This window comes from Grus americana, chromosome 9, assembly GCF_028858705.1.
Source record: "Grus americana isolate bGruAme1 chromosome 9, bGruAme1.mat, whole genome shotgun sequence".
Lineage (NCBI taxonomy): Eukaryota > Metazoa > Chordata > Aves > Gruiformes > Gruidae > Grus > Grus americana.
This window is the reverse complement of record NC_072860.1, coordinates 29,042,321-29,113,946: the sequence shown is the minus strand read 5'-3', so window position 1 is coordinate 29,113,946 and position 71,626 is coordinate 29,042,321. Positions and strand designations below refer to the sequence as shown.

The window sequence follows — 71,626 nt, the reverse complement described above, 5'->3', positions numbered from 1 at the left end:
TAAGAGGACAAACCAGGGCCTTGTTGTGCGAGGTTCTGCAATTTTAAAAAGCCTTTGCTTTGATGAATTTACAGCCTAAGTGGCATTGTTCTGCTCTCGATTACAAATTGTTTTTCAGAAAACAAGTCCAGTTTATTAAATTAAAATGTCTCCTAAAATAGAAATGTTATTTAGCAAAATTCCCCTTTGCTTCCATTTTTAGTATAAAACAAAAATATTTACTTCTGTAGCTGAAATTGCACATATGGAAGAAGAGCATAAAGTTCCTTTAATTTTGTTTGATGTTCTTTGGTTTTGTATGAAAGGTGGGATTATGCAACCGTCTTGTGGCTGTAACACTTGTCAGTTCATTTAAATCAATGTTTTAATTTCTTATTTACTACCACAAAGTTTATTGGTTTGTTAGTGGCGATACCCAAATTTATAATGCCTGGAAGGAACAGCTGCAGTGTGAACTCACCTGTAACCCTCGACGTTGGAGAAATCACACGGGAAGCAACCACGGATTGCCAGGTTAACTCCGGTTTGTCTGTCTGTCCCTGTGTGTTTCAGAGATGATTTTTAGATTTTCATATCATGATGCAAACACAAAGTAAGCCTTGTTTTGCAAAAGCTTGGCAGTGACTTAGAAGTGTAAGAATTTATCGAGGAGTGTATTTGAAAATCTCAGCTGTTCTCAGGGCAACAGCGAATGAAACAAATTTTGCACAAGCAGGTGCCTTGTGAAGATGGGCATCTTGGAACGAGAACGTGGAAGGAAAACATGCAGGGATACGGGGCCGGCGGATTCACGGGGCCAGTGAATGAGAGACTTTTACAAAGCCACCTTGTTCTGCTCCCGGTTTTAATGGGCTTTCATTTAACAAAGAAAGTAGCTGGAAAAATTACCCAGAAATATTTGACCTTCAAAAAGGCCTCTAAGGCACAATTACCTGATGCTCACTGAACTGGTTCACGTGGTTCCCACTCTAAATGACTTTCTAGGTTCACCCATGTGTGAAGAGGGGTCTGATTGTATGGAGGAGGGCAAACGAGAGAAGAAACTTCAGGAAGGAGGGAAATACGCCAGGGAATTTTACCGGTTACGTTTGCTTCAAGGGAAGGAAAGGGCAAATAAATGCACCCAACTCAAAGTAGTTTTTTGGCTTTGAATTTCACAAGAAGGTAACATAGGAGAGAGTGGGGTATCGACAGCCCTCGATATAAGCTGTTCCACAGAGTTAGGTAGGGATTGCAGAATGCATCGTACTTAGCTTTCCCAGCCAGATGACAAATTCTTTTTTTTCCTCAGGTACAACAAAAATATAACAAAAATCCTGTTTTCTCCCAATGCCTTTTCCTCCCTTCTGCCCTTGGCTGCACTGCACGCAGGAGGTCACCTGGCTGTCCGGCCACCAGTGCTCACGCCAGGGTCTGGCCATGCCCTCCCTGCAGTAGGTTCATCTCTTTCCACTGCGCGCTCCTGACACCGGAACAAAGCGAGTTATCTGGGGCTGCAATCTCCATTAGGCTTTAGGGAAAATACTTTTTTAAGGAAATAAATTCCATGGTTGGCACAAAAACGCCTCTACCATGCGGTCTTTTCAGTGGAAGGTATAACCAGGTGCACATAAAAGTATGACTTCAATACTCGAGTATTGGCAGAGCCACGAAGCTGCATTTTACACGCTGCCCCTCTGCTCTGAACTGCTAGCAGAATTGCGTGGGCGCCCAGAGACGGGCCCTCGCACGGTGTGAAACCAGCAACACCTGAAAACTTGAAAGCTTCTTCAAACTAGAGAATTGGATTTCCATCTTTGATGAGAGAGCACAGTGTGTGGGGGAAGTACATTCAATGGAAGACAATTATTTTAAATAATCTTGGAACTTAAAAGACTTTCATGAGCAAAAGCAAGTAGTCAGTACCTCTTCCATCTGCATTATCTAACAAAAGGAACCAATTCTCTGAGACAGGGTAGAAGGATGAGCATCAGCATGAGAAGTGTACCACTGAAGCAGTTTTTAATTATTTGACCAAGTATCTTTGTGGGGAAAAAAATTAAATAAATCAGATTTTGCATTTGAGATAGTGACTTGAAAATTGAAACTCTAAATCCAGACAGGTAGCAATCAGAATTTTTGCGTACTCCAGTCTTTCAATCTTGCTTTATAAAGTAGCGCTAATCTGCACTATCTGCGGGGCATCATAGCCTGTTCCTCCCGAGGAGTCCTTTGGAGACAGGTTTTGATTGTGTCCCACTGTGGTCTGCAGCGTGTGTGATTTATGGTTGAAATCTGCCTCTTTGGGGATTTTGACGATGGTTTACTAAGGATGAGTGGACTCATACTCCAAGGCATGGCATTGCCACCTGGAACTGCAGGTAGGTGTCTAAATCCCAAACCAAATGTGAAGGTGCCCTGTGAGCCTAGCGCCCGCCAGCACGGCTCCTGCGGCAGCCCAGCACGCGCCAGGGCGTACGGCTCTGCCACGGCGCACGCTGCGTCGCCCAGCCCTGTTCCCGCTGGGACTCACGCTCACGGCTCTTCTCTGCATCTCGCTGCTGGTCCAAGGGTGGACAGCCTGGTGCTGCGGGGGGTTGCTGTGGATCGCTAACCCGGTACTTGCAGCACTCAGCCAGGGCACAGGAAAACCCAGGATCCCATTTGTGCTGTGGCTGGGAGGGGCAAGGACTTGTGGGCAGGGCTGGTCTGCACGCCCCAGAGGAGCAATCGCCGTCACCAGGGCTGACACCATCCTCTGCGCAGATGACGAAGCTGTCCACAGGGCCAGAGGCAGCAGCAAGACCCCGGGCACTGCCGCAGGGCTGCTGGTGGCTTTGCCTCTGATGCCGATACCCAGTGCCGGTGCGGGTCCCAGCAATGCTGCGGTGCTCGGTGGAGTACCTCCGGCCGGAGGCTGCGTGCTGCACAGCCGCTCACCTTAGCGCTGAGGCACCACGGGAGTCAGCAGGGTGTGGGGCTCGAGGCCTTTCAGGCAGAGGCTTCATTGGAGCCCCGCTTGTGGGTGACGAGCTCTGTTAACCAGCGGGTCACTGGGCGAAGGAGGTTGCTTGCGGTTCACGGCTCCAAATGACGCCTCCAGGGGAAGCAGGAGCCGGTGGTGGCAGGTTGGGCAGAGACTGGTGAACTGTGGAGCATGTACCTGAGCACATCTGTCCCCAAGAACTGGAACTATCGTACCTTCCTTGTTGACATGAGATTGTTCCACTTGGTGCTACGTGGGGTCAGCATGCCAAGTTTAAATTTGGATCCAAAGCATTAGACTCAAGTTTCCACAGAATTTTTGGACTTTGGAAATGTTCTGCTGTTTCTCAGCACGAGCTCATGAACTTGGAATAAAATTGTCCTTTGGGGAAAAACCAGAACAGATGACAAATAAAGTGCTCATGCAAGATCTGAAGGCTGAGGTGGTCTCAAAGCACCTGTGTTTGTTTTCCATCAAATGCAGGAGCGACACTGAGCAGGATTTGCCTCAGTTTGGGGAGGCAGAAAAAAAAAAATCATAATACATCATAAATAAAAGAAGAACTCTGAATAAGAAGGTTTTTCAAAAAGCCATTTCTTTTCCTAGACAAGACATCCAGACCAAAAGTGACTGGTGATTCAGGCAAGCGCTCAAGCACGGGTTACATCAGCTCCCAGACTCCCTCTGACAGCAGCCCCGCTGGAAGGACAGTTTAGTTTCAGCTCATAGCAGCATAAATACGGGATGATGTGGAGTTCATCAGGCTCGAGCCCCCTCCTTTCGGAGGCTGAACAGTGCGCACACGTCTGTGCTCCTGAATTTTTGCCCGTTCTGGCAATTTGTCCTTAAATTCACGTGTTCATCTTGGTCTACACCAAGTGCACCAAGCTCTGCCAAGCCTACGGCAGTTAGCTGTGGGCCACAGATGGATGCCCCAACTTACTGGAGAGACTGCGTGGAAGTTTTCTGCCTTCCTGCAATGCCTGCTGCTTGTTAACAGCTGATCCCGAAAAGGAGCTGACATAAGGGCACCGAGGAGCGTGGCTTTACAGAAATGCACTCCCTGCATTTCTGACTAAAGGGTATGTGCTGAGTAGTTAAACTACACCAGGGAGACTGAAATATTTGAGAGGTTTCTACTGGAGCCTGCTTTTAACTGTCTGTAGCCCTGTTTGGAAAAGGGCTGTAGTTAGTACATGCTTTTAGCTTGAATTTGCACTTCTTCAGTCTGGGAGGAAGAATGGAAGAAATGTTCTGAGAGCAAATTCCATGTACGTCTTCTGCCATCTGCTAATAGCATGTGTGAGCAGCTCCGCTGCCAGAAACCAAGGAACAAAGATAACATCATTGTGGAGAAAATTGCACTGCTCTGAAAATGAGACTCTTATTGCAGATGATTTGATAGCTCAGCACCCGCTGGGGCCAAGTTCTGCTCACCGGCACTTGCATAGACCCGGGATAACGTCGCTCGGTGTAGCGTGAGCCCTCACAGGGGCAACATTGTTCCTGCTGAGCCTAACGAGCAAGTAAGTTTTATAATCCATTTCGTATGATGGCCTTGCTGGAATTCCAGAAATGAAATTATTTAGGGCGGGAGGAAGGACAGAAGCTGAAGAGCTTCTCCACTGAAACCATATGCAGGCAACTTGCAGGAAAAAAAATGTTGTGACTCCAGACAGCGATGAAACCCCAAGGAAACTCGGAGTTAACCTTCCCATGTCTCTTTTTGCGTCGAGTCTCATTTGTGCGACGCACGTGTCAGCGCACCCTTTAACACTGCAATGGTGACGGGATCCGAGCTGCCCCGGTCCCAAAGCGCGAGACCCTGCGGAGGCAGGGCTGCGTGCCGGGCTGCCTCCCTCCTGCTGCGCAGCGGGTACGCAGAGCAAGGGATAACTGTGAAAACCGAGATTTACAGGTGTGCATTCTGAGCTCTAACGCAGCCTCTCTCCTCACCCTGCAGCCGGCACGGTAAAGTCAACAACGCCCAGAGAAATTCTACGCAGTACTGTTCTTCAAACCCCTCTGGCGTGCACTGGTTTGCAATGGCTGGGTAACATGAAACTGGTTATCAGGAAGGAAAACAATGAAACATAAATCAGGTACCATGGCAAAAAAGGTCTAGAAATGACAACAGGATTTTTGTTTGTTTGATACAGCCTGTTAGAAAAGAGCCTGGTAAATAGCACTGTCTGTAATTCTGCCTGTAGTCAGCTGAGCTTCATCGTCTTCAGGACTTAGCCTCTGATATTTCAGAAAAATGTTATTAGTAGGTCTCAGAAGCGTTTAAATTCCAGTGTGGAGCTGGTACAAGGACAGGCTGGTTGCTCTGACAGTCCTCTCGAAGGCAGAACAAAGAGGAAAAAGGTCTGCATTTTGCCTTAGCAGACTGGAGTGTATATTTATACCATTACTGCTGGAGCAGGAGGGAAATGAAATACAAGGAGAGTTTCCGCATGGCTCACATGTTTTTTGTGGCCCCCTTTTCTGCTTGGAAAGCTTCCTTTGTTTTTCAGTGACATCTGCAGCACTGGAAACTGGCACCGAGTTTCCCACTTGATGTTACATTATGAAATAGTTAATAGCACTTTTAGGAAGGGAGGGGAGCTGTTTATAAGCAGCTTTTGCATCTTTCACATTACTTATTTCCCCGTTAGTGTTACTGTACTTGTGACAGTGCTAGATGAATGCAGGAACGGCGCTGGCTGGAGCCATGTGGCTGCTGCAGGACTCCGCGGTGTGATCCAACGCACGCCCTGGCTCTGTGCTCCCTGGGCATCCAAATCTCTGGGTGGGTCAGGCAGCGATGACGTATGTGCAGGGAATGCAAAGTTTCTATCAAAGATGTGTAAGCTCCTGGTTCTTGCATCACTCCTAAAATCCTAGTATAATTAAATAAAATCCTAAAATAGTATTACAGAGTTTCCCAGGAAAGATCTTACATGTGTTATTACATGTGTTGATTAATCACACATTCCTTCTGGACCTACAAAACCTTCTCTGGCTGAAATTGTCTCTGTGAGAGATGCAAATTCATCGTTCCCAAACGGTGCCATGTTCTCATCAAAACCAAATGGTCTGGTGACAAGAAGGCACCAAACAAATCCCCCAGATCTGAAGACGTCTTTACTTTTTTATTCAAAACAAGCAGTCATGTCGCTGGAGAGGTGAATTCTTGTGTCTACTCGCCATCCTCTTGGTGCTGAGAGGTGTCCCTTGGTGTCTTCGGAAGGACCCCAACCCTTTATCCCACCAAGGCCCAGACCCCCTGTGAGGCAGGTGGAGGGAGGCACGAGGGGCATGGTGCGATGCGTGGGGCCAGGCGGCCGTGGGAGAGGGAGGAGCTGCCACCACGGATGGAGCCTGGGCAGCCAGCATGAATGTCAAGGGCCAAAGAAGGCAAGAAATGGCACAGTGGAGGAGAAAGAGGGGGGAAGGAGAGGGCAAGGAGGAGAGGAAAAAGGAGCACTATAGTCTTGGAGCGAGGAGAGGCACCAAGGAAAGGAACGTGGTCATCATGACATAAAAAGTGTCCTCTGTCGATGTTGTCCAAGCTTTCGGGCTTCACCACTCCTCTTTGTGCCAAGGCTTTCCCATTCCTCCTCTCCTAGAAGCTGTCCCTAGTCCTCCTCCTGAGCTTACTTACCGGAGCTGAAAGGAGTTGCTGTGTCACCAGTCAGATGCACATCCGTCCCTGAATCAGGCTTTTCTTCATCTACCGACTTAATACGGGCAAAGGCAAAGGAGGCTAAAGAATATCGAGCTGTCGAACTGCCAGGTAAATCTGCTAGTTTGAAAACTAATATAATGGCAGAGTATACTAGGTGTGCAGCTCCTCAAAAGTAAACATCCATTTACAGCAGGATCATAAAAATCTTTGAGGCACTCAACAGCAAGTTGCCTGTGGCTTTTCACCCTTCTATCTCCAGGGGTTATTGCTCAACGAGGGAGTATGTGGTGTTTTGTGTGAGCCGAGAGGTAATTGTGAGCAGCTACTTAAATAGCCCTAATTATGTTTGGAGAAGGCTGATCCCTGAAAGCAGCTAGAATCTGTGAATAAACATATTGCCACAGGTGACCACCTGATCTGTGCATATGGACCTAAAAAAGCCAGTTTGCTAAGTTTAAATACCTCAAAATAAAGCCGAGCAGACACCAGACGCCAGTAGCTACGCCTGCTCCGTGCATGCTAACCAAAAGCAGCATTGTACGGGGCTTTGTAGTGGCAGAGAGTGCAGCTCGGATCCTTGTGGCATCGCAGACAACCACATACTGTTGAGCCAGCCCGTAATGCCCTCCCGAGGGGACTAGCGGGCTCAAAATACAGGCCTTTAAATACCATGCAGACAAAGGAAGGTGAAGAAGTGACTAGGCCCCACGAACAGGGGGATGGAGAAACCCAGCGGCATATTTTGCTTAATCCTTTTGCAAACACACGCAAGGTCTGCTGAAGTCCGGCGGCAGCCCCACCTTTGCCAGAGCTCCCTGGGGACGGCATGTCCCCCTGCTCACCCGGAGCCAACAGCGCTGGGTGGGCACAGCCTCGGCTCCAGAGTCACCCCTCGAGCGATGCCCAGAGGCTGTAAGACCTTGTGGGGCACCTGAGGATGTGTGCATGCTTTCTCTGGGCAGGGTCTCTCCCTCCACCAAAGGCACCCACCCGGGAGATGGGACATGGCTCAGGCAGCCCCCGGCCCCCGGCAGTGCCTGAGCGTTGGGAGGACCCAGAGGACCGTCCCCAGTCAGCTCAGGCCTGCAGTGCAGTTACTCCTCAGCCAGGAGGTCGGACTGGATGAGGAGCCCTCCCAGGCTCCCAGTAAAGCTCAGTGCTTCAGGTGGAGTTGAGCCCCATCCTGCCACCAGCCTGGAGCCCAGCCCTGGGGCAGGGCTGGGACCTGCTGGGCTCTGCCGAGCACACCGCCTCAGAGGGGTCAGCGAGCCCTGGGGACGTGGAGAAATAGTGACCGCCCGGCATCTGTTTGCAGTAGTTGGGCAGTGAGCTGGCAAGCAGAGCTCAGGCAAGCAAGGCTCAGACAGGCAGGGCTCAGGCAGACAGGGCTCAGGTGAGCGGGGCTCAGGCAAGCGGGGCTCAGGCAAGCAAGGCTCAGACAGGTGGGGCTCAGGTAGGCAGGGCTCAGGCAAGTGGGGCTCAGGCAAGCAAGGCTCAGACAGGCGGGGCTCAGGAGAGCGGGGCTCAGCCCACAGAACCCAGCTTCCAGCTTGGCTGCAGCCTTATGCTGCCAGAATTTTTGAAAGAGAAAGTCCGTGACAGAGAGGACAAACGTGAAGCTGTTTAACATCTGCGAGGGTTGAAGAGTTCATGGTGACAGCTGAGATAACGCTGGGCCTGGCTCTGGGCCCGAGCCCTCCCTGCACCGCCGGCCGCCTCCTCCTGCAGCGAGCGCCCAGCTGCCGCACCCCACCACAGCTACGTGTGGCTTCAGCGTGACTTAAAATTAACAGCTATGCCTAAAATCAGTACATAATTATTATATATTATGACATGGAAGTACAGCAGGTCTAGAAATACACTCTGTGCCTTTTTGAATTAACCTGGTGGGTCTCTGAACAGCTAAAAAAGAAATTTAATATTTGTGGTAGTCAGTCACGTTTTCTTCCTCTTTCTGCTGTTTTGATCACTAATTGCTTTCAGTGCTGTTCGTGCACGGCCGCGGGAGGAGGTGTGCTCAGAGCCCCTGCACTCAGGGCACTCGATCCTGTTGGCAGCGCAGGGGACGCAGAGGGGACACCACCTCCGCTGTGGCACGGCCGGGCAGGTGACGGTGATGCCAGTGGCCTCGCAAGCAGCTCCTGGCATTGCCCTGTACCCGACAGATTCCGTTGTGTGCAGCACCTACCCATTCTGGCACCAGCCACCTCACCATCAACCCAGGCTTATAGGACCCCCCCGCCCCCCCCAGGCTGCGGCTTTCTCCCCGCGGCGCTGGCGGGATGTGTCTGTACCACAGGTCCTCCTCACCCGCCGCTGGGCTCCCAGCTTTGCCCCTTCTTCAGCTCCCCGTCTCTGAATGTTTCCCCGCATGGCTCCCCTCCAGTATCACCCCAGTGTTGTTGCTGGACTTCGGCTTGCTCTGCGGGGAGCCATGTGTGAGCTCTCTGGGAGCAGCAGAGGGATGGGGAACATGCCCTTGTGGCACCTCTAGAAGCCGCACACCACAGTAAATTTAAAGGCATTTTCTGAGGAAATCAGGGACAGTCCCAAGTAAAAGGCTCAGGAGAGGACTGCCATCGACGCTTGGCTGCCGCCATCGACGCTTGGCTGCCGCCAGCGCCAGGCAAAGGAATGGCTGGACGAGGATGCCACCTGTGGAGGGTGAAAGCCTCCTGAGCCCTTTTAGCAAATTCCTCCGGCGTCCCAGGGCTTGAACTAGAAACTGCGGCTGTGGAGTGCCAGAATCTTACAAGACAGACCGCTGCCCACTCGCTCCATCACCCTGCTGCCCCCCGGCCCCACCGCTTCCCCGCAGCGCAGAGGAGACACGAGAGGTTCGGCTCCCACCAAAATGATGAGCCGCGCTACTCAGAGCGATGGCTGAGCTTGCCCAGCATTTAGCCTATACCAGTCTGCTGCCTTGCACACAAAAAGTGCAGAGTTCGGTCAGCTTTCAGCTTTTTTATTTTTTTTTAAACACTTGTAAAAGAAGTCCTTTGGAATATAATTTAAAATACACTGTAGACAAAACTTTTTGGTACCAAACTTTTAAAGAGATTGTACAGAATTGTTTTAGAGCAAGTGTGGAATTACAATTGAGGGAACTTAGGAAAGAAATATGGATGGAAGGGAAAAAACAGTATATCCATTCAAATAATAATAAGGTGGGAATGGGAATAAAGGTAAGTTTTAGAGACATGAGTAGTATGTACCATAGAGCTGAAGGATTTGCACAAGTCCTCTGGATGATCAGAGTTTGTTGGGGTCTCCGGCCCTCGCACCTGGAAAAGCCACAGGCTATTGCAGCAGATGGGGGCCAGTTTCAGAGGGGTGCGGAGTGGTGCTGGTCCGTGTTACGGTGGTTGCATGCAGGGCTAGGAGGCTTTCACAGTGCTGCTATCTCGCTGCTGACAGCTTGAAGCGAGGCCACTATCGCCTCAGGCTACAGGGAGACAAAGTCCATTGAACCACGTTGCCTCTTTGCTAGACAAAACCCAGAAAGATGACTCACACCTGAAACGTGAGGGTTTTCCTGACAATTTCCAAAGAATCACTTCGTTTCATGCCTGGACATCAATCAGTGAATTTCCAAGATAATAGGTAAACAGAGACAATTACAAATCAAAATACCTGGCGTTTCCTTTGCTCAACACAGAAGCTTTCAGCAGAGCTTTGTGTGCATTGCAGCAGGCGGGAGAACAGTCACCGTGTGACGGTCACAAGTCTGCGCCGTTAGAGGACAGCTGAATGTCTGGTTAGAACTCTGTGAAACTACACTGAAAAGCACAGAGAACACCAGAGCACAGTAACATCCGGTGATGGTGCAGGCGTGAACCCTACGTGCGAAGGCAGTCACTGCTTAAATAAAGATACTGTTCAGCAGGATGTCTTTGCTGATGCTATTCCTGAGACGAGACCCACGACGACAGAGTCAGCGTATGAAAGCAGATCTGTCTCCCTGCTTGTTTACACAGACTCTCACATCCGTGAGCGTCAGTGATCGCTCGGAGCACCGGCTCTAAATATCCACAACCAGCACCACATCCCTCTTTCAGAGAAGCGTTTTGAAACTCTCATCCAGACCTTTCAGCAAGGAGCAACAAATGTCAGAAGGGGAATAGCAACACAAAATTAGAAAAAGCAAGCTACGGTGGAAGGGGTAGACTACCTGAATCTTCCGCCGCAAGTCAGAGATTTATCGTGCTCCTAAGAGAGTCTGGGCTGCAGGCAGAAGGCCTAGAGACTGGCTGTGCCTCCGTGGCTGTGTACTTCTCACCAGTTTAGTCTTGGGGTAGCAACTGCAGCTATCTCAGCAACGGCAAGGCCACGCGGGGAAGAGCTGGATTGCTCTAACATGCTTCTTCCCTCTTCGTGCAGACTTTGAATCCAACCCAGAGACAGTTTTTGCTGCCTGATCCTCATTGGGTCCCTGCTAGAGATCAGTCCTGTTTTTCTTCCCTGGCTTCTCTATAATTATAGAGCGTGAAGCCGGTAAATGGGATACAGGATTGCTGCTGGCCGATGCCCTGTGCTGAAGGGGCGCAGGCAGAGGCAGGGCTGTTCATACTGATTCTTGTGAAGGACGGTATTCAGTTCCTTAGTGAATCTATCCTGGTGCAGCCAGATGATGATTCATGTGCAGCGGTGGACTGAACTGCACGCCCAAAGCTCTTGCGACCACAGGCTGCCTTCCACATCGCTGTCGTGGAGGCTGCTGGCCCTAAAGCAAGAACAGGCAAGTAGGACACACAGCAGCCTCTAAAAGCCACGCTTTATAATCTGGTATACGATGTAACGCAGACCATATTGCATCAGACCAAGGCTCCTCTTAGTCCCATGTCCTCTTTCCCAACCCGGCTGCAAGCAGATACCTACAAAACAGTAAGAAAATGGCAAACATTACTGGTTTTCCCTTGCTAATCTTCCAGCCTTTAATATTTACAGTTCAGGTGATTTTATGAGCTGGTTGTAGTCTCTTTGGTAATTCCCACTGGCTCTGTTCCACGTACTTGTCCGTTTTCCCCTTGAGTCCCTGAGAATTTTTTGCATGTTTTTCAAATGCCCTTAGCAAAGTTTTCTGCAGGGCTACTGCTGCTGTATGAGGAATGACCTTCTCTGATTTGCTTTCAACCTGGCTTTTATGATTCTTTGCTCTTTGTAGGCATCCCTATCCACCCTGGTCGATGGCTTCTAGCATGTCGCCTTTCTCTGAATCTTTTCCAGTTCTAATGCGATGAGGCAACCAGAACTGCCAACGGTGCTCAGTGTGTGGCTGAACCCTGGATTTATACCCTACCATAATTATGTCTTCTGTTTTGGTCCCCTTTTGGTCCTCTAATAATTGCTAGTGTTAAATTTGTTGGGTTTTTTTGACCACTGCAGAGCACTGAGCTGATGTTTTCACACTGTCTAGCACAAGCTCGAGGCCTCACTCCTGCCAGGTAATGGGCAGCTCATTTTTTCCTGATTACATCACTTTACAGTTATATACATTAAATATAATTTGCTGTTGTATTGCCCTATACTCAGTTTTGCTAGGGTCTTACACATTTCTTCATAGTCAACTCTTACTACTGCAATATATTGAAATAAATGCGAGTAATCTTTAATGCTCTGGGCTGCAAGTGGTGCTGAGTCAGGAGCTGCTACAAGTCCTGTTCAGCATTTTCCCTCCAGGGTTAGCAACATTCAAGAGAGTCAAGGCAGGAAACTGGGGATGGTTACAGCATCACTCATCTCAGTTTAATTTACTGTCAGATGTAAATCAGTGCCTTAATCCCACTGCGATAAAAATCTTTATGATCTCTGCAGTGGCTAAAGCTGTTTGGTCAGTAGCCAATTTTAAACCAGTCACTATAATCCCTTTTTTCACCAAAGCAGGTGATTTTGTAATCACTGTATATACTAGATCCCACCAGGAAATCATTATTCTATAATGTTAGCTGCAATACTAAATTTACTTTAGACTTCTCTAGAATGCATGATGGAGTTGTTAGTTTGCTTCATTCTCACATCACATAACATGCAAAGCTGTTTCTTTGCACTGTTACGTGAACAAAAATGATTAGAGCAGCATCTTTCTCAAGAATGATGAGCAAGCATCTTTAGTAGGATGAAGACAGGAAGTCTTGTGGTTAGACACCCACTTAGGAGCCACAGGACTTGGCTTGTTTCCAGTACTGAACAGATTTCTTATATTATCTTTGAGCCCCAGCTTCCCCATTCAGAGATTTTGTGAAGTTCAAGTGATTCGTATTTCCTAAATTGATTTCTCTCTTCCTCCTATAACCAATTTGGCTGACTAAGCTGCTGCTTCTTCTTTTACAACAATTAGATTTAAATATGAGTCAACCTGGAAGAACTCAGCAGCACAGGATGTACTAGCTTTTGCCGGGAGAATACCCCCAAGTGCATCCATTTAAAGAATTAGAGTTTAATTGCAGTGTTACGGCACTGTGCACATACCAGGTCAACTTCGCTCCTCTCAGCTGACACAGATCCGTTCAGCTCAGAAAAGCCGAGAACGCGGCAGACAACTGCTGTGATGACATTCGTTTTCCTCTTAGGTAGGGATATGCAAAGCTCCTGTAAAGGAATGACTAACATGCTCTCCTCCTGGTGTGCTACAGCAGCTTTCCAAGGATCAACCCATGCACTCGTGAGACAAATACGTTGAGCCTCTAGACCCCTCACTTATTCCCAGGAAACTTTATTACTGACATACATAGTGATGAGAACCTCCTTTGCATTCCTCCTGGCACGTCTACTGAAGGATATGATTCAGAGATGACCTCTTATTGTGGACAGGATGGCATTTCTTAGCTTTCACAATAACCAGACATTAAAACATAGATGACTGTACCAGAGAAGCCCTTTTTTTTTTTGAATGGCAATGATAACATTTGGCACATACCTCACGTTTCCAACAAAAAGCCCTTGTTGCATTACCCCAGTCCGGAGTGCAGCATGTGCTTCCCCTTCCTCCTGACGTGCCCATTTCCCACCACGCCGTGCGGTGCAGGGCAGGCGCCTGCAGTGACTCTGGGGGAGGAAACATCCCCAAGGGGCTGTTGGCACCGTATATTCAATCCCTCGGCATCAGCAGACCTGGGTTAGTGACAAGACAGATAAAAGAGTAAGGCCCAAAGTCAGCAGACACCCAGTGCAACCACTGAAGACGTCTGCTGTCAGTAGCTGAATCTGGCTGGCTTTTTAAGGAACCAAAAATCCTGTCTGGTAGTAAACATCTTAAGTTACCACAGAGAAAAAGGAAAAAACCACCAAATAACAATCACCTAGCCAAGTCTTTGGGATGGAAAGTCTCGAACGCCTAGATGAGATGGACGCAGCACGTCTCTGCCTGGAATACCTGGCAGCGCCTGTTGGTAGCACGCCTGATCGTGTGCGGCTGGTTGGACACGGGGCCGAGCCCACAGCCGCTCACCCGCCACCAGCGTGATCCCGGTCTCCCCTGAAGCAGGGGACGGCTGGGTGGGACAACAGCCCGGCACCGGGAGAGACCACTTACGCCCGCGGTTCATTTCCCAGGCGAGGCACGCCGTCTTCCCAGGTGCGAAGCACAGGTTGCGCCCAGCGTGTCTGCTGCCGCGCTGCGACTGTCTCAGGAGCGTGCTACAGCGCTTCACGGCAGCGTGGGCCACCGAGGGCGACTGTCAAAGCCAATGAGGCAGAAAAGGTGAACGGCACCAAACTTTCGGGGGGGGAAGCAATTTTGGTGCAACGTTGACCACCCATTCTTCAGAGTCGTGGCAAGGCAATGTGGGCAGGGCAGCGTTCATGTATGGGTTGCATAGGTCCCTTTGGTATGCCACAGCTGAAGCACATAAAATGAGGAACGAGAGACTCGCAACTCATTCGCAGGGCTGAAAAGGCGGGTTCAGATCCTGCCACAGCTTTGACTCACAGTCTGACAGACTCCGTACATTGCAAGTTGCAGAACTTAAGCGTTTCATATTTCAGCTTTACGAATGCTACTGTGTTTTTGCCACATTTCATCTATCAGATTTCTCAGTTTTATCCGCTGTCCATCAGAGTAAATTAAACCCCTGATTTGGCTGCCTTGCCTTGGCTGTAAGCGGGTGACAAGGAGGTCAGCTTCAGGGAGGCCTTGTGAAGAGGAGGCTGGTCATAGCTGTGACGTGCCCCGTCCCGTGAAGTCTCAAATGAAGGACAGGATGGCTGTGCGAAGTGTTATAAAAAAATCAAGATAATGACAAGGTAGGCTCATATCTTTCACTCACATGTGAGATTCGGAACCACTACTGCTGAACAGCATTTCCATGCCAGGAACCTGCACCAGCTGCTACAGCTGCAGATCAGTCCTTCAGCTGATACCAAAGCATGGGTTGTGCTCCAGTTCTTGGACTCCTTCACCTCTGTATCACCAGGATTTCTTCAGCACAGTCATTAACAGCTCACACATACCTGCCACACCTTCCAGCACACGCCTCTGCATTCCTCGCCCTGCTCCAAGACATGCCTTCTTCATGGACTCGTGCTCTCGGAGCTCACGGTCACTGGCTGTCTTATGTGGAATCAAGCAGTCCTATGAAGCTCTGGTGAGTTGTAGTCGTGATGAATTTAGCCCACAGTGACCCTGTCCTTGCAAGAACAGATCAAGGGTAGATTATCCTGTCACCTAACTAGTACTTTTTGGAAGTATTTTACAACTTCCATAAAGAAAGTAAGTGCTGGAAATACCTTTCTGTAGTGACAACCTCTGGACCATTAACACAAGCTAATGTCCATCACTGAATGCATTTTCGTCTGTTCTCTGATCTGTGACCAGAATTTGCACACTTTCTCCCAGTCTTTTCTCAGCTTACAAAGCTTTTCCTACCGTCTCTTACGCTTCCCAAGTGCTGTTGGCATTTCCAGCTCTCAGAGCTTCTGCAACAGAGACAGCTCTGTCTGCAGGGGATGCAGTACCCGGCAGCCCCGATGGAACAGGCTGGGGGTCACAGCACCCGAACCCTGGAGGGTACCTCGGCTCTGGACCTTGGCACAGGCCACCTGAGAAATGACCCTACCTTCCCCCTTCTCATCCTTCTTACATGGCGCAGCAAATCAAATCCTCAGATCAGCACAACTCCTAGTGCTGCTTGATTTGCAGTCTAAAAAAAATTAAAAAATAAAATCAAGCTCCTCATTTCCATACAGCAAGTGGGAACCAGCAGTAGTTGGCAACTTTCTAGCCTTGGCCAAGGGCAAAGGAAATAGTTAATCTATCACTCCTTTGAAACACAAATCTCTCTGCTTCTCACCCGGGTGAGGGAAAGATCGGAGTCCTTGAGTAATATTAAACCATTCGGCTTAGGCTGATTTCATTTTCCATTTTTCTGTTCTAGTCTCAAATTTTATGCCTTGATTTTTAGTTTAATCCTTTATTTTTGAGAAGCAAAAACTTCTTCTCAAAAGTATTCATTCTGTCCATTAATTAGGCTTATTAGCTGTTTACCTAACAAGTTACATGATTATAATTAAAACAATATTCTGTTCTGGAAAAAATACATCTAAGAAGCGATATCTCAGGAAGAGTTTGTTAGATTTGGACAGCAGAGGAGGTGTCCCCAGGCTCTGGGTTTGAAAGACGCCTCACTGATTACCCTCGTTTTCTTCCAGTAAGGCTTCTGCACATGCAGGTCCTGCTGACCATTAGATATGAGGGTCAGGGCAGGTTAAGGTATTTATTTTGAGAACTTGTTTGTGGTAAATGAGATGTTGCTGACAGATTCACCTCAGCCCCTTTGCAGAGGAGCTTCGTTGAGGGGAGATGCCCGGGCAGAGGGATGGAGACGCACACAGGAGTCGGAGGCTGCTGGGGCAGAGCAGCCCCTGCAGTCGCCCACGTGAAGGTTTGCGGTCCTGCTCCAGGGCAGGTGTCCACAAGGGAAGAACGACCTGGGGGTGGGAAGGGGCTTTTCTCTGGGACTGATCCCAACCCACGCCCGCTTTGAGGCTGTGATTTCTTTTGTTGGTTCACTGCAATACTGTTTTGATTTAGGAAAGCGACACACCTTGAGATGTGATATCACTTGTCTGACTACAGCAGAATTACAGTCTTCTGACCACACACCAGTGCAAGGCTTGCCTGCTTTCTCAGTTTTATTTTCTGCTCCAAGCTTTGCAGTCTTACATCCATGCTATATTGGCGTACACAAAAACTGCACTTTAAAGTGGTCAGTCTGTTCTCACTGAAAAAAAACACCTTCTGGTGTTTTTGCTAGCATCAGTCCCCAGAACACAATCCCTAACACAAGGAACATTTTCCCCACTGATGTGCTGGACAAAGTTCCTGGCTTTGTCTTACTGAAAATGAAGTTTTGATTATTCATGCAGTTCCCAATGAGTCACTCCACACCCTTGAATTATTTCTGACAGATGTAAAATGCCTTCTGCTGAATTCCTACTCCAAAGAGCCTTTTGCATGACCGGTTTATCAGTGAATGGGACCAGACTCATGATTTACAGTGCTTCGTCATCATGGCATGTGTAAGACTAAACGTGATAACTAGGGAACCAGATCCACCTACCTTTTGCCATAGGCTCACAGCCTCCAAAATCTCCCGGCAGCCACCCAAGAGGCGTTCCTGCAGGGCAGGGGTGTGTGCCGGCAGACCCTGTGGGTCTCGACGCAACTGCGCGGATGAAAGAAAATTGATCAGCTGAGGGTATATGAGTTCGGGGATGATATGGAGACTGGAGTACTCACCTGAAGGCCTATTTCTGTCACTTTTCACTTTCTTGCTTTATCTTTGCTGCCAAGAGCGCGCTTACCACTGGCTAAATGCTCAGCCGCGGTGCAAGTCACGCGCGGTCGCTGTCCTTGTGCGCGAGCCCAGGCCTTTACAGCTGTGAGGTAAAGCCCAGCTCTGCTCCCGGGCCGACCTGACCTCCTTTAGGCTGGAAGTGCAGTCTCTGCTGTGTTTACCCGCAAACACGGTTAGTACACACCAGTACGCAGGCAGGGGACGCAGACAGGCGTAGGCCGTTTCCCAAAGGCTCTACGGTTTCTTCCTGAAATGGCAGATCCCCAGGCCGGCCTGAAGATTTTCACAGATCTGTTTCTCCCACAAAGAAAAGCTCTTTTAGGGGCTCCAACATTGAGGGGACCCTCTCCAGACAAGAACCTCTTCCAAAGCAAGAAGGCAGTTGCAGTAAGGATGCCCTGAGGGGCACCTACAGCTCGGAGCTGCCCCTGTGACCCAACGCTGCTCTCGGGTGCAGCTGCGCTGTGCACCGCTCCATTGCGGAGCAGGAACATACCCACGGTAATTCAACTGCTAACTTTGAGATAATGCTAATGCCGCACAGTTTAGTCTGCGCAGACGTAAGCATTATCCCGTGCATGACACTGCACGTCTCTCACAAGAAATAGTGCGGTTTCTTATAAGAGGGAGCTCTGCTGAGCAGCTGAGCACTCGCCGGCAGAAAAGGCGGCGTAGAAATCCCTGATTCCGTACCTGCAGCTAGCGAAAGGGGCTGATGTGCTTTCACTGGCGGCTGCAAGCATTGCAGTGGCGTTCCCTAGCAGGCGGCCAGTTCTGGCACGATGTCAGGCTGAAGACATTACCCCTGCAATGGGAGATTTTTAGGCTGGGACTCCACGTTTTTCTCCTGCTGAAATCTCTGTCACTGCAAAACGAAACAACAGCACCCAAAACCATGTTAAGCGGTCATTTTAGCAATTCCACAATCTATTATTTATCTGGTGAATTAAAAAAACCCCACCACACATTAGACCTTACAACTGTGAATTTTGTATTTCCAATGATGAAACCCCCCCTTCTTTTTATTCACAGATGGTCATGATGATACCTTTTTGTTCAATAATTAATCATTTTTGTGTCAGGTTTGACTTGTTTTAGGGAGTTAAATTGAACGTCTCGTTCAAGGAAATCTGTAATTGAGATACAAATCTGGGCATCTGTGAAAGACTTCAAGATTTGTGCAGATGACTAAGTATATGTTTTTAAACATATATTTTACTACCTTAAAGGCATCTACACAGGATGTTAGTAGAGGCTGATCTGCCATCTCTCTGTCCTGTCAGCAGACCCACTGGATTCTGACGGCTCAAGAGAAGCTATTAATTACAACTGCCAGGTTTTGTCAGGCTTCTGTCACACTCCCTAGATAATTCAGTCTTATGCATTTCAAGCAGCTTCAGTGGGAACATAACCAAGCCTTTTCACTTTCCCCCCTAAATTCTATGCCTCTCTTTCTAAGAAAGAGGATTTACTCCCGCAGTAACAACCCTGTGCGTTCCGGGGGTCAGCAGGGCTGCGTTAAGGGGTGCCGGGGAGAGCGGCCGGGCTGGCAGCAGCTGGGCAAAGGTTCTGGTATTAAGTGCCCACCCTCACGAACCTTACAGAGGATGATGCCACAAGTTTTGTAGGATTAAAGAGCCTTTTTCTTGCTTTTCTAAGGAGGAACTATGCTAGAGTAAGCAAACAAAAACTGGACCTGATTTCCCATCCCCTGCTCCCACAGCTGTCCTCACTGGAGTCGCTGACTGCTCCTGTGGACGCATGACGTGCTATAATGACTCCCAGCTATTCATTCTTAAAGGAGAAGTGTTATTTTTGTGTGAAACTATGACCTATTTTTAAATTTTGCTATATATATACAAATTTACTCTTCATGGCACATCTATGAACCCTTTGAAATGCATGTGATGCCGGGCAAGCGACTGGACCTTAGAGGCAGATTTAGAAAATGCCAGTGGTGTTTATTTTACATGTTTATAATTGTCTCTGGCCGTATTATCATTGATGATTTTCCACAGTAGCTTTCAAAGTAACGTTGGTTTGTCTGGATATTCAGCATTGCTAAAAAGCACTTAAAATGTCAAACGCGAGACCAGTTGTTTGGTTTTTCTCACTGCTACAGCCTAATGCAGATTTGAAGCACGAGCCATCTCATTACAGCTTCCGAAACCAAAGTGAAGCTAGCTAATATACAGGGTAGCACAAACATACCCTGTAAAGATTCAGAACTGTCTTTCATGAATCCATAGCATGCAAAGGGATGGACCTTAGAATGTTTTCTCATTGTATTTTCAGTACACGCTTGCTTTTGTTCCAAACGCATTTGAAAATAAAATCGTTTGGGTTGAGAGATTGGTTTGGGATGAGATAATAACCTGTAGTCGCAATGGACAGGTCTTTACTATGCTGCGTCCTTTCTAAATCATCGTCATCAGAGCTTTTCCATAAACATTTAATTGTCTCTGCTCCTCTCTACTCCCTGGATTTCTCTAATCAGCAGGGACTGAACTGGGTGGGTAAGTGGATTCTTGTGGAAATACAAAAACTCTGTTGCTGGAGCAGAAACAGCTTTTCCTTGCCCATAGCTGTACCATAGTAATTTTATAAATTTTACTTTTCTGTAAGAGATTTTATTTATTGCAGCTGAAGTAATGTTAATGGCTAATTTATATTTAAGCACAATGTGTACATATTATAACTCTGTTTATTTATTTACTTGTGGAGCTTTTTACCCAACCTCACCAGAGGAAGGAAATCGATTTAAAGACACTCCAGAACAAGATAACTGTTTCGACAGGAAAAAGATACCGGGGCTCACAGCAGGCTGTCAGCCTGACGCACCCAGGCTCAGCCCCAGCTGGGAGCGGGACGGCGGGTCCCTGCCCCACTGCCGGGGGGCACAGAACCCTTCTGCAGGGTCAGCTCAGGCGAGCGCCCGGTCACCACTGGCCGCTCACGCAGACGCTGCCGCAACAGAACTGCCTTCCCCCTGTGCCTCCCCTGCGCGATCCCATCCTGGAACCTCTGCTGTGCACCACTAGCAGGGAGCCCTCTCTGGCACGTTCTTGGTGGAAGCTCTCGCTGCACATTAGAATTAATATAATTAATTATATTGAGTAATAGGATTACTCAGGGATCATAATCTTCGTATATAGTATCAGTGATTGCCACCGAGGTGTCTACACCTGAATGCCCTTACCCTAAATGCTGCTGAGGGTATCCGTGGAGCGCGCTAGGAGCCTCAGCACCCTGCTCTCAACTACCTACACTGTAGACAACTAGAGTTAGTCAAGATAAAGTAAACTCTACCTTTCAAGTCCAGTGTATGCTGCCTGAGCACCCAATTTTATAGGAAAAAATGAGGATATATGATTAGAGGTTAAAACCAACCTCTTACTGTCCTAGACTGCAACAGCAATTATTTTCCATGGACAGCTTGTTCCTTCCATGTGTCGCTCAGAGATGGATCATCTTCAGAAACCTGTTCCCCGCCTGCACGGAACAAAGGGCTACGTCATCTTCTTCAGGAGTAATCCCTATTCTGCTGGGATGCCACAGGTTTGCCTCTGGGGCCAGCCTGAGCTGTGATAGCGTGAAAAAGGCTGGTTTCAGGTAAGATACTCGTGAGGCTGTTGACTGCCAGACTTCCACGTGGCTGTCACACCAGGAATGAACGCTTTCCAAAGGGAATTCATAGGGCACCTCCCAGGGGCTCCCATGGCTGCACAGAGGCAGCTGCGGAGGCAGGTAACCGGCGTCTCGGCCGTTCAGGAGGACTTTCCCACAGCTCGCCTGGATTCAGGTGGTAGTCTCTAGAGACTCCGTTGCCCGTCACACTTTTTCCTCTGAGGTGTCCTTTGCAGTAACTAACGTGGTAGCCAGGTTTTTCTGTTCTTGGTCCCTTCCCATGGGCCTGCCCAGGGAACGAGGGACTCTGGTCCCCCCTTGGGCCACCTCGCATGTCATGGTCAGCCTACCCGAGGAGGTTGCTTTCGTTCTCGATGCCACGGTGGCATCTTGGAAGAGCACTTGCCGCTAATTTCTGCACTGCATGATGCAGTGTAAGGGCTAAGTATAATGTTCAATTACAAAGTGGTGCAAATAAGAGCATCTGCCAACGTCTGCGTACATGTCAGGTCAGTGGGTTTACATTCCTTCAGGTCAGAGAACAGAACAAGCGTGATCTCATCCCCGCGCCAGTTTCTCCACATTGCAAAGTCACCGCAAGACGTGACGACACGTTGTTCCTGCTCCGGGAGGATGGACTGAGGGCTTGTCCGCACTGCTTGGAAGAACAAACTGGGACGAACAAACACGCACAAGCAATCTCGAGGCAAGAATGCAGCGGAGAACAAGCATGCTGGTTTTCCCACAGCATGAAACAGCCGAGCTCACAGTACATACCTCCCAGAAAACTTAAAAGCCTGGTCTTTACTATATTTTTACTGTAATCATTCAAGCTCCTTAGTAAAGCTATAGTGTATCTATGAGGGATGCAAGATCTTAGTGACCACATTTGCTCGGTGTTTGCCAACCAAACGAAAGAGGTTCACCACTTCAAAGCCATGTATACGATCTGGTGTCCAGCCCCGATGATCGGTGAGGGAGAGGAAAGCAGAATAGAAGGAGGCAGCTATGCAAAACCTCCACAGAGGAATCGTATTTTCCGACTCCTCATTTGTTATTCTGTGTGGTAATGTATTAATTCCTTAACTAAACTCTTTTGATTATTTTTATAACCCTTACTGATGTCACTCTGAATATTACTGTTATCCTTATAAATACACAATCCCCTTTCTGAAGAAATTTTAGCCATCCAGCTAACATGCCCTATGACTTTGAAATCAGTACAGTAAATTCATCAATGGAATTGAAAATAAAATTAAGTTTTGGATGAAAGCTACACTATATGCCCCTAAGGCTTATAAATTTGGTCTGGTCCAAGGTATAAGTGCATGTCCCCAAAATGAATATCATTCTGGTGGGTTTTGTATGTTTCTTAGGAAGAACTAGACAATTTTAGAGGCATACATATGTGTGCAAAACAAAGTTATGGTTAAAAAGGCATGTCCCGCGTTAAGGAAACAAATATTGTATCATCCAGAGGTTTCCATTAAAGATGGGAATTGCTCAAAATTGGTATGGGAAAAGCATATCTTTAAATTTGATTTGCTTTGGCAATACCCAAAGGATCAGACTCCATCCTGCATACCTTTGCTCTCTGTAAGCAAGCTTGCTGCAACATAACCTGTCTGCAGAGCGGAGACAGCCCCGCACCTGGCTCTGAGGCTGGCCAGGGCGTCCCCAGCTCTGACGGGCAGCAAGCTGGCGTTGGCACGGAGCTTGTCACAGCAGTGGAGTCTGCCGTGCGTACCTGTACGGACAGCCACGCCGGAACAGATCATGGAGAAACGCTGCTGCTGCAAGCGCACGGTAAGGCCACCACACGCGTGGACCTGTCGGAGGCAAGAGCGGGCAACAGCCAAGAGGGGCTGTAACGCTGGCACGCTCAGGATTCAGTAGCTGCATTTACTGAAACGCAGAGCCACTGGACAGTGTCTGAAGGGCCTGGATGGTCTTGATCCTACAGACAGGAATGCATCCATTCTCCTCCAATTTAATACAAAAACATTGGACTCTCCTTAAGCACGCCACATGTGAGAGTTGGAGTTGATGTTGGTGAATGGTGAACGTGCCTCTGACACCTATTTGGATCGTGTTTCATCGCAAAAGCATTGTCTTCATAGAGACTGCCACTGATCGTATGTTCAGGACCTATTTTCCATGCTCAGAGATAAATTCCCTAATTCTTTTTGTTCAAAAGCTACAGAACCTCAATATACTTGCTACCTTTGGGCCCGGCTCTGTAAATCCTGCTCCCACGAATAAGCCTGATTCACAAACATTCTCATGTCATGAGAAAAAGCTTTTATGGAATCACGTTCTGTAAGTACTAGTGAAAAGCCAAGCTAGATAGTACCTAGATAAGACAGTGATGAATACACGATAATCAGTTTTTCGTATTTATGGCCAGACGCTAACACCCACAAAATGACCATACCCATTGAGTAACAAACAAATGAAGAGGCCAATTTCTGAAGATCTATTTGGATAACGCAATTATTCTTTTCAATGCATAAAACTTGAACAGGGCTCTGGAAATTAGCAACATTAAAATAATGATGATGGTGATGACTTTAAAATGGTCTCCAAACAAGAAATTGAGGAAGTCTTTAGAGAGGTCTTGTGGTGAACTCGATAAATCTTTCCACGGTTTTTAATTCTGAGTATTAGTTATTTCATAATCTACAGTGCTTACTTAGCAACTGCTCCAGGCTATTGAATAAACTGTCATGGCGACATACAGCTCTTGCCATAGGCCAGGATCACGAAACTACGTGTGGATCATTTGGCATCCTGAACCTGCCTATGCCGTTGTCATTTTATAACTGCAGATCTCGAGACAATTAACAACGTCGGATATTCATCAACCTTATTTCGAAAATGGAGTAACTGTGATGTAATGAGATGAAGAAATTTGCTTGATATCAGTGAATGAATTAGCATCTATACAAGGGTTAGAACACATTTCCTTATTCCTGGTGCCATTCGTAATCCACCGCACAGGAACGCCAAAAGCACTTCTTATTACCATGCACCGTGTTTCAACAGGCTGGGCGTCGAAGGACTAGGCATTAAATCTTCTTCGCTTTTCAGGGTTTATTTTAAGAAATTCTGTTATGACCAGAAAGGAGCCACGAGGAGCCACAGACTGCAGTTCGTTCTGCGCGGTTTTACCATCACCACTGTCACTCTCGCCACCACCACAGCCACCAGCAACAGAGCAACACCTGGCGCTATTTTTCTGATTTGTACCTAGGGACGTAGGCAATGGAAAAAACCCGGCTGACTGCGGTGGCACAAAGCAAGGCCTTTGGTCGAGACGTGCTGAGGAAAGGCCATCACAGCCTGCTGACAAGAGTGAGCAGAACGTAGCACGAACCTCCCTGAGAGATCCCTGTTCTAGGATCCTAGGACAACTCCCGTTGGAAGGGACTTTGGGAGGCCTCTGGTCCAACCTGCTACTCAAAGTAGGGCCAGCTGTGGGGTCACAAACGGTACTCGGGGCTTCACCCAGCCTGGTCTCGAAAACCTGGGAGGGCAGTGACTGCCCACGGGCCACCCGCTCCCCTGCTCGACCGCCCTCAAGCTGAAAGCTTCTCCTTGTGTCCAGCGCGAATCTCCGTTGCTTCAGCCGACTCTTATGCCAACTACCCGCCAAAGATTTGATTACCCACCCCGAACTAATTACCCATAACCGAGCTAGTCCAGTAGGCTGCAGCGAGAGTATCTTAACATCCTCCAATTCTGTATGGTTAAAAAACCTGTGTTGGAAAATGTAAACGTAGGGAATTGAAGCAACTGATATGCAAATCCAATTTCACGGCTATCCACTGGGTACGTCTCGGGTCCTTTGCCTTACCAGAAGTGAATTTTTACAGACTGTACACGATTTCTGTATTACTTCCACTTGATAGTGCAGTTGTTCCAGACAGATACAGCACAATTAAGAACAAGGTTTGTCTTGCATTGTAGTTAGTGAATTTGGAAGCACACTTCACATCAAATTTCTTTGCTTGTGTTGTGTTCTTCTAAGCACCTATACAATACACTATCATAAATTTTTTTAAAACTCTGCTAATACTCATTAAAATTATGAAGAAAAACATTGCTGAATTACTCTTTTCTTCTTGTTTTAGAACCTGTGGAAATGAGGTCATAAACCTCTAACACATCTTTAACTTCCATGCCTTCCAAGATATTCTGATACTTTTTCTTTGCAACTCAGCACGGAGGAGACTGAGGACAAGTGCTTTCAAGTTTACTCATTACCAGAGCTGTGATGTGAGCTTGTAGTTCAGGTTCTGTGTCATCTGGGAAAAACTGTAGAATGCGCATCTCTGCCCCCTGCACCCACCCAGATGTGGTATCGGATTCTGATCTCTTTAATCATTAAAACTTTTTTTTTTTTAATCATTTGAATTAGCGTACTGTCTAGATAGAACCCTTACAGACGAGAATGTTACTGTGCTACGTGTTACCCAGCTTCTTCTGCTCCCTATTTGTAGATTCCCAAATGGCTTAAGGCACCACCTGTTATTCCATACAAACATAACTTCAGAATAAAGGAAGAAGGGTTGTCTTGCAGTCGTGATCCTGCCATCAGCGCCCTGTCATAAAGCCTTTTCTGTTACAGCTGAGAGGGCTGGTGCCAGTAACTACCGCAGAGAGGGATTCGTCCAGGCTGGAATGAGGGGCAGCGGGGACTGCGAGGGTGTGGTTTTCCGTTTCAGTATTTCAGCAAGATGAGGCTGAAGGTATTAAGTCTAATGATTTACAAAGCGAAAACAGGGTTACGAGGTTCCTATCTACGTGCAACTGTGTATGAGTCATGGAAGGAAGTAATACGTTACGCATTCTGCAGGGCAGAACTTGTCACTTGAGGGTTCTTGGTACGTAATGCAAGTCCCCGTCAGATTCCTGTTCCTGACTTTATTCCGTGTCCCACACCTTGTCTTTGTGAATACTGGCCAAAGGAAAATCCCAGATCTAACTACTGTTTTCAATTACGCTGACGCGACCTAAATGCACGTTCTTATGTAAAATCTCTAGCGATCTGCTAGGAGGACAGAAGATTTTGGCTTGCCGTGATGACCGAGCACTAGACCACCAGCTCTGGGAAGCCCCTGCAGCTCCGTGGAGTCAGCAGCACTGACTACCCGTGGAGAATCTCACACTGGGAACCTGGCAGATTTCCTCCTGCTGCCACACGTGCAAAGTGGGAAGCAGGAACAAGAAAGCAAACGCCATAGGGAAAGATAGAACCAGAAAATGGGGGAGGTAACTGAAAGCGTCACCCTTCTCCTTACACAACTTTACCTCCAGCTTTCCAAGTTTCTGCTTTGCATCACCTCTGTTATATGCAGAGCCTTGTTTCCCTTCTTGTCTGGAAACACTAAAAGAAGTACAGGCTCAAAAATCCTTTAGTAATTTAACACTCAAAATCACTCCCCCCCCCCATATCCTATGTGGTGTTAGCGCATCTGCAAAAATACAGCTGCAGCAACCACAGACGAGTGCAACATGTATTGTACGATCCACAGCTATAGACTAAGAAATTTGAATGTGTCGCCGTTCTTGAAAAGTCATTTAAAATCAATTATTACGTCTATACTGTCATGCTAATTTGAACAGCATGCCTGCATGCACATTTTAACTTTAAAAAAATCCGAACCCCCTTTCTGCTACTTGTGTGTACATTGATACTGCTGAACCTTCATATTCTTGCAGAGCTCACCACAGACTTTCCCATATGCTAAATCCATCATACTTATTTACTTACCATTATAAAAGCCTTTTACCACATGAGTAAATACTGAAATATTTACACAGGTTAACTGTGATATTGGTCTACCTAGAATAAAAATACAGAATAAAAATTCCTAGAATAAACCTAGAATAACCTAGAATGAAAATTCCGCTGCACTGTTTTTCTGTATTTCAGCATCATACTTCCACCATCATCCCTGTCTCCTCCGGTTTGTTCTGACCCACGCGTACTCGTACAGACCTTGATGATATGATAATCTTTCAACCGGAGCGGACTGTGACTGGTTCCCAGTATCACCCTGGGAAGAACCTCTGAGTCACTGAAGCACAATACAGCCATCCGACCGACGTGTCTCTCCCTGAAGGGAACCGCTTGCCGCAGTCACCCTCGGCCAGGGCGGAGGAGAGCAGGAGCGTGCCCACCGTCTCCCCGACATCACTGGCAAGGCAAGTCCCCATGCTGAAACAGCACGAGGGCCGCCTGCGCTCTGACGGTAACATTTTCCCATAGCCTACATCCTTTCCTTCAGGAGACTTCCATTTATCGTTCACATCTTGCGCTCGCCTTGTTTTGCACTGGTTCAGTTAGCACCCGTAAATAGTAAGGACTATCGGGGACGGGCCGCGCAACTTGCCGGCAAACCTTCCCATCGAGGTGGCTGAGATCTGGAGGATCGCCGCAGAATTTTGTTTGAACCACTGTATAGCATTGTGCAACCTGCAATTCTGTGACAGAGAACAATATTGATTTCACTTATCGTCTCTGCCCTTTGTTACTGGCACCAGATGAGAAGGAAAAAGCCCAGCTCCGAGATAATTAGATGGAGAAATGCCCTAAAACTTAAAAAACTCCAGGGATCTTTGATCCAGACAGTGCCTGATTCACAGTAAGCTATGTAATCTTCTGAGTGTCTCGCTGAGGGGAAAGGCGAGAGAAACTGAGTGGCTTTTATACGGTCATCGTCACGCAGACTGAAGGTGCTAATGCTGAAAGACTAGGAAATTCAGGAAAAAACTTTTCCCTTTTCCTTCAACCGATCTTCTCTTTGTACGACTATGTCATCTAAAAATTGCCTATGACTTAATGCTGAAAAAAAGCCAAAAACTCCTATACTGGAGAGACCACAATAAAACTGCTTGCAAGCTGGATTAGTCATAATGTACATTACTATGTGCTGCTGAAGTGAGTTATTTGCAGAGTGCGAGTATCAGCCAGTACAAACAAATACTATTGTCCAGGGAGGGAAATCTACATCACTCATGGTATTCAATAATCAAATCCTGTCTGTCTACTACTTAAGTAGGGCAGATTTTTTTTTTTTTTCATTTTCAAACATTATATAAAAACTGAAAAAGAAAACAAATTAAAAATACAGGCCAAATTGGTGCTGACCTAGAATAGGATTATTCAAATGGTAGAAAAACTCCAAAAGCATTTTAGAGCCATTCTTGAGGGAACCACGCTTACGTGAGTTGAAATTGTTATTGCCTCTAAAGAGGAAGGGAGAAAAGGTGAAAAATCAGCGGTGAATAGACAAGTGTGAGATTTACTAATTCAGAGAGATATAGTCCGTATATTTTCACAGAGCAAATCTCCTTGGAGATATTGGATAATATGTCGCACAATAAATTGCCAAATATCTCATTTTATTAGGGTGGCCCATTCTCAAATCAATGCATATTATCTCGACAGGTTCGTGACCACAATGTGGAAGTAAAAGGGAATCTTGCAGTTCGCTTCAGTTAGGGAGGGATTCACCTCTGTATTTTCTACTCTTTTTCCAAACCGTATTTGGTTCTGCTATAAATGCATCTGACACTTTGTCTAGAATTTGGAAGAGTATTAAAAGAACCAATCATAAGAATTTGATGCCTGCCCCTTCAGGCAGCGTTCAGAGTGATAGCCTCTGCGTCATCTCCTGCCAAATCCAAACCAGAGCACGCTGCCATGACGCGGGAAGGCGGTAAGAGCCCACTGGCCTCGCCGCGGTTCCAGCAACTGGTGTTAGAGGTGCTACGGTCGAACGCTCTGGTTGCGTGTTCGTCTCAAGTTCAGACCCAATGAAAAACTTCCCGAGAGTTCCACAGCCTTTGTGAGCAATTCAGGTTTAAGTTAAATCATCACAGTGCCTGCGCTCGACTGGCGTTTAAAGGAAAGAAAACCCCATGAATCTACGCATCGCCGAATGCAAAGCGTTTAGAAACCGCTTCTTCATGCTAACAGCCCTTCCTAAAACGTGCTAAGTGCTTGCTGGCGCCTGTTTCCAAACTGGATTTTAATGGGAATTCTGCTTGAAGAAGGATTTCAAGCTTGATTCCTGCATTTCATGCATGCCTGTTAGCAGTAATTTCAGTTACCCAACTCTGTGCGTTTTTAGTAGAGAGCAATACAACTTCAGGACTTAATTCCACATGATATTTGCACCGTTCAGTAAATTTATCCATAAATAAGGAAGTCATAGTGTTGCTTCTAATTCTATCAGTAACTAAACAACCAGGTCAGAACCGCACTTTTTGATGTCACAGAACTACTTTTTTTTTTGTAGTATCAATAAATGTATTTGCTTTCCCTAACCAAAATTTGTTTGTTTCTTTTTTATGGCTTTGTATGTCATGCTACAGCAAAACAGCAACTTTGTCTTTTGAAAAGGAAGGACAGCAATTAATTTTCTTATGCATCAAGACAGAATTGTTACTAATAAAACAGCCTAGCCCTTAACTTTGTTTACTACAGCAAGGCAACCACTACAGAAAAATAGGCTCGGTGATGAAGATTTGGCAAGCCAGAAACCATGTTTTGTTTTCCATATTCTCAGCACATTACTATTTACTTTTTGCAACCATTAAAGTAAGGTAAATTCCGTTCATATAAATAGAATATAGAATTAACATCTGTACCTGAGACTCACTGCATGATTAAATAAAACCTTGTTAAGCAGAAGGGGAAACAATAGTTGCTCGTTAGAGTAAACTAAACGAAAACGTCTGCCTTTTGGCAATAGAACAGCATGGTCTGACGTTAACGAGCTCTGAAGGTGAATCCATGGTTTTCTTACTGGGATTACTGTCCTGAGTGGGGAACAAGGATGTGTTTCTGACAAACGTGTTCTCCGTTCTCTTGCATAACGTACTTGCCGACGATCACAAAAGCCAGTGTAAAACGGACTCATACGCTCCTGCCCTTGTGACATCAGCTACAAAAGAAGGCCCGTTCCCACTTTCCCAACTAGCACTCGATATATAAATCTGGTTTAGAACTGCGGCATTTATGTGACTGTGGTAAATGCTAATGGATGGGGAAACAGAGTACTAAATTAGGGAACTAGTTCTAGTAGCGTAAAGGTGAAATCCCGTTTTCTTACGGGATACTTCTGGACAACGCGGTACCAGACAGTGCTCTTCTGCCCGCCCAGCGATCGGGTTCCTGATAAAAGCCTGTTACAAGCTGTCTCTGTGACTTTCCAGCTGAGCTTCCGAGATCCACAACCACTGTTTGGGGAACGGCAATAGCTAACAGAAACAGACTTTTCCCTGCATTACGCGCAGAGGGAAGGGCGTTAGGAACAACAGCAGCGGCAGTACCAGCAGGGCAGGCGGTGTCACCCAGGAAGGGGCAGACTCCCTGCCGCCCCCGTGCCACTTACCGGGACCCGCGCGTTCCAGAAGCCCGGCCGGCTGCCCGAGCGGGGCACACGCAGTGCCGACCCTTCCCAGTTACACCAGTCACGCTTCTGGCACCGCTGCTGCGCATTGCTCTCTGGCCTCCGTACCGGTGTGACAAGGACACTGGGCCAGCCGCCGCACTGGGAGGTGGGACGTGGGTGTCCGCGTGTCTGGGTGTGCGTTGCAGAGGTCAGCACCGCCGATGTAATGCTACCGCAAGGTTTCCCTTGGGATAAAGCCAAAGACGTGACTCTGCTGTTTCTGTATCTATCGCACACCTTGTGTACGTCCTTCCACATTTAAACTTGGCTGCTGTGCTGTCACGCTTGCTGCAGAGCAGCGCTAACGCCGTGCAGCCCACCCACCAGTTTGCTTCGGATGCCGTCAGATCCATTCACACGGCAGCGAGAGCGTGACTGTGGCTGGGGAAAACCCAACACCCCCATCCTTCTGCAAGAGGAGTCACTGCGTCATGACTGCTCTCCACAGAGACCACGTCTCCTCTTCTTGGAGACCCCGCCGTGTCAATAGCCCTTCATGATTCCCAGACGCCTTAACGGAATATAAGTCCCGGAAGAAAAATACCCTGTGGTCTTAATTTGCAAAACTTACAAGCTAATTCTTATCCGTATGGAATGACTTGTTTATAGTGCAGCTGAGAAAAAATGAACTCCTCCAAATGAGGAGCCCTGGCAATGTATTACTAATGAATTTCCACACTATTTAACACTTTCAGGACAATTCCACTGATCAGACTCCTAACGCAGAATCTGTTAGGGCTTGCCATGAAATAGGTGATTATTATGGAAATCCTGGTAGTGATTTTTTTTTTTTTAAAATATTGTGATATTTTTCATTTAACCAGGAAGTAAGTTTGTACCACTTCCATCAGTTTACTCTGACAATATTCACTTCTCCAAATGTTCTGGTTTCTCATTTTTCTCGGGCTCCCAAGACAGAACTCTGAAAGTGTTTTCAATTTGCACGCACAGATATGTACTGAGATCAATTCTTCAGCATTAATGATGAAGGACAACAAATCGTGCCTGTTCTTTTAATCAGGTTCATAATGGAAGTGTTCCATTATGAAATAAATTACAATACGAAATGCAGATCATCATAAACAACTACTGCTTGTCTACTTTTAACACTTATTTTTGCTAAGTAATCTCTCCATTTCACTGACAATTCTATTTCAGTGGATTTCAGTGGAACTACTTATGTAAAGTCCAAATCAAAATTAATAGCAGAAAAACTGAGACTGCTGTGAGCAGAATTTAGGTTTATAATTGCCGCATCGTTTTGGTGTCTGACAGCACGAGTGTTTCAGTAGGTGCAAAGTCACAGGCTTTTGTAGTACCTGCAGAGTCTGAAGAGAAAAGCAGGAATTAGCTGCAGAAGTACCGCAGAGGCCTTATGTTTTGTATGCAGCTTCCATCTGGAGTCAGAGAATCCATCAATCCACCATCCACTACGAAAACAATATTTGTGCTTTTGTGGAAAAGTTGCCCCTGTTGCGGAATGTAAGTTTTACGTCGCACGTTTATACAAAACAGGCCAGGGAACCAGTTTTGGCTAATCGGTATCCCACATGATAGAGTAGCAATAGATATGTCAAAAATTACTCAGAGCCGAAACATGTAGAAGTTCCCCCACACCTTTATTTATGCAGCTCTAATCTTTGCTCTTGAATGCATGCTTAGCAGTAAAAAGGGGAAGAAAAGGCATTGCGCCTGGTGGAGGGAAAGGTGAGGGGCACAGATCCAGGTTCACCTTTGAACCTGAGTATCTCACATACTTGAACCAAATGAGTGTTGTCTCAGCTAGTTACACAGCACAGACATCACCATCCCAAACAATCAGGACTCCCTGATTTGAATAGGCCATCTAAATATTATTATTACAGAGTTGCGATGGCTTTAATGTCTACTCTGTAACTGCTTTCTCATCTTAAAAATAGACGATCTTTCTACTCCACACTTCCTCTTACTCTTATGCTACAAATATTACGTAAGGACCTACACTTTAGGAACTCAGTACTGCAAAGTGATCTGTAACTATAGATCAAGTCACGCCACAGGTTATTTAAAGTATCTCACTCGCTATCTGAAATTTGCATACATTCCCTTTTTGCTTAGACAACATCCAATGTTAATCAAAAAAATAAATGCCCTGCCGTTATTCAGGCTTTTAACAGTGAGAGATAATTGATATATCTGGTAAAAAAAAAAAAAGGGTAATTGTTTATACACAGAGTAAAGTGATTACTTACTGTTCAAAGAAGAATTATTCAAGAAAATGAGCAACCTAGATTCCAGGAAATCCAGCAATGAATTATTGAAATATTCCATTAAAATACACTCATGCCAAACAGAAAGATTTAAGATGTACCAAGTCTATCGAAGAGATGGGGCTTGTCTCCACTATTGATATTGGTCTTTACTCAATATGAGTTTGAGATATATAAGAGAATATGCTGCTGAACTCCATGTAAGGTATCTGAAACCATTTGCTTTTCTCTTTTAACGAGGTTAAATGAAACCTGATCTGGTTTCCACTTGATCATAAGACTGGAATGCTGAAAATGCTGTAATCTATTTATACATCAAATTGAAGAAATTTTGTGTTTCTTTAAATTTCATTGCATTCCAGTGTATTAACTAAATATTGACAGTTTGCAAACTGTTTCATGTTCAAACTGAGAAAGAAAAGAGAGACCAATCTTGACTTATTTATCCTAAAGCCAGGATTTATTTCCTGGCTTTTAAACCATGGACCAAACCCAGGTCTGCTCTATGCCTTCCCTAAAAGCGGTGTTCCTGCAGCAATAATTCATTGCTAGTGCCAACACATGGTAGCTGCCTTATAATGCCTTCAAAATACCTACTTTTTTTTCAGCATCGAGACCATACTACAATCCCAAACTAGATTTGACTTATACTTCTCTCCTTCTTTCTGCCTCTAAACCACAAATGATTCCAAATACAGCAGAGAGCAAGGTTGGGAACAACTATGTAAATGAGAACAGCCAAATCAAACAGATGAAAACCACACAGGGGCTTATACAGCCCAGAAGTAATTGACACTAACTAGTCTATTAACGGACAACCTGAGAGTCCCCTGGTGAAACAGCCCTCTTTAGGCAACTGATCCATATAATGCTGTCATTTCCCTAAACTATTTACATAATTCTTTAGGTGTGCACAATGGTCTTTGACACGTTATGCTGAATAGAGGAAAAGTCCTGCCCCGGACTGCTCCCAGTCAAACAGCACAACCAGGTGCAGCACAAGATAGCATGGAGAAGTAAAGGTACCCATCATGAAGAAGAGCGTATTATGCTAAAGGCCTGTCCGTTGATCTGTACTAATGTTCATCTTAGATTTTAACATATCTCAGTTTGGTAAAACGCAGCTCCCACTGACGTTTAATGGGTTTTGCCATTGACTTGAAAGGGGTCGGGATCAGGCTAACAACAACTGATGAGATTTCACAACATTTATTAATTTCTATTTGCACTTTATGTGTATTTCCATGTGTGTAAGCATTTCCATTTGCTCTCTGTTGTTGGTCATATTAATTTTTTTTCATTAGTTGTTGGATTTCGTGCCTATTATTTTCCATATAGAAGACAATGAACACTGCAAAGACAAAAAAAAAGCAATTTTGTTAGGGTCAGGAAAGAGGAAATTTCCATGCTTTTTGTCACATGAGACTTTAAGAAGAGCCTAAAGCTAAATACTGCAGCTACTATTCGCTGGTTCTCTTGATAGTTAGTGGCCTTTATAAATGCAAAAATCCTACTTAGACATTCAAGTAACTTATTTGCCCTTTTCTATGCCCTTCTTCCCTCCAGCAGTCTGTAACCTGGAATTCGTCTTCCAGGTCTTGCAGTCAGTGTCTTGCAGCTTGAGATTCAAAGGGCCTTGAAACTCAAATTGCCATTGCATCTCAGTTTGAGATCCTTTGTGGTAATTTAGATGAGTTTTAAAAACAAGAAGACTTCAGATAAATGTCTTATTATTTAGCACCACTAGTTTAATAAAATGGAAAATGTACAGTTTACAGTGAAGGAAAGGAATTGCTGATATTATTGTTTATTTTAAAATTTAAGATGTTAAGAGAGGATCTTGATACAAGAGTCATCTGAAAGGGAGTGCAGTCTTAAAATACTGAACTGGTAAACCTCAATTCACATACGTGAAAGTTTAATTTTTAGTAATTCCTAAATTTCTGTTTAAATTTTAAAAGCACGGAGTGATAAATGAATTGCTTACCACTTGTCCGTTACTGTGCCAGTATGTCACTATTCCTAAGACAGTATCGCATAGCCTGACCAAAATGTAGGTCTCAGTACCGAACGCACAGAAAAAGGCAGGCAGAGCCCTGAAGACTTCTCTGTATCTGCAGACAAGGCAGGCTGATGGAGGAAAAAAAAGAGGCACAAAGAAGGACAATAACTTATACAAGGCCACACTGAAGATAAATACCAACTTAGGTGTAAGACTGAAGTTGAAAACCTAATCCCCTGAACTTTTGCTACTGACTTCCACACAAACAATTTCCATCTGGGCTCCTGACACTTGGGTAAATGCCCTATCTGCTAGATCACACTGCTTCCCCAGGCTAGTTTTTAATCTTCGACAATAATCACCTAATGTTATTAAAGGCTAAAAAATTTGAACCCATGAACTCTAGATACCAATAAATACTCCAACCCCCTTTGATAATTCCTACAGCTTTCTTTTAAAAAACATTGTATTTTTAATGTTACTATTAGGGATTTTCAAAATTTTAAATTTACATACACACCTATTAACATCTTTATGCACACATCTCTAGATGAGATGCGAGCATTTCTGCTCTCTCAGTCTCTGAGGCCGAGAGATTTTGTGAAAAATACATGTCTTTTGCACGACTGGTGCACGATCCTTGAATGTCAACATATGTAAATTCACCTGCAGGCCCCCAGCAGCAGAACCCCAAATGCGGAAAGCCCCTAATAGCTCTCATTGCTACTGAAACTCTGTCTTAGTGCAATGTGCAATGGTAGAAGGTGATGGAGAGAGTGCGGAAGAATTACACAAAACTCTCTGTCACAGGATGCAGGAGCACTGAAAAGGAGTCTGCTGCCCTCACCACTGCCTGCTAAATCTGTCCTTGCCAGATCTCGAAAAAACGCGCACATACAAACGGAAACCACCAGAGTCCCACATGGTTGACACAGAAACTCAAACAGGAGTCATGCGGGAATTTCTTTTAACTAACTGTGGCAGATGTTTTTCTTGAAGGCAAAAAAGGAATATATACATGCTTGACACTTAATAAAAATATCAGTATGTTTGTGCCCAACATACTAGAACATTGTTCAGCACTAATTCAACCTTGCAAAAATATTATCAGTGTAATGCTGCCAAGGCCATTGTGTGGATTATTTGTGTGTGTCTTGGCTAACCTGGCCATGGGCTGTAGCAATTTTTATACTTGACTTTTCAGAAACCTTTCTGGTTTGTTAGTGAATCAGTTTATCTTGTTCATTCTTGTTCCTCAACCTTTCCCTATTTTACCTTTTATTAATTTCCCTTTCGCCTTTGCTAGACCCCACCAAATGTCAGCCAAATAGCCCACTCCTCATTATACTTTAGGTTACATTAAAATATTCATATATACACAGTTCATGAATGGAGGGCTTAGCAAATGACTGTTTCAATCCAGGATTTAGAATTTTTTAATTTCAAATGTTAACTTATTCTGAACAACAACAGTGATAAATTAATGGCTTCTAAAATAGAATCTTTGCTATTTTAAATTTCAGACCTATCTAAATTATAAGACAACTCTACTAACGCGTATTTTCATACACTAATGTTTTTAAAATGTCACTTCCAAAGGGAGACTTTTTTGATTTCACGTTTTACTGAGATGAAAGACCACACACAAGTCCAATAGTCAATCAATAAGAATCTTCACAACTACTTTACATCATTGTATATTTAACATGTACTAATTTAAAGCGAAGAAAATGTTAAATATTACAGTTTGGGGGAGATTGTGCCACCTTTGCTCAGGATAAACAGTCCTCCACAGATTGCCTTACTGACTGACAAGTATTTGTTGGATTGACTCACTCTTATGTTCTGGCATCCCGCATCTCTCCACTGATAAACCTATTACTTATCTGTTGGGGACAGTGATTATTAAATGCATTCCTATGCAGAATGGTTTTATCATATGTCGTCCTTAATGTATTGGATTAATAAGCTCAAATGCTTTCCGTTTGAAAATGAAGAAATTTTAAAAATCCATATACAAAAGTTATCTCAAGTCTTTACTATTTCCTGTAGCTAGCTATTCCTTGCCCTTGTGAAATTTTCTCCAAAGATTATCATCATCATTTAGATCTACGCCACATTCAATCCTGGCTGCTTCACCTCCCTACAGCTTTCATAGTAACCTGAAAAAAAGGCCAGAACTCCTGCTGACTTCATTGGTATCTGTGGTATAAACAGCCGGGCTGTATAATATATTGCATTATTATACATCTTCGGCCATATGACTTTCCCTTGGCTATTTAATCCATCGTTGTTGTAACTAATTTAAAAACTCCCAGACACATCCACATGCTGCCTGTTAAAATGAAACTTAACTTGCCAAAGCAGCATCGCCCTCTCTGCTCAAATAGAGAGTTCCATTCTTTTATCAAATTATACTTGGTTGACTTGCAGAACAAGGAGTAATGGTTCCTGGGCTAATGGCAGGTTTAAGGTCTAACGTCTCACATCCCATGACAAAAAATACATTTTCTCATGGACATAAGACATTTCTTAGATGGAAATACAAAGTTTTAACATTGCAATTTGGTGTTAAGATTATATTACTCATTTTTAGAGATCTTGTGCTCTGTACAATGCATTTCCTTTTTAACAGCTGTATATTTGAAATCATGCAGTGAAGAGGGTGCAGGTAACAAAGGATTGCATGTTGGAGGGAATTTGTTTGGGAGGAAGTTTGGGGGATTGCCTTTGTTCCCTCTTCAGAGTCAGAGCTGGACAGAGAACATGAATTCTAAGATCGTAGATTTGATCTGATGGCTAGGAGATGGCAGTAAACAGAAGATAAAGAAAATGCTTTATCCTCCAGTGAGTACCTGGTAGAAGCCACTCCAGAAAGTGTTGCCTGACAGAACTCATGGCATATCAGGAGCAAAAACGCCTGTATACCATGAGGAAATCCAAGAATCACAAATGGAGTTCAGATGGGAATTCAAAATCATTAAGGAGAAAAAAGGGATGCTGCACAGACAGTTCATCCTCTCCTGACAGATGCAGAATGAAGAAACTCTAGAAGGCAGACTTTGAAGAATATGAGGACAGGAAATAATAAGGGATGAGCTAGTACAAAGAGAAACAGAATCAAAAATAAGGTTCATACTAGCGTAACAAGAAGTGGGCAGAAGACAAAGTGCCAAGGAAGATGAGAAGAAAAGCAAGTCTTGGTACGCTGTACGCACACAGACACGGAAACCGAGGATGTTACACGCATAAGGAGCATTCACAAGGCACCACAGAACAGAACGCTTTACTGAAAGCAAAACAAATGGGGTATAACCTGAGATTCAGGACTCAAAAGAGACTACCCAGTGTGTGTGGCCACAGATGCAGGGACAGTCCTCTAGTCAGAGCACACCCAGAAAAGCTGGGGTTTGTTACCTGGCAGGACTTAAACTGTGGGACACTGACCTGCGGCCAATGGAGAAGACCCCACTGGTTTTCTTCTACATTTGGTCAAACAACACTGCCAGATTCCCACTGAATTACACCAGAGCATCTTCACCAGGCTGGTGAAAAGGATGGCAATGCTCAAAGAAATGGAGGCTTGGGTGATCAGCAGAATTCTTTCCTCCCTGAGAAGAAATGAGAAGGTGTGATAGGATAATGAAGACAGAAAATTCAAGGATGGAGGGTCTGACTATTTGAAATATCTGATTAATGGAAGATGCTGATAACGAGACCAGACACTTACCCAAACACCTCTCGCAGAAGTTTTCTGGAATTGGGGCTAGCGTGGTTCAGAAGTACTTAACGTTGGGGGGGAAAAAAAAAAGTGGAAAGGCATTTGCGAAAGACTTGGGTAATCAGCATGCCTGATTTTAATGGGTAAATTTACCAAGGTGGCTCATGACAGATTAACTCAAAACTGTTTTCTAATATAAACGAGTTCTTACATTGTTAATGCAGTAGGTTTAATCTCTGTTGAAGCTAGAGAAGTATTTGGTATGATATCATATCGGAAAATATTACTGAAAACAAATACAGAAGAGATGGATTAGCACGCAAAATTGCAAAATAAATCAGAACTTGGCTGAACTGCTGCATTTACAGGCAACAGTTGAACTGAAGGGAAGCTAGTAGTGTAGATCTTCCATATTTTAGAACTGGTCTTTAAAGCACTTTGTGACCTTACAGAAAAAGCCAGGATGGGTTAATGGTACAGGTGCAAGGCGTGACTGTTCAAACAGGGACCAGTTTATCTTACAGGAACACCCTAATGACATTGGTGGCTGGAATAACAGAAATGAGATATAAAAAGCTGACTTACATATCACATCAGGGGTTTATGAGAGGTGAGCACCTGAAGGTCCTTACGGTTTGGATATGAACCACCAGTGTGATGTAGCTGTGGAAAAAAACCCAAACAAACCAACAAGAAAAGGGGATCCAGCAGGAAACAGATGCAGTGAAAGACCAGTGCGGTGATGTTGGACTGGCAGTGTTGGACTTGATGATGTTAAAGGTCTTTTCCAACCAAAACAATTCCATGATTCTACGATGTGATACCAGCAGTCCCTCACTGGCAATTCTGTGTGCAGTTCTGCTCGCTTCTCTGTAAGAGGGATTGATTCAAACCACAAGTCATGCAGACCGGGGCTGTGAGAAAGACAACTCTTAATTACGAGAAATAACTAGAAACTGGTTACCTTTATGAATATAAACCCATGACTAGGAATTGGCTGTACGTGAATGCAGGCTGGAAAATATTTTATTAGAGGAGTTTCTGAAATAACTTCCTAGGGTGTTACGGCAATTGCCATTCAACAGGAGGGATAAATAGCTTAAATGCTGTCACCCGTTCCATGACGAGTTTATGGACAAGGGGGTCTGGCCTCGATGCGCCTCCATTCGTAGCTCTCCTAGAGCGAGCGTACGTTAGGAAATTCACGCAAAAAGATAAAAAGGGATGCTTTTGTGGTAAGACTTCGCGGACGGCCCCGGCCTGAGGAGAGCGGACCGGCCCTCAGGAGCGCGGGCCGCCCGCGCTCCTGAGGGCCGGTCCGCTCTCCTCAGGCCGGGGCCGTCCGCGACGGCGCACTACGCATGCGCCAAACCGCCAGCACCAGCCCGGGAGGGACCAACCGCAGGGCGTGGGGGGGCGGGGGGAAGAGTTAGAGGGCGGTGGCACATTCCAAACAGCCACCGCACGCTCCGCCCCCACCTACGTCATCACGCCGAAGCGACGTGGGGGCGTGGTCAGCGTCCTTTCCCAGGGTGCAGCGGCGAAGTTGAGCCCCATCTTGGGCGAAGGGAGCCGCAGTCGGAGCCCGCGCTCCCGGGGCCGGCGTAGGGCAGCGGGGCCGCCCGCTCCCGGGCCGCTTCTCTTCCTCCTCGTCTTCCTCCTCCTCCTCCTCCTCCTCGCCGGCCCTCCGCCCCGCGGGAAGGTTGCCCGTGGGGTTCGCCCGCGGGCTGGTTCCGAGCAGGATGCGCCTGGCGCTGGTCTCCAGGTAGAGCGCGGAGACAGGGCGGGGGGGGGGGGGGGGGAGAGACGGAGCCGCCTGGGCCTCGCCCGGCCGCCGCGGGGCCCCTCGGGTGGGGCGGGCCGCGGGCCCGGTTCTGCGGCCGCCGAGCCCGCCCGGGGCCCGCGCCGCGCCGAGGCCGGCAGGAAACCGCGGAGCCTTCGGCCGGCCCCGCCGCGCTCGGAGCGGGGGCTGCGGCGGTGAGGAGGAGGCCCGCGTCCCGGCCGCCGGAGGAGGGCTGCGGACGAGGAGGAAGAGGAGGAGCCCCGCCGCCCCCCGCGCGGCCCGCGGCCCGCCAGCGGGAGCGTCGCGGCCCGCCCGCCCGCCGCAGGAAGCAGCCGGAGGATGTGCGGTAGCGCCGGGGGCCCGGCCGGCACGCCGTGACAGCCCGCCCCGGCACCGCGCTCGCCTCGCCCCGGCTGGCGGAGCCCCTCCCCGCGGAGGAAACATGTCCAAGATGCCGGCCAAGAAGAAGAGCTGCTTCCAGATCACCAGCGTGACCACGGCTCAGGTGGCCAGCAGCATCACCGAGGACACCGAGAGCCTGGACGACCCGGATGAGTCCCGCACCGAGGACGTGTCTTCTGAAATCTTTGATGTTTCCCGAGCCACTGACTATGGCCCTGAGGATGTCTGCGAGCGGAGCTCCTCCGAAGAGACTCTCAACAACGTGGGCGAGGCCGAAACTCCTGGCAGCGTCTCTCCCAACCTCCTTTTGGATGGGCAGCTGGCTGTGGCTGCTGGTGGGGTGGCTGTGGCTCCGCCAGCTGTGGCCCCCAATGGGGGGGCTGTGCCCAAGAGCTCCGCTGCGCCCCTGCCAGCTGCTGCCCCTGGCACTGCTGTGGCAGGAGGCAGCAGTGCTCAAACTGCCTTGCCCTCCACAGGGCCTTCCACATCTGCTGCTCCTGGGATGATGTCTCAGACAGTGGCTGCCGCATGCAGCTCGCGCTTCAGGGTGATCAAGCTGGACCATGGTACGGGGGAGCCCTACAGGCGAGGACGATGGACGTGTATGGAGTATTATGACCGGGACTCAGATGGTGGTGGTGTCTTGGGCAGGACTGGAGATTGCATTCGGCACAGCAGCACCTTTGAGCAGGCCGCTCAAGAGAGGGACAGTGGCCTTGGTGCCACAGGAGGTTCTGTCGTGGTCTCGACTGTGCCAGCATCGGCCCACGGCCCCGATTCTGTAGCTGACAGTTCCCTGACTGCTGTGTCACAGCTGCTTCAGACAGAGAAAATGAGCCAGTCCTCTCTACAGCAACCTAATTTTGTCATTGGGCAACAACAGCAGCCGCAACAACCCATAGGTGGGGCCATGCCTCAAAGTACTGCTCAGCCTATGTTTTCTGGGGCTTCGGTAGCAAATCAGCAAATGATGGTGCCACAGCAATCACAGCCACAGGTAAATACGCAGGGTGTTGCGCAGGCTGGACCCAACGGGAAAGGCATAGCACCTCCAAACGTGACAATAGGGCAGCCAGGCATTCCTGTGGCACAGCAGCAGGTGCAGCAGGCAAGCATACCAGTGACTCAGCCTCAACAATTTGCTTATTCTCAGTCCCAGATTCCACCAGTGCATCTACTGCCGACGCAACCTTCTGGTCAGACCGAATACATGCAGCACATGACAATTATGCAGTCTCAAGGAGCTATTCAACAGGCTACTGCAGGCTCTGTTCCAAGTACTGTGGCTTCCAGCCTTCCTGTGGGGCAGGTGACGGGTCAAAACCCCTCACCTGTGGGAGCACCAGTGATGGGGGTATCAGCACAGCCCGGCGAAGCAGTTGGACAGGGATCGGGATTAATGCAGGGTGGCCAGGCACAAGCTAGTCAGACTGCCGTTCCGCAACCAGGAGGTGTGGTGCAGCAAGGCATTGGACATACAGGGGTTGTGCAACAGAAATCTGTGACTCAGCATCAAATGGGTGGAAGCAGTCAAGTGTCTGGAATGCCTGGTGCTCCCCATGCTGTGGTCTCTGGAGTTCAGAATGTGCCTGCAGTTGTGCCCGGTGCAAGTGTGCCTAGTGTGTCTACCACCACTTCTGTTACTATGCCAAATGTCCCTGTTACGCTGGCCCAGTCGCAGCTGACTAGCCACACTTCTGTCAGCAGAAGTACCGGTGTTGTCCAGCCACAGCACGTCGGACACTCCTTAATGCAAGGCGCGCCTAATGTACCTGCAAGTCTGCCGCAGTCAAACCTCGGACAGTTTCAGGCTCAAGCTCAATCCTTAGTAGGCCAGATTGACGATACTAGAAGAAAATCGGAACCCCTACCTCAGCCACCACTTTCTCTTATAGCTGAAAATAAACCTCTTGTGAAGCCTCCCATTCCAGACACTCTAGCAAATCCTCTTCAGTTACCTGCAAGTACTCCTATGAACAGTCTTGCCAGCTCTGTGTTTGGCATATCTATTCCTGTTGATGGTGATGAAGACAGGTATGAATTATTTTATAACACCATAAAAATACCTTTTCTTAAGGGGACCCCCCCCCAGCTTTCAAGTTACTGTCAAGTGGGTTTTGTAAGCTCGTATTTTCAGAAAGTTGTGCTGAAATTTACCTGGGCTGCTTTTTTTTTTTTTTTTAAGAGTACAAAACATAGCAAAGTGTTTAGGCAAGTAGTGAATTGTACTTGTTCTTCTCAGGCTGTGGGTGTGATTACTTTTATCTCAAAACAGGGCAGAAAGTAGCGTGAAAGCTTCTCGATGCACAAATAATGTCACTTCTTCCAAATCAAAGACTGAAAACTGTCCTTCTGCACCTAATTACTCAGTATGCGAGGAAGTCTGTTCTCTCCTTTCCCCTGAACGCATAGTAAAACACTGGAATGACAGCCAGGTTAAGATGGGTTTATCAACACCATATTGCAGCATTGTTAAAAATAGAAGTATAGTGCTATCTTAGGGCTAATGGGTGAGGTATCTTGGAAAACTTAAAGTCTTAATGCAGATTCTTGATTTTTATCCTGCTGTTGAATTTGCACTTCATAGTATCAGTTAGTAAGGAAAGTACTTGCATCTGGAGATGAATTTGTGTGCCCTAACATAGCGAAAGCTCTACAGATAATGGTCTTTTTCCTTGAATAAAAGGGATGCCACTTGAGCAAAGATGTAGACACAGTGGAAAGTACAACCTTACAATGAGTTTTCTCTATAGGAAAGTAATTTGGAACTACTAGTTGTAACAAAGGTGTGTAGTATGAGCAGACTCATCAAAGGACCTGAGAGAGGAAGCATGTATGTGACTTTTATTCCCATAGACTTGTCAAACTACTCTGAAGGGTAGCATGATGGTTAAACTGTTCTTAATTGACTTGAGAGAAGACTTTCAGGGAAAGCAGTGTTTGAGTACTGAATTAATGTCATCAATGTTTACTGTTGGCATTACTGACGTTTGGAGGAATAAAGCGCATGTGGGTTCTATGTATGTGTGTTTTAAAAAAAAAAAAAAAAAAAGGAGTAACACCATTATGAGAAGGTCTGATGTGCTGAATTATCCTGTGAGCCTTCCCTCACCTTGGGGAAGTACCAGACTTTAGGATAACACAGTCAGTGTTGCTTGGTGTTCCTTTTAGTAAAGCTGCTGCGTATGTGGGGTTAGGGTGTAGTGGATGGAGAAGGTACCTCAAAGACAAATTAGTGTTTGGAGCGTTAAATCTGCAGTAATGCCGGCCTTGTGCTCACTGGAGCTTTGACAAATGCTGTCTTTGAGATGGTAACTCTGCTAATGCTTTTATGCAGGCAAAGGCTGTGTTGTAGAGCTGTGCTAGTTCTGATTAAAGTGGTAAAGGACTTAAAAAGTTAAACGGTTAATATTTTCTAGCAGTTGTGCCTACCTTAAGAGGATTGCTGACCCAGCTGACAAACTCTTCTTTGTGCAAATAAGGTTAGATTTCAAGCTTGTAGGGGTTTTTTCATAGCTCGGTATATTATCAGAAGATGATTTGTCTTGTGTTTAATCATTCTGATGATTAAGGAGTCAGAAAGGAATGTATTTTGCATTCATTTTGCATAGCTTCTAATACTTTATATAAATTGTAGTAACAGACATGATTATCTGTGACAAATGAATCACTTTATACAATGATAAGGACAAACTTGTCCTACTTACTCAAACATGTAGGCTGCTGACTTTGTGTTGCGCACTAGTGAGATGGTTCTTGGTACTTTTACCCTGAACGGTGATTTTTAAAGTTATTTCCATACTTTTGTCTTTGAACTTGAGCCACCTTACAGCATTGCTTCACGCATTTTTCATTTCTAAACTTGGCTATGAGAACTATGAGTAAGAAATAGGAATGGACTCTAAATGCAGCGCGCTCTTTTTTTTTTATATGCCACGTTATGATGTTCAGGAGAGAAACTAACTTGTGGTTATCTGAAAAGAAATGCGTAGTTCTCAGTTGTCCGCTTCTGCACAGGGTGATAAAACCTTGTCATTTACTGAAGTGGTACGGTAAGCAAGGAGCTATATGGTATGCGAGAGTCTCTCCTGGCTTGGAATAGCTTTCTTTAGTAGCGATATTGATAAGCAGGAAAAGCTTACTTTAAACAGGCCTAGACCTCATACAAAGTGGGAGATACAGAGTTAGTAGATCTAAGCTTATTCTTTGCTCCCCTCAAACAGTATCCTGACTTCCACTGGTTTCAGACAGAGAAAGGAAAAAAAAAAAAACAACCTAGCAGCTTGTTAAGGCTGTTTAACAACTTTGGTTTTATTTGCTTTACTGAGAAGGCTTTATTATAAAACTGTCTCCTGCTTGTCTGCTGTTCTCTTCTTGCTCCTGCTTTTTTCCTCTTTCCAACCATTTAAATTATGCCACTACACCCTTGGGCTTATGCTCAGCTGCTTTATCCACTGAAATCAGTGGTGAAATAGTTAATGAAGACCTTCAAGTGTCATTAATAGGCTGAGGGTTGACACTGATAAAACTAATAAGGCGCAAAGGGAGTTCACACATCATGAGTCACTGTTTCAGGCTGCCTGCAGGTTCAGGAAGTTAACGCTTGGTTTTGTTTACAGAGTTTACTTTGTGATCATAAGAGCTAGAAATTTGTGAAAAGCGTTTTCCTCTTTTATCTTAAAATTAATGTGTAACATATCTGCTGACACATCGACCCTCCCCTTCCTGGGTATCTACATTTCTTCTGACACCTGCAATTATATTTAAATATTTGTACATACTTGAAACTTTTGTAGATCATTCTCTTACAGTCATCTTCTAAAACAGTGATTCATCATGGAGTACTGTATAGCTCTAAATATCCTGGATTTATCTAGTAAGTCATTCACTATTCTGAATACTGTTTTAAACGTAAAATAGTTTAGGAATGGGAGTTCTTTCAAAACCGAATGCGGAAATGCAGTAAGTATGAGACAGAGAGGTCTGATATAAAAAGCTGGTCAGTTGTCATCTCTGCAAAAAGTTCATTGTATTATTCTTGGTTTATAGTCTGCTGTTTTAAATCAAACTATGTCTAAGATAGTTAAAGGTGGAGGTATAAGGTTCTATAGCGTCATATATAGATAGATAATATAGAACAATGTATCTATAGATATAGAGCTTTCTTTGTAACACACTGTCTGCAAACCTTTAATTTCCTGTTCTGATAGTCCAGTGCACTTCTAGAGTAGTCTAGGCAAAACTGTGGTTTCTTGCATTGATCTGATGAATAATGAAGAATCAATTAATCAAGAAATCTTACTGGGGGGTGGGAGGGGGAGGGAAGAGGGCGATGGGTAGGTGGTCCAAAAGAATTAAAAAAAAAAAAAAACCAAACCAACCACAAAACAGAAAAAGCCCTTTGGCATGTCACAGCCTTCCTTTAAAAAGCAAAGCTGTTTTTTTCAGTTGATGTGTCTAAATTGCTAAGCTCTTAAATGTTCTGTGGAAGTTATGAAAGATCTACAGCATAATGTAGTTTTCTTTTCCTCTCTAAATGTGGCTACAAGTAGAATAAACTGCAGCAGCATTGGAGAGTGGAGGAAATAGTACTCTTATTAAGGCAGATATGAATAGTGCAATCCACTTTGATTTTGGAGTCTGACAAATACTATAAAAACACAAGTGGAACTGGATCTCAAGACTTCCCTGACTCTTCATTTGCTGGCCCTTAGCAGCAGCACTAATTACTTTGGCTGAAGGGCAGGCAGAGTGCCCCAGAGGATTTTGGGGTCAGAGTGTGTCGGTTCATCCGCTCACCTTTACGCCCATGTATACACAAATTTGTAGTCGACAAGCATAATATTCCAGCTGGCTTAATAACTTTATTTTGGCTCTTGGGGTAAAAGAAATATGTTGCCTCTGTTAAAAGAATGTGACTGAGAAAGCTTGTTCAAACCTCGTACATGTTTGGCAGACTTTTGGGGCAAAATATTACTAGGCATGTTGGACAAGGAGCAGAGTATAGATCATTTTCCAGAGATAGCTGACCAGCTTGAACTGTGCAGGCTGTATTCCAGGAATGCTAATGAATGGCTGCAATTGTGAACTGTCAACTACAGCAGCTAAACTGTTGAAAACCTGATTGTGCAGACCTCTTCACAGCATGCATCTCTCAGCTCAGCTAAATCATGTATTTGCGTAGTGTACTAACTGTTGATAAAACTGAGCTCTTGAGACCATGTTCATAATATAAGGACAAAACTGGGCATGGGCATTAATGTAACTGTGATAAGGCTTTCCTTACGTATTGCCCTAGATGTATTTTTTATTGTACTCCTGAAGAAAAAAGAAAGTATTCTGCAGATACGTACCGGTAAGCAATACTTGAATTGCACTATTACTGAATGCTGTCCTTTTCTTCACTTTGCTCGTAAACTTAGTAAAGACTTGAGCTCTACTGCAGCTGCAGGCTTGACTGTTCTCAGCTCTCCTCCTGAAGGATTCTGCTTATGAGTGTTTGCAGAAGCAGGTGAGAATGAAACATGGACGGATGTGCTCCAGTCATGAGTGCTGTCAGTTTGACGGCCAGAACTACAGCATTTGAGAAACAGTTGAGATAGGACTTCTGAGGTGAGCATTACAGTTGGCGATATCAAATGATGGTCAATGCAAACAAAACTCCAGTTAGCTGTGTTCAAGTTTTGCTGTACTTTCTCTAACAAAAAGGACGTAAGGTAACTCCAGCACCACACCAGTTTCTAGATTATGGAAAACCTATCCTGCCATGCATTCAGTTCTTGAGTATTACAGGATATCTAACCAGAAAAATGTGGTTGCTCATTTCACAGCGCTGTTTCCCAGTTTAAACATTCAAATGCCTTTGTTAAGGAGGAGTCAATGTGTTCTTAAAACTAATGAGCTGTGAGTGTTTCAGATAAGATAGTTATTAAAAGGAGGAAAAGGGGAAAATACTTGAAAGAAATTCACAAACTGAAACAGTTCATTGTGTTTTAAAGACTGTAGTGTCCCAGCTCTGACATAAATGGTTCTCTGTACCTCATTCTCCTAAGTATTCTGCTCAGCTGCTGTGGGTTAATTTTTTTCTGCTCCCCTATAGAAGAGTGTGAGTGTTCCATAGTCAGCTTATTTCTGAATGCTGTCTTGTATGGTAGCAGTAACAGCATATGCTTCCTGGAAGCTTTTTTAAACATCTTGTTAAAAGCTGAATATTCAAGTATTTAGGGTTTTTGAGCAGGCAGGACTACCAAACTGCTATCAAACTACTGAAGAACTGAAATTTCTCTCAGGCTGTGCATTTTTACAGGAAGTGCTGATAATCTTTTATGATTTCAGGTGACACTGTAATAAAAAGGAATTGTTCCCTGTTACTGTACTGGATATTTGACTATTGGCCTGTTGCATGTTGAGCCTATATATTAATTTTTCAGTTGTAAAGATGGTGATTAGCAGCTTCTGTTGCTCATGGAACATGCAAAGCTTGTTTGTGCTTTCTGTTGGCAGATTCCGTAAGAAACTTCTGTGAGACTCCTCCTGCTAAAGTACAACTGGTTTAGTTCTGGTAGATAAATCTAGATTGTCAGCCACAGGTGTCTGCTTTTATTCCTATATTTGACAAAGTGTAAAGATAGAAGTATTTATAGTAACTTCTAAAGCTACTGTCTCCTGAGAAGGTTCTCCAGACATAAAAGGTCACTTGAAGTATAGTGTAAGGTTGTATCTTCATTCCTCTTCTTTAAAATTCCTCTATCTCTAAACTTCATGCTTTATAAATACAAATGTGTATTGAGTGCTAGTAAATTGTGTTATGGGATAATCTATTTTTACTGATGCAGGGCAGGTGAGTAACTCGGCCCCATGAAGGACAGCTGGATGCTTGTCTTAGTTTTTCTGTTGTGCAAAATAATTTTATTCCAAGAGGGGGTTTTGTATATATCTGTTCTCCCTTTGATGCTAGGAGGAATGCATTTGTATCATTACAGCTTGCTTGAATGCTTTTAACAGTGCAGAGAGAAGGTAGAAATATTAATTGGTACCATAGAGAGGTGTCAGCTGTCTATCACAATGGCAACTGGCATGTTTGTCTAGTACTCATTAAAGATTACAAACTGAAATAGCAGAAACCAGTCACAGAATTGCAGACTGGTTGAGGTGGGCAGGGACCTCTGGAGGTCGTCATCTCCAACCCCCTGCTCAAGCAGAGCCACCCAGAAACGGTTGCCCAGGACCAGCATGTCCAGATGGCTCTTGAATATCTCCAAGGATGGAGACTCCACCACCTCCCCGGGCAGCCTGTGCCAGTGCTCGGCCACCCTCACAGTGACAAAGTGTTTCCTGATGTTCAGAGGGAACCTCCTGTGTGCCAGCGTGTGCCCATCGCCTCTGGTCCCGTCCCTGGGCACCGCTGGAAAGAGCCTGGCTCCGTGCTCTTTGCGCCCTCCCTGCAGGTATTTACAGACACCGATGGCATCCCCCTGAGCCTTCTCACCTGCAGGCTGAGCAGTCCTAGCGCTCTCAGCCTTTCCTCACAGGAGAGATGCTTTCTTGTCCCTTCATCATCCTTGTGGCCCTTTGCTGGACTCTCTCCAGTATGTCCGTGTCCCTCTTGTACTGAGGAGCCCAGAACGCGGCACGGTCCTTCAGGTGTGGCCTCGCCAGTGCTGAGCAGAGGGGAAGGATCCCCTGCCTCGACCTGCTGGCCATGCTTTGCCTAATCATAGAATGGTTTGGGTTGGAAGGGACCTCAAAGATCATCTAGTTCCAACCCCCCTGCTGCAGGCAGGGACACCCTCCACTAGACCACATTGCCCAAAGCCCAGGAGACCGTTTCCCTTCTTTGCAGCAAGGGCACAGTCCTGACTGTTTTATTTCTGGGAGGGGATAAGTGTGGTATGTATGTGAGGTGGCAATGGAGAAGTGTAGAATGGATAAGAAATGAGATACTGGTTTCGGTGAAGTATCTGAAGATTTTTTTTAATCTGTCATCTTGGAGGATGGGGTGATCAAACATGAGGGTTAAAAAAAACCCTGCTTGCTTCTCTGTCAAGTTATTTCATCTATTTTTGTAGGGGTGTAGATGACGACAACTGGGAATGTCTCCTATGTAGAGTACTGTTTGATGGGTGCAAGGACCATAAATACCTTGACCAACCCTACAAATGCCTCTTTAAAAATACTGTTTCTTTAAGCCAAGCGGTAAGCCCCTCATACTGACAGTGCTTTAGTGAGAACTTCGGCTGAGTGCAGACTGGCTTGAAACTTGATGAGTTGTAAAAAAATTGTAAATGGTGTGGAAAGGCAGATGTACATGTATAATATACTATGTAATAAACCATGCCATACATGGTCTAGGTTCTAACATCTTTTTTAAAAGCTAAGTATTTAGTTTAAAATATTTGCTAATAGATGCTTTCTTGACCAATGTCACATAAGTCAGGACGTGTGGGATTTGGCTGAGTCTGCTTGAATCTGTTTTCTCCACTTGTTTTTTCCCCACAAATATTGAAATATTTTGTTGTCAAAAAACCCAGGAACCACTTGTATTTATAGATAACTGAAATATCTGAAACTGCTGTACTGTAACTTAGTGGGGAAAAAAAAATATCTCATTTTTGGGTTGTTTCCTTTGAAGATGGATACTCAAGGCAGATGTTCCGCTATGCAAGGCCACTTTCACCAATAATCACAAGCAGCTTTCCCTTTCATCAATAGGTTTGAGAAAATCTAGTTTTGTGGGCAGAGCAGGCAGTAGGAGCCTAATCCTCTACAATAACATGTTCATACATATTAATAAATGCCTTTTTCTTTACCAGCCAAGTTGTGTGAAAGTCAATATTTTTAAGAGTTTCGACATCTCTTCCAGATTTTTGATGTACAATGCAATACTAGCAAATGTGGATCTTTTAAATTCAGAAATACAGAATTTATGTTGCTTTTCTACTACTGCCTTTCATCCCAGCGTATTAGGGTCCGCTTTTAAAATGCATTCCAAGCTTGCTCTCTTGAATTGGATAATTTGCAAAAGAATAATATGGCATAGTAATGTTAACTGGCAAATTACAATAGATGCTGAAGGACTCCATCCCTTGTGAGGTGAAGTTCAAGATGTTTGTTGAGACCACGTAAGTTATTTTCAAAGTATTTTTTTTTAAGCTTGTCTCAGTTCATCCAAACATGGATAATACTGATGGGCCTTTCTGTGGCTTTTCTTGAAAGCTTCTTTAATAGTGGGAAGAATCCCTGACTGGGTCAAGCAAAGCCTTTCTGCATTGCCATCAAGGTTGTCAACTTCTAATCTGTAGTTGTTTCTCTTTGAAGATGTGATCCCCTGTGGGTTTTTTCTTTAATCTAAGCTGTGCATCATGTGAGCTACATTGTCTCATATCCTCCCTACAAGAACTGAAGGTTAACTTTACCCAGTGAGAAAAGTCATTAGTATGAGAAATTTTACACTTGTTACATGTTTTGATTTGAGAACAGAATCACGCAGATTATTCCTTACACAGTCTGTAAGATGATGTAATTAAAATTCAGCCTGACTGACAACCATGACAGCCTTCACAAAACAGCCTTGCTTTATTAGCACGTATATCCATGATGATGCTGTCTGCAGGGAGGAAGAGGACGAGAGCGTTGGTTACCTGACTGGAACAGCAGTACTAATCAAGAGTGAACTGAAAGTGCACCAAGTCTGGCTTTGGAAAGTGGGAAAATGGGATGTAGAGGATAGAAAAAATAATCAGTGAGTCTTTAAAGCTGTTACGATTACAGGATTGTCTACTAGACAGGACTCCTGAGGTTTGGGGACCAGTTTCTGGGACCCAAGGGAATTGGACCCTAGAGTTTTGAGCTGGAGCTGTTGAAATCAGAAGAAGAAATTTAGAAGATGAGCACTTGCATTGTTCTTTCCATGATATGGAAATATCAGAGAGTCATATCAGAATTTACTATTAGAACTCTTCAGCAAAACTCTTTTAGAAATACTGAACGATTATTACCAAACACAGCTACTGACTGCTTGACAGTTATGTCTTAAGGCAAAGTGCCACCGTTTTACTGATCCAAGGTTCTGAACAGGAAGCACGATGTCCTACTGGCTGTGTTAATTTTCACCAGTATACGTAAACTTTAACTCTTTCTATAAAGAAACTTGGACTCATGCTTTCAAATAATGTAATAAAATCAGCGGAAATTGTTGTCTCATTTCTCATGTTCCTATGCTCTACTGAGTTAGTGTCTACCAGAGATGTGAAAGGCAGAAATTACAAAGTGATGTTAATCAGAGAAGGCTTTGAATTACTGTTAGTGAAACTTGGTAGACTTAAGTGAATAACTAGGTGCAGCTCCACCTGAAGCATCTAGGCTGGGTAGCCTCTGTAAAGCAAATCTTTATGAAATGCCTGTGCTAAAGAATGTTTTGTACTAGCTGTTCTCTGGAGTATGTAGTAAAAGAAACTATCCTGATTTTACATCTAGGAACTTTGTGTTTGCAGAAGGCATACTAAATTATTGGAACCTGTTGAGTGACTTTGAATTGAATATTGTGTCAAAATGCTTCTTTTTTTTTTAGACCAGATTTCCATAGTCAATAGTCAAATCCTTTGGGGGTGGGGAAGGGAAGAAGGAAAAGAAAACTTCCTGCTATTTTATCACATAATAATGAAGTGTAGAAGTGAAGCTAGATCACCTTTTGTCTCACAAATCAGTATCACCTCAGGTCTGTCAGTGCATCTGCTCTAACCTGGTACAAGGCTGTTAAAGGCTTTGAGTATGTTTTAAAATGCAGTGGTGGGTCAAGTATAAAAGTGTTTTCTACAGCTGTTCAGTGCTGGGACAAGAAGAAATTGTTGGCATCTCTCCTGTATAATGAGGAGGATGGCGATTGTCCTTGGGCGAGGGCATGTGGTGATACCAGTGACTGCTCTTTGTTCAGGGTGGGCTGGAACACTTGAGAAGCTTCTAACTTGCTCACTAAATTATTTGCTATGTCCCTCTGGTCTGACCATGTTGCATTCTCATTACCAGTTTTTGTAAAAGTGGTTTTACTCTTTTCCCTAGCATTCATAGGGACTGAAAATGTTACTGGTGTCTTTTTCTGGAGAGCTGGGCCCCCAGAGCGGGGGAAAGCTGATGCCAGCATCTCAACAGAGCAGGCAAGTGATTGGTGAAATGCCTCTGCAGGACTTTAGTACCCTGTGCACTTCAGACAGTCATCTATCATTCACCTCTCCCTAGAGATGTCTGGTCAGTGCAGAAGATTATTTCCCAAAATCATCTGAGAGCACATACGGGCTACTGATCTGATCTTTGCTATGGAAAGGAGGATGCAACTCTGGCAGCAAAGTCTAGTTTTCTCTTCTGACGCTTGAAATCCAAACATCAGGATAGTTGAAACGGAGCTGCTGATGTCAGAGTTCCCTGTCTTATTCCAGGTGATGTGTGTTGCTTTAGTTCTCTCAGTAAAGATACCTGGAGGTGATTTTCATTGTTTTTGAAAGTGTTGGGAAAGGAAGCATGTAGTTTGTTTGAAAGCAGCTGAAACCAAGTGCTGGTACGACTGGCACTCTCTTGCTAATGCATCTGGTTGTTCTTTCATCATCTTCCTCTTGAATTCAATTACAGAATTGCTGTTGAGCATGTCCTGGTTTGGTGATTTTTAGCACTTGAATTTGTGTATCTTTTGATTTTTCTGGTGGAGATCAGATCCATGCAATATGCTTTCTCTCCACTGTTAGAATATTTTCATTTAGAAGTAGCTTGTGAACCCCTTTCAAAGTCCATCATGGTGGTTAAGAGCCAGTGTCCTGAAAACTGTCACGCAGGCTGCTAATTGAGTCAGCCTTTCCTGTCGTCTGTAGCTAGAATGCACCCAAAACTGAATGTAACGGCATCTAATTCTTGCTGGTTTTTCAGGCCATGTATTTCAAGTATAATGGCTTTAAGGAACTATGTGAACAGAATATGTAATTGAACACAAAACTTGAGCTCTAATATTGAGATTCCCCCCCCCCCCCCTTAATTCCACATTGACTTTCCCACATTTAGTTTTTGTCAATTCTCTCCTGCAAAGCTTTGTGCTCCAGTTACTCTGTTTTGTAGGTGAAGCCTGATGAAATAAAGCTGATTCAGAGTTGCAGTTGGTTTAAATGGAAGGTGATAAAAAGTGAAATGCCTTTCAAAAGAAGAGGGACAGAGAAGGAATTCTGTTACTAGTGTAAACATAATCTTGAAATGCCATAAACTGTACTGGGAGTTTTCTGATAAGCTATGAACAAGTGATTGCAAGTCCCCTGGTTCAGATCCTGAATAAACCAAGTCAAGTGTTCTAATTTGGAGACAAACTGTAATCAGTCTTCATTGCAGGTCATAGCTAGTAACCTAGTTAAACACAGCCTTCTATTGGTGATTGGTAAGACATATAACTAAAAACTAACTTGGGTTTGAAATGCTTCTGGGCAATAATACATCAATTTTTTTATAAACTTTAGAAACCAAGGAAGGATTAATTTGTTGTCCTTTAGGGCACATCAAATCGAGCAGCTGATGGCTCTACCTACCCTGATCACCACAGTAAGAACACATCTGTATGTGCCGATAGTTCTCTTAAATAAGCTCAGACTGCGTGCTTACCATCGTGTCTCTTGATTGTTAAATAATAATTCTGACATTGCATAAAGGCTAAATACTTCTATCTAACTTCGTCTTTAGGCTGGTTTTGAGTCACTTCTTTCTCAAAGCGGTTAGTTCACTTTTGGCACTCCACAAGTAATGTAGATGTACAAAGTAACATACTAGCACCTTTTTTTGACAAATGTGGCAGAAGAGCAGGGTTTTATTTACAGGCATATTGTCAGTCTCCTATAGCTTCCTGTGCAAAGGATGGGAAGCTGTTGAATTCCCAGTCCTATTGAGGCATCGCTGTATGGTCAGTGACCTTACTTCTAAGACTAGGAACACGAGAATAATGGATGTTTTGCTGATACTTTCTAATCTTAAACTTGGTGCTTCAGTATGAGCTTTGTCTGCAACTAAGAACTTTGTTCTAGAATGGTCACTTCTCGCTTTCCACCAGAAAAGACATGAACTTTACAGTTGAACGCAAAGGCAGTTTGATTTCAAAGCATAAACATGCTCTTTCTTTACTTCTTTCTTTTCTGTTTCATAGTTAAATTTGGTTCCTGTAGGAGTTGATCCTATTCCAAGGCAGAACTTCTGCTTTTAAAGTTCTTGCTAGCGATGTCCTGAATTCTCAAAGAATTGTGAAAGATGGGCCTATGGGCTGATCTGGAGACTTACAGGCCTGAAATCTTTTGGAGCAATAATGACTTGATCTCTTCTTGAATCACACTGCTTCTGTAAGAAGTCTTTTCTATTCTTTGCTGTTTGTGTGGAAAACAATTCTGATGCATAGTTTAAACTTTCTTTGCTGCAATTAAACCCTGTAATGTGTGTGCTGTGCATATACCAAGCTGGTATGGAAATAAGTTTTTCTTCTCCTTTGCAGATACTTTGTGTGCAGCCTGTAGCTATCTCTTTCATCTCTTTTAAATGCTTGGTTTTCCTACTTAGTGATTCTGATTATAGGGAAAAAAATTGGAATATGACATGTCTTTTAGTGGTTTTACCTGGACTTTGGTAGGCTTATATGCTTCTGGAGTGTTGATATGCAAAACTGGCCATAAAATCTAAGTTAAGGGCTCAGAAGGGCTGAATAAGAAAGATTTGGTTAGTATGTGTACATTCTGTGTAGGAGGAGTATTGCGAGTTTGACATATTTGCAAGATTTTTATTTTTTAACTTCTGTTTAGATTCTCTTCTGTGGAATTTCAGTCAGCTACTCATTCCATGTTTTGTACTTGTGCAGCTGATTATTTCTTCTAGAGCGTAATACTTCATGCTTATCCTTATTGAATTGCATCCTTTTTATTTCAGACCATTGCTCCAATTGGGCAAGATCTTCCCGAATTCTATTCCTGCTGTCCAGAGTGCTTGCAGATCATCTGCAGGTATAAAGATAGTCTGTACTCCACTGTCCAAGTCATGGATTAAAGTATCCTATAACACACTCGGAGGAGACCCCTGGAGAGCTCTGTTTGATGCATCCTTCCACTGAATCATTGGAGAGCCACGTGTACAGAGTAGTCACCAATGGTGGACCCGCTTTGTACAAGCCATGTTCTTACTTACAAAAATGTCATGCAAGATGGCATTAAAAGCTCTACTAATTTTATAATGTGATCACATCTTCTGTGTTCTTTCTATATGAGGCCTGTTAATTTTTTGCAGAAGGAATTTTTGTCAGACATAAGCTTCTCAAAAGGCCATCCATATTGGCTTGCTAGGTAATAATAAATAGGTGGTTCTACTTTGGTTTTCCTCTGAAGAGTTGAGCACAGGCTGTCTGACCTGTTATTTTAATGTTTTTGAAAGACAGGTGCTTAGGCCTTTATAATCTTCTGGATTATTCCTGTTCTCAAAGTTAATGAAAATAACATTCAGTGATATTGAGAGAGAAATGTTTGAGGTGGTCTAGTGTGAATTTTTTAATTTGCCACCTTGGGACAAAAAAACCCCTGTGGCATTCTTCGTGTTCCTCCTCTTATTGCCCTTAATTGCTAATGTTGGTCAGTAGTTTGAGGATTGAAACATAGCTTCAGCTATGTCACGAACAAAGATGTTACTATTCCTCCTTCAAAGGTGGTAGCTGGAAAAAAGGCATCTGTTCAGCAGCCTCTGTGTGCCAAGCTGATACCCAGCACTTCCAAAGCCAGTATCATTTTTTACACTAAAAGGCATTTATCTGTATACTTGAAAACTTGCCAGCTTTCTTGGGCATGGTTTCTAGTGAAGCAGAGCTCTCTAGAATAAAGTTTGTATTTGGCATATGCTGTCATGATTAATGGCAGTGGGAGGATACTCTTATGAGTATGAGGTGAGACTTTGGATGGGGGTTAGGCTTCCCTTTTAAAGGCACAACTTGAAGTTCAAGTATTCTGAGAACTGAGTAAGTTCACATCCTTTGAAATTTGATGAAAATTTTATTGCACAAAAACTGTTAGAAACCGTAACATTGGAGTGCATTGTGAATCTTGATGTTTGTGAGCTTTTAGAGGAAACAAATACAGTATGTGTTGTAGGACTTTATAGAGACACGGAGGCATTATTTTACCAATTGAGATACAGTTTGAATGTTTCAGTGTGCTAAGTTAGTTGTCTGTGTCAGTCCCTGGGACTGGAATTGAGCCTCTCTATCCTTGGGAATACCTGCTCTCCCCTCTCACCAGGGATGGAGGAAGAGAAGTGCCTGGTGTACCTCCTGTGGAAGAGGAGGTGGGCTCTGGCTCTCTGGTTCGGTGTCAGGGACATCCCCTTTCTGGGCTGTTGGTTCCACCGTGTTGATCTGCCAACAACTGGGACCGAGTCTTGACCTCTCGGACGCAGCCGTCTGCCGGGAGGGGGCCTGATGAATCTGCTTTCCGGGTCCAGGCTGTCTCTGCAGTCAGTTAAGGCAGTGTCAGAAGGAATTCTGGTGTTTCAGCTGTGACGCAGCAGGCTAGGTAATACTACTTCTGTAAGCCGCTTTCTCAGTTGTTTCTGCAAACTGAGAGGAGTTTTTAGTAATTCTCTAACCTTTTACCGTTTGCCTCAACAGTCTGAAACTCAGTCGTGTTAGTTCAGACCTGCCCATTAGGCATCATCCATACCTCTGTGGATTTGCTTTTCCTGTTTAGGTGGCACATTCACATCCCCTTCCAGTTAACATTGTGCTAAAATATACCTACAGAGTAAAAAAGTTCTCTTAATTGTCTGAAGTAATGCAAAAGCAATTTCAACAGTAGGGGGTACAAATGAGAATTTAATGAGGAAAACTTTCACACCTTCCCAGATACTTGCTTAAGAATAGTACAAGAATATATAGATTATCAGTATAAAAATAGACCGTATGAAATATATGCCGTGTGGTTATAAACCACAACTTTTTATACTTAACAATAGCAACAGAGTTTTATATGCTGTGAGTAAATTTATCTTGGAAGTTAAGTGACTTTCTATTTACAGTCACTTTCTGAGGAAGGGAGTTTTTACATACTCCTCACAGACAGCTGAATTAAGAGCTTGGGCTTCCTCCTTCCATTCAACAAAGGAATGCTCTCTTATCTGCAGATACCAATTGCTTTCCATATGCTAAGTCCCCATATCACTCAAATTTCCTTTAGCTATTGTGTTGCTCTTCCTATAATTAGTTGTATTTAGTTGTCACTCAAGTGTGCAGTACTTCTTATGAAAACATAAATAGTACCAACAAAAGAGCATGATATTTATCAGCTTGATCAAGTAACTTCTGTAGCAGGTTTTAAGCTAAATTCCATACTCGCATGGAATTTTTTTTTTAAATGTAGAGTTGTGGAGGTGGGAGGAGGAGTGATAAACACTTCAAACAAGTGATTTCCTGATCTTTGAAGATGCATAAATATCTCTATCCTTGTGAGGTTTTTGATATACACCTGCCATTGCAATCAAATTACTTCAGATAAATAGTATTTTATTATGGTGCTGCTTCTGTGATATTTTTTGTTTTATGATTTCAACTGTACAGTAATTGGACTTCAGTTGAAATAATTAAATAACTTGAAGACAGTTGTTTTAAGAAGTATTCTTGCCATGAACTTAGAAAAAGGATGGAACCTGTGCTTCTAACATTGGTATAAACTTCTAATTTTAAAACTGCTTTAAAAGGAATTTGAACTAATACTAGCTTTTCTGAAGACTTTTCAGCTAAGCTGTTGCATTCTTCTCTAGGCCTGGTATAGCTATACCAACGTAAGGATGAACTGGAGTATTGATAAGAGGAGTTTCCGAGCTGAAGTATAATGCTCTGATACAGCCACTAGCAGTAGCGAATTTTGACTTTGTGCTTCATCCAGTATCTTGTAAATTTTAAGTGTTCAGATGAGACTTTGGAGAATTAAGATCTTCAAATTACAGTTATGGTATAGTTGCTATCTTATGGGACCAATGCGTGCTGAATGAGGAGGGTCAGGCTGCCTCAGGGGTTTGGCACTGGTGACAGAATTTGTGCCGTAGCGTTTGGCTTTCAGCAAGGTTACTGGTGCCTGTGGGTGGTAGCTAGAGCACTCCGATTTACTGCTTGGCAAAGCGCCTCCAAACAACAGTTGCCCTATTACACATCAAGAAGAAACACAGAGCCCCAGCCTGGTTTGGGTAGGCAGGGACCTCCCAGCCCACCCAGTGCCACCCCTGCCATGGGCAGGGACACCCTCCACTAGCCCAGCTTGCCCAAAGCCCCATCCAACCTGGCCTTGAACACTGCCAGGGAGCCAGGGGCAGTCACAGCTTCTCTGGGCACCCTGTGCCAGGGCCTCAGCACCCTCACAGGGAAGGATTTCTGCCTCACATCCCATCTCCATCTCCCCTCCTGCAGCTTCAGGCCATTCCCCTTGGCCTGTCACTCCCTGCCCTTGGCACCAGCCCCTCTCCAGCTTTCCTGGAGCCCCTGCAGGGACTGGAAGGGGCTCTAAGGTCTCCCCGCAGCCTTCTCTTCTCCAGGCTGAACCACCCCAACTCTCTCAGCCTGAGGTCTCCACAGCAGAGGTGCTCCAGCCCTCGGATCATCTCCGTGGCCTCCTCTGGCCTGGCTCCAACAGCTCCATGTCCTTCTTGTCCTGGGGACCCCAGAGCTGGATGCAGTACTGCAGGGGGGTCTCTCAAGAGTGGAGTAGAGGGGCAGAATCCCCTCCCTTGACCTGCCGGTCACGCTGCTGGTGATACAGCCCAGGATACAGTTGGCTTTCTGGGCTGCAAGCGCACATTGCTGGGTCATGTTGAGCTTCTTGTCCCCCAACATCCCCAAGACCTTCTCCTCAGGGTTGCTCTCCATCCATTCTCTGCCCAGTCTGTATTTGTGCTTGGGATTGCCCCGACCCATGTGCAGGACCTTGACTTGGCCTTGTTGAATTTGATGAGGTTTGCATAGGCCCACCTCTCCAGCCTGTCAGGGTCCCTCTGGATGGCAACATGAGGGTGACTATGACAACCACTTACAAAGTTAGCATTATTTTAGATTCCAATTTTCAATTTTAACTTGATCTGGTTTTCAGTTGTAACAATCTGTCATAGTTTGACTGTGGCATATTTAGCTCTGACTTTTAGATCCGCTTGGAGAAGTTGTGCATTTTGAATAGCAAGTAGGATGCTAAGTAGAATAGAAATACTGGGTACTGTTTGCAGAGACACTTTGTGAGATATGAAAAATATGAAATGTATCTTTGAATTTAGGTATGTATAGAGTGGTATACAGTTTGCCTATACAAGATTGTCAGCATGACATGAAATGTTTCATTAATGGCTTTTCAGTCATCTTTTTACAGTAGCGACTTGAAATAGCATGAAAATCCATAGAGCTCCAGGATTACTTTTTGAATCAGTATGTCTTTAATGGAAGCCCATGGAAACAGTAAGGCCTTTCAGTCATTAAACTATTCTTCAGGCATTCTGTGAAGTCTGTAAACTTTTGGACATAAATTTAACTTGTCTAGACAGCTAATTCACTTTGTAATGCAGGTTGAATGAGAGAGTATTTTTATTACGTACCCATTTTCAATATGTCTGTCTGATTCTTGGATCTCATAGGAATCCGTCAACTGCATTCTACCAAGCGTTCCATTTCAACAAGTTACGTGAGTCAAAGACCTTCTGGGATAGGTATGAATGCTTAAGTATGGAATGCATACATGCTGAGGTATGCATGAACAGCTTCGCTCTATGCAAGTTTCTCGTCACTTTTGTTTGCACAGAACTGCTGCTTGTGCTTCGAACTTCATATTAGGCTTCTGCAGCCTGAAGGTCTGAAAGCAGTCTTGGAAGTGAAGTATTTGTACTGAAACTTTAAATAAGTCTAAAATATGACATGACATTTTTTCTCCCTCCTGCCATTATGCATGCATCATACATAATGTGTAAGCTGAAAGAGTTTAATGCTAGTCAGCTGCTAGCTGACCTTTACTAAAATATTTACAGGTTCCTTTTCCAAAAAAAAAAAAGGGAACTTTTTGGTATTGTGGCTATTGAGTCCTATATCAGAAAACAAGTTGTGAAAATGTTATGTTTAAATACAATTTTGGCAAAGTTAAAATCCTTTGGTCTCGAAACCAGGAAAGGAAGCTTTCTGGCTTGCTTTCATTCTGCTTATGTAAAGCTAGATGGGGAACAAATGTGAACCATGACAAGATACAAGGACAAAGTAAACCTACTAAGTTAGCATTGAACTCATGGCGAGAAACTGCAATGAAGTGCAACAAAGTCATATCTGTTATGGATATGACTTGTCAGAGATGCATTACTAATTAATCAGTAGCTGCAAACTGTTTCTTTCCTGCACTTTAATGACTTTGAAGGTTTTTTTTTTTTGTCAGCATTAAGTTGAAGTCCTAGTGATTATGTGACTTCATGCCTTGTGATGCTCTGGCTTGTCACAATACTTCTGCTTAGCAAGTTCTGTAGAAGCTATTGAAGTATTGATAACTATTTCATCATTGTACTGGCTGTATTTGACTTGAGAGGCTTTTCAACTTGCAAAGCTTAACTGAATCCTTTAAAGTTTGCTTGGCCACAATTTGTATACTGTACAACACTGATGGTTAAAAGTAGTGCTAATGCATCCTGCTCTGGTTTTTGCTGAAGTGCAAGCATTAGGTTAAGTTTCAAAAGCACGTCTTCCTTTTCTAGCAGAAACTTGTATGAATTTGCATTTTTGCTTTAAGCTCTGGATGATGCCACTTTCCTGTATTTATGGGACAGACATGATATTTAGGTTCCAAGGACTTTATTATTTAACTGAAATAAACTTCAGGGCCTTGAATACAAATTTGGTAGTGAGACCAAAAGCTCACTTTAAGGTCTAGCCTTCATATGTTTCTGTTTTCATGTCTCTTAACTTGAAATAATTCTGAAGATGAGGAAGCTGATTCAAAAAACCCTAAAAGCAAATAATGAATGATTAAGATTGAGGCTTCACAAATCCGAGGTGTATGTACAGTGTCTGAAGCAAGTACTGGAAGTAAATGGGATCTAGAAAAACATTAAATTCAGGTAGAAGTATGTAAATGGCATCTTCGCTGTTGAACACTTTGTGGTAAAAACAAGTATTTGTAAAAACATAGAAGCAAATTCATCAGGATTGATACAAGTTTTAAACTTCTAATGTGTTCAAATTCCCAAGTCTTTGCCAGCATTTAGCAGGTTTTGCATTTATAAACCAGTTACTGGATTTTCTTAAGATCACATTATGTAGCTTTGCTTTACTAGAAGACTGAAACTGAAAAGCTTTCACCAATAAACTTCCGATGAAAACCTAACGGAGGGAGCTTCGAGGGCCCAGCCAGCACGGGCGGTTCTGGGGAGCCCTTCGCAGGGTAGGGTGCAGCCCTGCCAGCAGCAGGACGGGACTGACGGGCCCCGGTAGCTCTGCTCTGCGCGGGCAGGGTGGCCTCTGATGCAGGAGGTAGTTTGGTAACAAGTACAGTGGTTTGGGCTTTTTTGTGATCTCCAGTTTGCGAAAAAGAAATCTCTGCCATGTAAGTGATAAGCTCATCTAACTTCCTCAGAATCCCTTTGTTTCCCCGTCCCAAAATGTGGGGTTAACACACTGCAAAACATAAGGATCTTCAGCAGTGGACTCTGTAAGTACATTTTGCAGCTCCTTCAGAAGTAATTTGTGAACCTCGGGGGCTTGAGTTAGGAGACTTCAGTGTAAACATAATAGAAAATCTTCCTGGGTAATCCAGTGTTTTTTTCTAACAAATACAGATTATTCTCCTATGACCAGCCATCTCTTGGGACCATTTGAAGTCAGCAAAGCTAACCACATGCTATTGCAACAGACAGCAAAATATTGCTAAATTGCTCCAGTAAAATAGAGACTTGTTTATTTTTCACTACCCTACCATGGCAGGGAAGAATGCTGGTAGCATTCAAAGCATTAAATATTAGTGAAATACTAGTTATTACTGACACATTTACAGGAAGCCTGCAAATGTTTTTCCTGCCTAGTGTTCGCATAGGTGTTGCTAAGGGCACAAGTCTCGTGGGTCTGTCTTTTCAGCTGGCGTGGTTACTGGGAGGATTAAGAAGGGGAATAATGGTTTCTTGGCATATTCACATGAGTGTGGGTGACTGCTCTTCTGTGCCTGGATTGCCTTTGTACGGCAGTGGTGCCATAGGAGCTTTAGATGGGTTTGCCTAAAACATAGCCATTGTTGATAAACTTGAATTTAAAGCAGTGGGATTAATGTTTCCATTGCATTTTTGTGTGAAGCATTAAACCTTCACAATATACATTAATTCATAAAATGCGGATTTTTCTCCCCACAATAGCACCCAGATAAATGTATTCTAAGTGTTGCTGGTGAACATCTATCCTCTTATGTAAATGTGATAAATTAGACAGCATCTATTCATGTGATGGATTTTCCCAAACTTCCATTTCCCTATTCCGTGCCTTTCTGTTAAATGAGGTGCTCCTCCTGGAGCTGGGTGAAAGCCCAGAGCTAAACATCTCCTACTTTTTGATTGTAGCCTTATCTGGAGGTTCTTTTAGGGGTGAAACTGTTCTGATTTGAAACTAAGTCTAAAACTCCATGTGAAAATTAGAAACTTAGGACGAGGCTGACATTTCATGTAACACACTGATCCAATCAGTGTTGTGGTTAACGTGTTTCTTGATGCTTACTTCTCTTGGAAGTGGTGCCCAACATGACTGTCTTCATGCATAGAGAAGAGCGTTTGGTTCATTAGTGTAAATCAAAAACATACCAAAACTAATAAGGAGCCACATTTTTCTTTAATGTAAAAAAAACCCCAAGCCCAAAACCCAGCAAATCCAAACAAATTCAACTCAAACAATGTCTTAGTTTTCCCCAGCAATAGTCTGTCTTTTATAGAGCTCATGCATTGCTTCTAAGATCAATTATGAGAGTTTCACGTAAAACCGAAGAAAAAGTCACCGTCCTATGGAAGCAAGTACGTCTCTGATGGAGGAGCTGACTAACCTGGAGCTTAAGCAGGGAGTTGCAGGGACAGCCAGGCATTGGCCAGTAATCTTGAGGCTGTGAATTCACTGCCTCCAACTATCACGTTCTCATGTGGCTTTGATAAAAAAGATGGAAATTTGAAATATTTACATAGATAGTCTTTCAAGGCTGGATAATTGATTGTATTGGGAAGCTATCATAAAATCTCGTAACTGGATGGAGGCTAATTAAACATGCCATAAATATTACAAGAATAGATAAAGTGTCTCTGGATGGACTAAAGAGCTCAAATAGTGGTAAGACATGAAGGGTGGCTGGTTAAGTGACTACAGTAGCTTATAAATGAGTAAACCAATGAGGGGAAAGGATAAATTCACACACTGTTTTAGTTTGTAGTTCACTTGTGAGCAAAACAAATGTGGGAACACTTCAAGGTACCTTATGTGCCTTCCAGAAAGGTTGCTTGATAAGTTTGATTTAAAGCAGTAACAACGAAAGAGCTGGAAGAGCTAGGAGAGATCACTTGGTTCAGGGATGTCTGTCTGAGACTGCGGTGTGTAACGTCATTTCCACTTTAACCTAAAGCAAAGTAGATCTAGCGCTTTAAAGGAAGAGTTGTCTTACTGAGGCTATTGGGCAAGACTCCTGCTAGCATCCCTGTACCTTTTGTAGTCTGTTCTGCAGGCAGTCTCTTCCACTCTTGCAGGATTAGCAATGTTGAGTGATAGGTATTATGTATCTAAAAGCATGAGGTAAACAGTACAGTAACTTTTGATGCTAAAATTTAAAAGAAATATCAAGGGCAGGAAAAAGCAAGAAAATGCGGGCATTTTGGCAGTCTTTTAGGGAGTAACTTGCTAAGAAATTCCTTTGGAAAGTAGTATGCAGATAATCGGTAATACAGCTGAATCCAGAATATGTGTTTTGTTACTGACTAAAGTACCTGAAGCTTCAAAATTAGTGTACATCATCCAGTCAGTAGGATTTGCAGTCTCATTTGAATGTGAAATGCTATTCCCTAGTCTAGTACTTGACAGTGCCAAAGTAGGGCTCTTTACCCCTTATTCCTGATGTATCCAGCGTTGGTGTAAAATATGCACATTACTGAGAACTGTGCAATCTCTAAAAATGAACCTCTGCATTCTTTTTTAAGCATACAGAGTGAATTAAGCTGCAAATGCTTTTATTTTTGAAGCTCGATTCCTAGTCTTTCTACCTAGATTTGAAGTTGAGAACATGTCTCTCAGAAGAATGATAGGTATGTCTAAAGACATTAATGGTGAAAACACCAGGCTGAGTACAGTGGTGCTTGTTTGATCATTATATAATATCTGTATTTTCAGTGAGGTTGTACACTGGTATGTACGGGGCTATCAAACACTTTTTTAACAATATTATAGCTAGTTGATGATGCTGAAACATCTTTCCAGTAATATTTTGCCATGCTCCGGAGATACCATGTCTCCACAGGAAAAGTTTTTGCAGCAATGAAGTCAGAATTGTACCGAGGCTTTTAAGAATGCGATGTATTGCGGAAAGTGTGACTGCTGTGTATTGTGTAACATCCATTAGAAATCAGACTTGCACTTAGACTCACTGATTCTCTTCCCATTTTCTTAATCTGTGTGTACATGATTGTCCAAGACACTTCTCTTGCTTTGTCTGCAAGACATTTGGAACAAAAACATTATTCTTGAGTTGTAGGCGTATAGCAGAAAAGTATCTAAAATACACCGTGAAGAATTCCAAGGTGCAGGCTGTAAGTATTTGATAAAACGCTTTGTTCCAAATGCTGCATACCTGATTGTTAGCTATAGCTAAGCAGTGTTATTAGCAGTCAAAATCTGGTTTTCCCCTTGGTCTTTTGAAGTAAAATGCGAAAAAATTACTTTCAAGCTAGTAGGATTTTTTTAAACAATCAAAACAGGGATCTCTCAGACAAAATAGTTTTGCCTGTCAGTTGTATAAAGTAGAAGAATGTTGGGTTTACCATCCATCTCTGGAAATGGCAAACTGTACTTGGTAATCTTGTGTCTCGTTTGCTGACTGTAAATCTTGCCGTGTACTTGATGGGCTTCAGAGTGACCTGGGTATACCAATATAACCTCTTTTTGGTCAGCCTTCCTTTACGTAACCTTAATGTGGAGGTCCAAGTCAAACTGAATTGTTCTCTGACGTGACAGCGTGTATGTACAGTAGCTAGTTGGCTGCAAAAGCTCAGCTTGAGGGGAGGGCCGGAAGTTTGCAGTTACAAAAAAAAGTTATATGTCTAATGCATCCCTTTAACTGTCCTATGTTACTTGATGTGGATTTTTGTTTATATATAGCAGCTTTGACAATAATTGTCAGACCTCTGTAGTTTGTGGAGCAATCAACTTTGTCTAAAAGCATGGCATAGCAGTCGGTCTCTTTTATGAGCGCTAAATAGTGTCTTTGCACTTCTAACTCGAGAACTTGCTAGTTTAGACATTGGGTATACCGTGGATGGTGCACTCACAGAATGTATCAAACGCTTTTTGAATGTCATAATTGGAAAGACTTAACAGATATTTTTTTCCTTGCCTTTTCATAAGGACTGGATCATATCTATAAATTTTATTCTGCAGCTATGGGATACAATATTTTTATACAAACTGGGATTTGATATCAACAGCAGAGGATTTGAGAAAAATAGAAAATTTTAAGATTTGGCAGCATATTTGGACTGTACCATAAGAATAGCTGGCGCTGGAGCACTCTGCTTCCGAGTGTCTCAGAGGAGCTGTTTGTTCTGGGGAGCACTGTAAAATGAATAAAGGACAGAATCATATGGGAATTGTGCTAGCATAAAATCCTAATTCTCACCTGCTTTTAGAAAGCGAAATGAAATAGTCGTCAGGGTAAAATCTGACTAATCGAAGGCTGCGCTGTCAGCGTGGGACTTCTCCTGGGGCGGGCAGTGGTGGTCTGCGTGGTCCCAGACTGCCTGCTGGAGACAAGCAGGGTGTTCACCGGGATTTGTGCAGGGAGCAGGTCTGGAATCCTGACTTGGTGCTTCGATGATAGCACAAGCTGATAAGGGCAACAAGAGTATTAAAAACAATAAAAGTAGCGTATAAACTATTTATGTCTGTTAGTATCGCTTTAAGTGTAAAGTGTGGGTGGGAGAGCGATAGTTTCTCTGGTTGCATTCAGATCGCACTTACGGGAAGGGACAGTTCTTACGCCCACCTTAGGAACGCTGCACTCAAATGGCAGGCGAGGATTTGGAGCACAGGGTACAGCATGGGAAAGGTGCTTCTGCAGCACGCCGAGTGGGTACGAGCGGTGCAGGTGGTTATGGGGAAGACTGCCTGTCTTCTGCTTGAGAGGCTCTTTCGTGGAACTGATCGAATGCCTTAACTTCATTTTTAAAATAACCATGCTGCAAAATAGTTGAAACGAGAATAGAACAACAGAGTCCCAATCTCAAATTTAACTGGAAAAGTATTGACAAAAGGGTGTATAATTATGCTGTAAAGGAGCAGAAGCAGATCTCACTACAAAGTATGTGGTTTGCTTTAATTCTGTTCCTCCTTATCTCACCTGACTTCCAGAGCAGTGTTCATGAAAGGCTGTATCAGGGGTGTGGAGCAGTCTTGGGGATTTCAATGACTCTTGAGCACAGACATTTTTGAGTTTCAGATAGAGCCGAAACATGTTAATTCAAGATGGAAAGGAATATTCAACCTTGTCATGAATTACAAATACTTTTTATTCTGAGGTGGTTTACCATGAGTATGGCTGAAAGAGGCTTAGAAGACAGTAAGACACTGGAACAATTTTCTTGTGAAATGAGTTTTCAGCACTTTTGTTTTAGATTACAAGCTTTGTTCAGTTTAGAAATAGAGGCTGTCGCTCCCGCAGTCTGAAAAGCTGATTCCTTTTACTTGTAAACGCTTGGTGCTAGGTACTGACAATTCTTGTGAGACTTGTTAAAATGGATTTCTCTAATGTCATATTCTTTCAATAGTAGAGCTTTGTTTCACATATGTAGCTAATACTGCTGAGCATGTTGCCAATAGTCATTTTAAAAAGCCTTAAGTACTTCAGCATTTTTTTTTCTTAACACTTGGTTTCAGTGAGTATTGCTTATTTTCAGAGAGGCAAGTTTCCAAGCATGACTGTAAACCTTGCATTTTTCCCGTACATTAACTTTTTTTAAACGTAGCTGCACACTGCTGATAGCAACTTCCATCGCTGGGGAGCATTATCAGTAGTTATCACTGGCAGGCCTGGCAAATAGTCCAAGAACTGCGGTCCTGTGTGGAGTGAAGTCGGACCACTGACACCGAGCGTGGGAGGGCAGACACGGAGAGCACGGGACCGCCAGCGCGCGTGGACGGAGCTGTGCGGGTGTTCCTCCACGGTAGCCGGCAGTGCGGGGTGCCCTGTCTGACCGCCTGGGGAGGGCTGCAGCTCCTCTCCAGGCGGAGAGATCGGGGGCACCCCCCCACCCCCCGAAAGTCCGACTCCAGTTACGAGTGAGCGACTGGCTTGTGTTCGTGTGTTGCAACTTGAAAACAGACCAGAAATGTTAAGGCTGGGATTGCCGTAGCCCGGGATTTGAAGATGTAGTTCAGCATCTTGTTTCACACAGTAAATGCATGTTTTTACAGTGATCGCTGGGTGCGTGGTTGGACTGTTCTGCACTAGTATGTGTTTGGAACACGACTGACCCTAACTGTAACCAGCCCATGCATTTCTTAGATGTTAAACGTGACCCCACGAGGATTCATTGAAACCGAGTAGGTGCGCTCATGCAGTTCAGGGTTTTGTTGTGTCTTACTCTTCTATCGACTGCTGCCACTTGGTTGTAAAGTGGTAAACGCTGTCCTGACCCAGGAACTGCTTCACTGCAAAATAGTCTTCAAGTAGTGAGGCAAGGAATCAAAGCAGTTAATTTACTGTTTATTCTAATGCATTTTTCTGGTTATGGGTGTTATAAGCATAGTCTGAGGAATTACAAACTGAAGGAGTGGTGTCTCTAGGAGCTCTAACTGTACGGGGCAATACAGCGGGGGGAACCCCGTGGTTGTGTACTGAATTCTTGAAGCTTTAGCCTCTGTCCTGTGGGTACCAATGGGTGCATAGTTTTAATTGTAATGCTCACAAAGTTTTCTCCTTATATTTACAGTGCATCTGGTGCAAGTGTTGTTGCCATTGACAACAAAATAGAACAGGCAATGGTAAGTAAAAATTAAGTTGTTATTTCTAATAGGATTAGCTGTTCGTCACTGAGCGTAAGTTTCCAGCTGTATTGTGTTTCCGTGAGTCCGTAACATCCCTTCAGTCGGGTCAGACTGAGACCGTCATTTGAAAAAAGGATTTTCTGTATCAACTATGGGATGACCACAAACCAGGGTTACCTTTACTATTGGCCCAGAGGCGTTCTTACATGAATTTTCCTACAAATTTCTGTGAACAAGCTGATTGAACTTAAAGGGGTGCTGAAAATAAATAGCACATTTAAGTCTTACTTTAGCGAAGTTCACTACTAGTTTTTCTTAATTGTCACTTATGCTATGCCGTCCTTGACGTTTCGTTCAGCTTCAGTTACATCTGTTTGACTTCTGCTGATTTAGAGGCTTTCTTATTTCTTGGTTCTTGTATACCTCGGTGCTTGGGACTGTGCAAGGCAGACTCCCGCCTCCAGGCCAGTGCTCGAGAGCTGATGCTTTCATTCCCTGTAAGCTGGAACGTAGTCCTAGTCCTTGTCTTCAGCGTAACCGAGGTGACTTGAACTTAATGCTGAATGCTGGAAACAGAGCTTTTGATGTGAGGGCCACTTCACAGTGAATTAAAGAGCTAGCTTATTTGCTCTTGAAGGCTAATTTATTCATATCTTTTTAGTGACGAGTGCTTCAGTTTTCCAGGCTTACCACTTAGTTCAGTGAAAGCAGTAAAGTAGTAAATTCTGGGGAGTGGAATGAGACTGTTCTTTCACTTGGTGTAACTGTTAACTTGTTCTTCACAGGATCTAGTGAAAAGCCATTTGATGTATGCAGTAAGAGAAGAAGTGGAAGTCCTGAAGGAACAAATAAAAGAATTAGTTGAAAGAAACTCTTTACTTGAACGAGAAAACGCACTGTTAAAATCTCTTTCAAACAATGATCAGCTATCCCAACTTTCAACCCAACAGGCCAATCCTAGTAGCACTTCACAAGCGCAAGCAGTGATAGCACAGCCTCCGCAGCCAACGCAACCTCCACAGCAGCCGAATGTCTCCTCAGCGTAAAGCTTTCTCGCCTCCTTGGAAAACAAAAACCTGAGAGCAGTCTGTCCTTGTGTGCCACTGATGTTCTTTCCACTTTATATGAAAGCGAGTAGCCATGCTTCTGTTGTGTGTTTGGCCTTTTCAGTATTAGACAATCATTCTTCAAGAGCTGTCCCTCACCGGTATATCATGAAGTGCAGTTGGTGTCTGTTCAGCCATCGGTGCACAAGGGAAGTCGGAGGAGGAGTTAGTAATGCACAGAACGCATTGCGTGGTGTGCAGGAGTGAGGTCTCTAAGAGCTTCGGTGGCTCCCCAAGGTTTCCATTTCCCGTGGATTACTTTGAGCCTTGCTATCTGGTAAGAAGTAACAATTCATCTTAAGAGCCACTGTTCTTTCAATATAAGTAACGTTTGCCTACATTAGTTTCATTTATTTGTTTTATTTATTACAGGGCTGCTATTTTCATAATGTACATGAACAATGTCACAGAACTTTTTTAATTTTTTTTTTTAAATAAATGTATGTATAAGTAAAATGGTAGATGGGATTGCGTTTAATAGATAAAATGTTTAGGCAATAATTTGAACAAAAGAATCCTGGCATATTTCTAACACTAATGGCAATTTACCTTTGGTATTTATTTACGGTAGTAAAGATCCAGCTTGAATGTAAATTTTGTATAGAGTGTAAGTATGAAGACCATAGTGCATCTGTACAGGTAGTCACCAGTTATTGTGATATAATAAATAATTGATGGGCTATTTTGATGAAGAAAACTTTGCTCATTTCTGTTTCTACTTTCTAATAGAGAGAAATTGCCATGATTCCTCTGCTTTTTGACATTTCGTATAATTTTTTTTTTGGGTGGGAATAAAAAGCTGTGAAATTGTTCAACCTACTTTGTAACCAAAGAAGCAAAGCTGTGTAATTGAGGTTTTTTTTTATTTTATAATGCACATTCTTTATGTATTTTTATTTAGTGTTTTCTCATTCACAACTTTCTTTGCTGTCTAGCATGATCTGCATGACCTATAATCTTTGAACCACTTTCGTACCTCATGTTTTTATCCAGCACTCTTATTGTAATATGTAATAGTCTGTGAACAATGTCAAATAAAGAAAGAACAGCTGGTGTTGGTGGAGCTGAGCTAGTGTGCTATGCACTAGTTGTTTAAAAAAAAATAAATGAAGTGAGCCATCTTTTGTTCATTTAAAATGGTGTTTTGAATTTCGTATGCAGAAAACGTTTTGTTACATTGCAGATTTTAATGTATTTAATAAATGCAACATGCAGATTAAGTGCAGTGTATACTGAGTATTTAAATTAAAAATGTACATTTCATAAATACAGTTTCAAGAGAGACCATCATTTGTGTAAACTAACGCAGTGTGTCAAATTGATGCATAAATATATATATTTTAACACATTTTCTGAAATGAAACTGCAGTTTCGTTGACATTTTTTTTGCTGTAGATGTTGTTACACTGTAACTAAATTCAGTAACACTTTTTTCTTAACACAATGGAGAAAGGTAACCTCAGTGAGCCACTAATAGAGTAATGCCAAAATTGTAACTGCTGATTTCACAACAGACTCTCTTATTCTAGGAAAAGCACGATTCTGATGCTGTCAGTGACCCTGTTGGTTTTGGGTTTGCACCG

The 71,626-nt window shown here is 44.2% G+C and overlaps 1 protein-coding gene and 1 long non-coding RNA gene across 7 annotated transcripts; one reads left to right on the top strand and one right to left on the bottom strand.

Annotated features, from left to right (window-relative positions):
- Window positions 1-38,257: 38,257 nt before the first annotated feature.
- On the bottom strand, window positions 38,258-39,638 carry LOC129210190 (uncharacterized). Its single transcript, XR_008578344.1, has 4 exons — window positions 39,459-39,638; window positions 39,080-39,157; window positions 38,504-38,558; window positions 38,258-38,384 (listed from the first exon to the last, which is right to left on the bottom strand). It is a non-coding gene; the product is annotated as an uncharacterized LOC129210190 (long non-coding RNA).
- A 475-nt stretch (window positions 39,639-40,113) lies between these two features.
- Window positions 40,114-71,178, top strand: TSC22D2 (TSC22 domain family member 2). Of its 6 annotated transcripts, XM_054834895.1 has the most exons (5): window positions 40,114-42,713; window positions 55,611-55,684; window positions 60,330-60,401; window positions 68,883-68,934; window positions 69,723-69,861. In XM_054834895.1, exons 1-4 carry the CDS (start codon window positions 40,720-40,722, stop codon window positions 68,921-68,923), a joined length of 2,181 nt encoding a protein of 726 aa, XP_054690870.1. In that variant the 5' UTR covers window positions 40,114-40,719; the 3' UTR covers window positions 68,924-68,934; window positions 69,723-69,861. The 6 variants fall into 6 exon arrangements, with proteins under 6 accessions (XP_054690870.1, XP_054690868.1, XP_054690873.1 ...); XM_054834893.1 differs by lacking the exon at window positions 55,611-55,684 and having other exon boundaries at window positions 69,723-71,178; XM_054834898.1 differs by lacking the exon at window positions 55,611-55,684 and having other exon boundaries at window positions 60,330-60,438.
- Window positions 71,179-71,626: the final 448 nt, after the last annotated feature.

What these genes read in the sequence shown, in the direction of transcription:
- TSC22D2 (XM_054834893.1), top strand. Translation starts at nt 40,720, where the DNA reads ATGTCCAAGATGCCGGCCAAGAAGAAGAGCTGCTTCCAGATCACCAGC. An exon ending in GTTGATGGTGATGAAGACAG is followed by an intron (nt 42,714 to 60,329) that starts GTATGAATTATT and finishes TGGATCTCATAG; the next exon opens with GAATCCGTCAACTGCATTCT. An exon ending in TCAAAGACCTTCTGGGATAG is followed by an intron (nt 60,402 to 68,882) that starts GTATGAATGCTT and finishes TTATATTTACAG; the next exon opens with TGCATCTGGTGCAAGTGTTG.